The sequence below is a fragment of the Anopheles ziemanni genome, chromosome X (assembly GCF_943734765.1).
Source record: "Anopheles ziemanni chromosome X, idAnoZiCoDA_A2_x.2, whole genome shotgun sequence".
NCBI lineage: Eukaryota > Metazoa > Arthropoda > Insecta > Diptera > Culicidae > Anopheles > Anopheles ziemanni.
The window spans coordinates 4418-76288 of NC_080707.1; the positions used below are offsets into that span (position 1 = coordinate 4418).

The window sequence follows — 71871 nt, forward strand, 5'->3', positions numbered from 1 at the left end:
CAACTCGAATCCTGTTTTATTACCATCACTCGATGGATAATCTATGGATAAAACCTATAACGAGATAAAGTTGTAGTGTATTTAATAAAGTCAATGATTAAAATAATGCTAACTTAAAACTATTAAATAAAAACCTACCAGCACGTCAACAGATAGTCCAACTCGAATCCTGTTTTATTACCATCACCCGATGGACAATCTATGGATAAAACCTATAACGAGATAAAGTTGTAGTAGTATTTAATAAAGTCAATGATTAAAATAATGCTAACTTAAAACTATTAAATAAAAACCTACCAGCACGTCAACAGATAGTCCATCTCGAATCCTGTTTTATTACCATCACTCGATGGACAATGTATGGATAAAACCTATAACGAGATAAAGTTGAAGTAGTATTTAATAAAGTCAATGATTAAAATAATGCTAACTTAAAACTATTAAATAAAAACCTACCAGCACGTCAACAGATAGTCCAACTCGAATCCTGTTTTATTACCATCACCCGATGGATAATCTATGGATAAAACCTAAAACGAGATACTAAATAAAACTATTAAATAAAAAAAACCTACCAGCACGACAACAGATAGTCCAACTCGAATCCTGTTTTATCACCATAACCCGATGGACAATGTATGGATAAAACCTGTAACAAGATAAAGTTAATCATTAAAATATTGCTTACTTAAAAATATTAAATAAAAACCTACCAGCACGTCAACAGATAGTCCAACTCGAATCCTGTTTTATTACCATCACCCGATGGACAATCTATGGATAAAACCTATAACGAGATAAAGTTGTAGTGTATTTAATAAAGTCAATGATTAAAATAATGCTAACTTAAAACTATTAAATAAAAACCTACCAGCACGTCAACAGATAGTCCATCTCGAATCCTGTTTTATTACCATCACTCGATGGACAATGTATGTATAAAACCTATAACGAGATAAAGTTGTAGTAGTATTTAATAAAGTCAATGATTAAAATAATGCTAACTTAAAACTATTAAATAAAAACCTACCAGCACGTCAACAGATAGTCCAACTCGAATCCTGTTTTATTACCATCACCCGATGGATAATCTATGGATAAAACCTAAAACGAGATACTAAATAAAACTATTAAATAAAAAAACCTACCAGCACGACAACAGATAGTCCAACTCGAATCCTGTTTTATCACCATAACCCGATGGACAATGTATGGATAAAACCTGTAACAAGATAAAGTTAATCATTAAAATATTGCTTACTTAAAAATATTAAATAAAAACCTACCAGCACGTCAACAACGCCACGGCGTTCCACTTCTTAACCTCTTAAGCTAGCCACAGCAACACACAGCCTACGCACTACGCACTACGCACTACGCACTACGCACTGCACCCGATGCATACTGCATTCACTCACGCACACGCATTATGCACTTTTGTGCTCCACTTTTTGCCACTGCGTTCCACTTTTGAACCACTTCACTATGCGAGCGCTTCACTATGCGTATGCACATGTTTTCACTTGACACACTTCACAGATGACAGATGACAGATGACAATCTGTCAGCCATGCGGTTATTAACAAGGTTTGTATAACGTATGATAACCGGTTCGGATCGACATCCGGTCAATATAAAATAGTAACAATACAATAAATACTGATAGAAAAAAGAACTACACTAACGTTATAAATAAATCCTTATTAATGAGAGAGGAAAAATATAAATTGCCAGCTCAATATGTTGTAGGTTGTCTGACATGTATCATGACGGTGGCAGCAAGCACCAACTGCACCGGCAAGCACCAACTGCACCGAGCAAGCACCAACTGCACCGAAGGCAGCACCAACTATCATAAAGGTGGCTGCGTACACCACTGCCAAAACGAACTATTAATTGGATGGAATGGATGGAAGGCAGATTTATTCAAATTAAAATATATAGAAGCAACTTAATTTCTATTCTCTTTCTTTTCTTTCGTCACATTTTACCTTATTTATTTTACCTCATTTATTTTACCACATTTTACCCCTATATTTATTATACCTTATATTCTCTTTCTTTTCTTTCGTCAGATTTAACAATATATTACCCCTATATTTATTATACCTTATATTCATTTATTTTATTTCTCAAATCACACTACATCACATCACTGTTTATTACCACTGTTTTATTACCATCACTCGATAAAACCTATACCGAGATACTAAATAAAACTATTAAATAAAAACCTACCAGCACGACAACAGATAGTCCAACTCGAATCCTGTTTTATCACCATCACCCGATGGACAATCTATGGATAAAACCTATAACGAGATAAAGTTGTAGTAGTATTTAATAAAGTCAATGATTAAAATAATGCTAACTTAAAACTATTAAATAAAAACCTACCAGTACGTCAACAGATAGTCCAACTCGAATCCTGTTTTATTACCATCACCCGATGGACAATCCATGGATAAAACCTATAACGAGATAAAGTTGTAGTGTATTTAATAAAGTCAATGATTAAAATAATGCTAACTTAAAACTATTAAATAAAAACCTACCAGCACGTCAACAGATAGTCCAACTCGAATCCTGTTTTATTACCATCACCCGATGGACAATCTATGGATAAAACCTATAACGAGATAAAGTTGTAGTAGTATTTAATAAAGTCAATGATTAAAATAATGCTAACTTAAAACTATTAAATAAAAACCTACCAGCACGTCAACAGATAGTCCAACTCGAATCCTGTTTTATTACCATCACTCGATGGATAATCTATGGATAAAACCTATAACGAGATAAAGTTGTAGTGTATTTAATAAAGTCAATGATTAAAATAATGCTAACTTAAAACTATTAAATAAAAACCTACCAGCACGTCAACAGATAGTCCAACTCGAATCCTGTTTTATTACCATCACCCGATGGACAATCTATGGATAAAACCTATAACGAGATAAAGTTGTAGTAGTATTTAATAAAGTCAATGATTAAAATAATGCTAACTTAAAACTATTAAATAAAAACCTACCAGCACGTCAACAGATAGTCCATCTCGAATCCTGTTTTATTACCATCACTCGATGGACAATGTATGGATAAAACCTATAACGAGATAAAGTTGAAGTAGTATTTAATAAAGTCAATGATTAAAATAATGCTAACTTAAAACTATTAAATAAAAACCTACCAGCACGTCAACAGATAGTCCAACTCGAATCCTGTTTTATTACCATCACCCGATGGATAATCTATGGATAAAACCTAAAACGAGATACTAAATAAAACTATTAAATAAAAAAAACCTACCAGCACGACAACAGATAGTCCAACTCGAATCCTGTTTTATCACCATAACCCGATGGACAATGTATGGATAAAACCTGTAACAAGATAAAGTTAATCATTAAAATATTGCTTACTTAAAAATATTAAATAAAAACCTACCAGCACGTCAACAGATAGTCCAACTCGAATCCTGTTTTATTACCATCACCCGATGGACAATCTATGGATAAAACCTATAACGAGATAAAGTTGTAGTGTATTTAATAAAGTCAATGATTAAAATAATGCTAACTTAAAACTATTAAATAAAAACCTACCAGCACGTCAACAGATAGTCCATCTCGAATCCTGTTTTATTACCATCACTCGATGGACAATGTATGTATAAAACCTATAACGAGATAAAGTTGTAGTAGTATTTAATAAAGTCAATGATTAAAATAATGCTAACTTAAAACTATTAAATAAAAACCTACCAGCACGTCAACAGATAGTCCAACTCGAATCCTGTTTTATTACCATCACCCGATGGATAATCTATGGATAAAACCTAAAACGAGATACTAAATAAAACTATTAAATAAAAAAACCTACCAGCACGACAACAGATAGTCCAACTCGAATCCTGTTTTATCACCATAACCCGATGGACAATGTATGGATAAAACCTGTAACAAGATAAAGTTAATCATTAAAATATTGCTTACTTAAAAATATTAAATAAAAACCTACCAGCACGTCAACAACGCCACGGCGTTCCACTTCTTAACCTCTTAAGCTAGCCACAGCAACACACAGCCTACGCACTACGCACTACGCACTACGCACTACGCACTGCACCCGATGCATACTGCATTCACTCACGCACACGCATTATGCACTTTTGTGCTCCACTTTTTGCCACTGCGTTCCACTTTTGAACCACTTCACTATGCGAGCGCTTCACTATGCGTATGCACATGTTTTCACTTGACACACTTCACAGATGACAGATGACAGATGACAATCTGTCAGCCATGCGGTTATTAACAAGGTTTGTATAACGTATGATAACCGGTTCGGATCGACATCCGGTCAATATAAAATAGTAACAATACAATAAATACTGATAGAAAAAAGAACTACACTAACGTTATAAATAAATCCTTATTAATGAGAGAGGAAAAATATAAATTGCCAGCTCAATATGTTGTAGGTTGTCTGACATGTATCATGACGGTGGCAGCAAGCACCAACTGCACCGGCAAGCACCAACTGCACCGAGCAAGCACCAACTGCACCGAAGGCAGCACCAACTATCATAAAGGTGGCTGCGTACACCACTGCCAAAACGAACTATTAATTGGATGGAATGGATGGAAGGCAGATTTATTCAAATTAAAATATATAGAAGCAACTTAATTTCTATTCTCTTTCTTTTCTTTCGTCACATTTTACCTTATTTATTTTACCTCATTTATTTTACCACATTTTACCCCTATATTTATTATACCTTATATTCTCTTTCTTTTCTTTCGTCAGATTTAACAATATATTACCCCTATATTTATTATACCTTATATTCATTTATTTTATTTCTCAAATCACACTACATCACATCACTGTTTATTACCACTGTTTTATTACCATCACTCGATAAAACCTATACCGAGATACTAAATAAAACTATTAAATAAAAACCTACCAGCACGACAACAGATAGTCCAACTCGAATCCTGTTTTATCACCATCACCCGATGGACAATCTATGGATAAAACCTATAACGAGATAAAGTTGTAGTAGTATTTAATAAAGTCAATGATTAAAATAATGCTAACTTAAAACTATTAAATAAAAACCTACCAGTACGTCAACAGATAGTCCAACTCGAATCCTGTTTTATTACCATCACCCGATGGACAATCCATGGATAAAACCTATAACGAGATAAAGTTGTAGTGTATTTAATAAAGTCAATGATTAAAATAATGCTAACTTAAAACTATTAAATAAAAACCTACCAGCACGTCAACAGATAGTCCAACTCGAATCCTGTTTTATTACCATCACCCGATGGACAATCTATGGATAAAACCTATAACGAGATAAAGTTGTAGTAGTATTTAATAAAGTCAATGATTAAAATAATGCTAACTTAAAACTATTAAATAAAAACCTACCAGCACGTCAACAGATAGTCCAACTCGAATCCTGTTTTATTACCATCACTCGATGGATAATCTATGGATAAAACCTATAACGAGATAAAGTTGTAGTGTATTTAATAAAGTCAATGATTAAAATAATGCTAACTTAAAACTATTAAATAAAAACCTACCAGCACGTCAACAGATAGTCCAACTCGAATCCTGTTTTATTACCATCACCCGATGGACAATCTATGGATAAAACCTATAACGAGATAAAGTTGTAGTAGTATTTAATAAAGTCAATGATTAAAATAATGCTAACTTAAAACTATTAAATAAAAACCTACCAGCACGTCAACAGATAGTCCATCTCGAATCCTGTTTTATTACCATCACTCGATGGACAATGTATGGATAAAACCTATAACGAGATAAAGTTGAAGTAGTATTTAATAAAGTCAATGATTAAAATAATGCTAACTTAAAACTATTAAATAAAAACCTACCAGCACGTCAACAGATAGTCCAACTCGAATCCTGTTTTATTACCATCACCCGATGGATAATCTATGGATAAAACCTAAAACGAGATACTAAATAAAACTATTAAATAAAAAAAACCTACCAGCACGACAACAGATAGTCCAACTCGAATCCTGTTTTATCACCATAACCCGATGGACAATGTATGGATAAAACCTGTAACAAGATAAAGTTAATCATTAAAATATTGCTTACTTAAAAATATTAAATAAAAACCTACCAGCACGTCAACAGATAGTCCAACTCGAATCCTGTTTTATTACCATCACCCGATGGACAATCTATGGATAAAACCTATAACGAGATAAAGTTGTAGTGTATTTAATAAAGTCAATGATTAAAATAATGCTAACTTAAAACTATTAAATAAAAACCTACCAGCACGTCAACAGATAGTCCATCTCGAATCCTGTTTTATTACCATCACTCGATGGACAATGTATGTATAAAACCTATAACGAGATAAAGTTGTAGTAGTATTTAATAAAGTCAATGATTAAAATAATGCTAACTTAAAACTATTAAATAAAAACCTACCAGCACGTCAACAGATAGTCCAACTCGAATCCTGTTTTATTACCATCACCCGATGGATAATCTATGGATAAAACCTAAAACGAGATACTAAATAAAACTATTAAATAAAAAAACCTACCAGCACGACAACAGATAGTCCAACTCGAATCCTGTTTTATCACCATAACCCGATGGACAATGTATGGATAAAACCTGTAACAAGATAAAGTTAATCATTAAAATATTGCTTACTTAAAAATATTAAATAAAAACCTACCAGCACGTCAACAACGCCACGGCGTTCCACTTCTTAACCTCTTAAGCTAGCCACAGCAACACACAGCCTACGCACTACGCACTACGCACTACGCACTACGCACTGCACCCGATGCATACTGCATTCACTCACGCACACGCATTATGCACTTTTGTGCTCCACTTTTTGCCACTGCGTTCCACTTTTGAACCACTTCACTATGCGAGCGCTTCACTATGCGTATGCACATGTTTTCACTTGACACACTTCACAGATGACAGATGACAGATGACAATCTGTCAGCCATGCGGTTATTAACAAGGTTTGTATAACGTATGATAACCGGTTCGGATCGACATCCGGTCAATATAAAATAGTAACAATACAATAAATACTGATAGAAAAAAGAACTACACTAACGTTATAAATAAATCCTTATTAATGAGAGAGGAAAAATATAAATTGCCAGCTCAATATGTTGTAGGTTGTCTGACATGTATCATGACGGTGGCAGCAAGCACCAACTGCACCGGCAAGCACCAACTGCACCGAGCAAGCACCAACTGCACCGAAGGCAGCACCAACTATCATAAAGGTGGCTGCGTACACCACTGCCAAAACGAACTATTAATTGGATGGAATGGATGGAAGGCAGATTTATTCAAATTAAAATATATAGAAGCAACTTAATTTCTATTCTCTTTCTTTTCTTTCGTCACATTTTACCTTATTTATTTTACCTCATTTATTTTACCACATTTTACCCCTATATTTATTATACCTTATATTCTCTTTCTTTTCTTTCGTCAGATTTAACAATATATTACCCCTATATTTATTATACCTTATATTCATTTATTTTATTTCTCAAATCACACTACATCACATCACTGTTTATTACCACTGTTTTATTACCATCACTCGATAAAACCTATACCGAGATACTAAATAAAACTATTAAATAAAAACCTACCAGCACGACAACAGATAGTCCAACTCGAATCCTGTTTTATCACCATCACCCGATGGACAATCTATGGATAAAACCTATAACGAGATAAAGTTGTAGTAGTATTTAATAAAGTCAATGATTAAAATAATGCTAACTTAAAACTATTAAATAAAAACCTACCAGTACGTCAACAGATAGTCCAACTCGAATCCTGTTTTATTACCATCACCCGATGGACAATCCATGGATAAAACCTATAACGAGATAAAGTTGTAGTGTATTTAATAAAGTCAATGATTAAAATAATGCTAACTTAAAACTATTAAATAAAAACCTACCAGCACGTCAACAGATAGTCCAACTCGAATCCTGTTTTATTACCATCACCCGATGGACAATCTATGGATAAAACCTATAACGAGATAAAGTTGTAGTAGTATTTAATAAAGTCAATGATTAAAATAATGCTAACTTAAAACTATTAAATAAAAACCTACCAGCACGTCAACAGATAGTCCAACTCGAATCCTGTTTTATTACCATCACTCGATGGATAATCTATGGATAAAACCTATAACGAGATAAAGTTGTAGTGTATTTAATAAAGTCAATGATTAAAATAATGCTAACTTAAAACTATTAAATAAAAACCTACCAGCACGTCAACAGATAGTCCAACTCGAATCCTGTTTTATTACCATCACCCGATGGACAATCTATGGATAAAACCTATAACGAGATAAAGTTGTAGTAGTATTTAATAAAGTCAATGATTAAAATAATGCTAACTTAAAACTATTAAATAAAAACCTACCAGCACGTCAACAGATAGTCCATCTCGAATCCTGTTTTATTACCATCACTCGATGGACAATGTATGGATAAAACCTATAACGAGATAAAGTTGAAGTAGTATTTAATAAAGTCAATGATTAAAATAATGCTAACTTAAAACTATTAAATAAAAACCTACCAGCACGTCAACAGATAGTCCAACTCGAATCCTGTTTTATTACCATCACCCGATGGATAATCTATGGATAAAACCTAAAACGAGATACTAAATAAAACTATTAAATAAAAAAAACCTACCAGCACGACAACAGATAGTCCAACTCGAATCCTGTTTTATCACCATAACCCGATGGACAATGTATGGATAAAACCTGTAACAAGATAAAGTTAATCATTAAAATATTGCTTACTTAAAAATATTAAATAAAAACCTACCAGCACGTCAACAGATAGTCCAACTCGAATCCTGTTTTATTACCATCACCCGATGGACAATCTATGGATAAAACCTATAACGAGATAAAGTTGTAGTGTATTTAATAAAGTCAATGATTAAAATAATGCTAACTTAAAACTATTAAATAAAAACCTACCAGCACGTCAACAGATAGTCCATCTCGAATCCTGTTTTATTACCATCACTCGATGGACAATGTATGTATAAAACCTATAACGAGATAAAGTTGTAGTAGTATTTAATAAAGTCAATGATTAAAATAATGCTAACTTAAAACTATTAAATAAAAACCTACCAGCACGTCAACAGATAGTCCAACTCGAATCCTGTTTTATTACCATCACCCGATGGATAATCTATGGATAAAACCTAAAACGAGATACTAAATAAAACTATTAAATAAAAAAACCTACCAGCACGACAACAGATAGTCCAACTCGAATCCTGTTTTATCACCATAACCCGATGGACAATGTATGGATAAAACCTGTAACAAGATAAAGTTAATCATTAAAATATTGCTTACTTAAAAATATTAAATAAAAACCTACCAGCACGTCAACAACGCCACGGCGTTCCACTTCTTAACCTCTTAAGCTAGCCACAGCAACACACAGCCTACGCACTACGCACTACGCACTACGCACTACGCACTGCACCCGATGCATACTGCATTCACTCACGCACACGCATTATGCACTTTTGTGCTCCACTTTTTGCCACTGCGTTCCACTTTTGAACCACTTCACTATGCGAGCGCTTCACTATGCGTATGCACATGTTTTCACTTGACACACTTCACAGATGACAGATGACAGATGACAATCTGTCAGCCATGCGGTTATTAACAAGGTTTGTATAACGTATGATAACCGGTTCGGATCGACATCCGGTCAATATAAAATAGTAACAATACAATAAATACTGATAGAAAAAAGAACTACACTAACGTTATAAATAAATCCTTATTAATGAGAGAGGAAAAATATAAATTGCCAGCTCAATATGTTGTAGGTTGTCTGACATGTATCATGACGGTGGCAGCAAGCACCAACTGCACCGGCAAGCACCAACTGCACCGAGCAAGCACCAACTGCACCGAAGGCAGCACCAACTATCATAAAGGTGGCTGCGTACACCACTGCCAAAACGAACTATTAATTGGATGGAATGGATGGAAGGCAGATTTATTCAAATTAAAATATATAGAAGCAACTTAATTTCTATTCTCTTTCTTTTCTTTCGTCACATTTTACCTTATTTATTTTACCTCATTTATTTTACCACATTTTACCCCTATATTTATTATACCTTATATTCTCTTTCTTTTCTTTCGTCAGATTTAACAATATATTACCCCTATATTTATTATACCTTATATTCATTTATTTTATTTCTCAAATCACACTACATCACATCACTGTTTATTACCACTGTTTTATTACCATCACTCGATAAAACCTATACCGAGATACTAAATAAAACTATTAAATAAAAACCTACCAGCACGACAACAGATAGTCCAACTCGAATCCTGTTTTATCACCATCACCCGATGGACAATCTATGGATAAAACCTATAACGAGATAAAGTTGTAGTAGTATTTAATAAAGTCAATGATTAAAATAATGCTAACTTAAAACTATTAAATAAAAACCTACCAGTACGTCAACAGATAGTCCAACTCGAATCCTGTTTTATTACCATCACCCGATGGACAATCCATGGATAAAACCTATAACGAGATAAAGTTGTAGTGTATTTAATAAAGTCAATGATTAAAATAATGCTAACTTAAAACTATTAAATAAAAACCTACCAGCACGTCAACAGATAGTCCAACTCGAATCCTGTTTTATTACCATCACCCGATGGACAATCTATGGATAAAACCTATAACGAGATAAAGTTGTAGTAGTATTTAATAAAGTCAATGATTAAAATAATGCTAACTTAAAACTATTAAATAAAAACCTACCAGCACGTCAACAGATAGTCCAACTCGAATCCTGTTTTATTACCATCACTCGATGGATAATCTATGGATAAAACCTATAACGAGATAAAGTTGTAGTGTATTTAATAAAGTCAATGATTAAAATAATGCTAACTTAAAACTATTAAATAAAAACCTACCAGCACGTCAACAGATAGTCCAACTCGAATCCTGTTTTATTACCATCACCCGATGGACAATCTATGGATAAAACCTATAACGAGATAAAGTTGTAGTAGTATTTAATAAAGTCAATGATTAAAATAATGCTAACTTAAAACTATTAAATAAAAACCTACCAGCACGTCAACAGATAGTCCATCTCGAATCCTGTTTTATTACCATCACTCGATGGACAATGTATGGATAAAACCTATAACGAGATAAAGTTGAAGTAGTATTTAATAAAGTCAATGATTAAAATAATGCTAACTTAAAACTATTAAATAAAAACCTACCAGCACGTCAACAGATAGTCCAACTCGAATCCTGTTTTATTACCATCACCCGATGGATAATCTATGGATAAAACCTAAAACGAGATACTAAATAAAACTATTAAATAAAAAAAACCTACCAGCACGACAACAGATAGTCCAACTCGAATCCTGTTTTATCACCATAACCCGATGGACAATGTATGGATAAAACCTGTAACAAGATAAAGTTAATCATTAAAATATTGCTTACTTAAAAATATTAAATAAAAACCTACCAGCACGTCAACAGATAGTCCAACTCGAATCCTGTTTTATTACCATCACCCGATGGACAATCTATGGATAAAACCTATAACGAGATAAAGTTGTAGTGTATTTAATAAAGTCAATGATTAAAATAATGCTAACTTAAAACTATTAAATAAAAACCTACCAGCACGTCAACAGATAGTCCATCTCGAATCCTGTTTTATTACCATCACTCGATGGACAATGTATGGATAAAACCTATAACGAGATAAAGTTAATGATTAAAATAATTCTTATTATTTAATTCTCTAATTTATTTTTATTTACAAGATGAAACAAACATTCTCTTCGTTTTTCACACTTGGCTTATTTTCTTTCATGTTTTGATGCGCAATGCACAATAATTGGCGAGCTAATACGAGCCGAATATCAAAAAGAAGCCACCATCGCGGCAGCAGATTTAGGCAAAAGCTACCGCCATCTTTACGCCATCTTTACGCCATGACACTGTTTTCGTCACGCCTACTAATTAGTAGTTAAAAACATGATCATACACACCTTGGTATTTGAGGTATATACACCTTGGTATTTGTTGTATACACCTTGGTATTTTACCTCCGCCTGGTAGTTTACCCAGACTGGTACCCGACACTTGTACATTTTTCTACCGCTCCGACTTGTACCAGGAGCACAGGCGCACCAGGAGGTACCCTCAACACTTTAACTACCTCGGTCGATCTTCCCTCTCTCTCTCACAATTTATGTACCTCTAGCTATGCATACCTTGTTACCAATTTATTGCCTCATCTCCTCCCACTTCCTGACCAAGCAATTGCTGATATAGCCAATCAGCAGGCCTTCTAAGGCTTGGTTCATTTAGAAATGGGGCACTTTGTATTGCGTGTATTTTTTATACCAGCAATCCAATTGATTAACTTTGTTCGAATGAATAATAGGTTTTGATATAATATATTTAAAAGAAATATTACAAAAATTATACTTCGATTTTACCAAGAAATTCTCGCACTTTTCTGTTCATACCGCCCATCAAATGGCGCACAGCAGCTTAAGTTACTGTTCTGGTCAGTAAATTAAACCAATTCTTTATTTGTATTATGTCCTTCGTTACTGCGCCCTTCTTCTTTAATTTGTGTTTCATTATTGCCCAATATCGTTCTATTGAGTGGATCTGGGGGCAGTTCGGTGGATTCCGCGATTTTTATATGAATTTCACAAAATTATCGTTGTACCATTGTAGCACATCCTTGTTAATATGGCAGCTTGTTAGATGAGGCCAAAACATAACTGGACCATCATGAGTCCTAACAAATGGCAACATTTGTTTCTTAATTCACTCCTTCTTATACAAGTCCGAATTCATGTTCTTATTCGTCACAAACACGGTGGTCTTTTTGCCACATGTGCAGAATCCTTGCCAAATCATATTTTTTTAGCGAATTTATCGGCGAAAACAAGTTTGAACCTCTTGGGGACGTTGCCACGAGCATAAGCTTTATACAATTTAATGCTCGAAATTTGTTTAAAATCGGCTTAAATGTAGCTTTCATGGTCCATCAAAATGCAACCATACGGTTTGGTCAGCACCTGATCGTACAACTTCCGAGCCCGGTTTTTGACCATTGTTTTTTGTTTTAAGTTTCAATTTGGATGTTTACTGACTCGAAAACACTTAAAGCCAGCTTGGAGTCAGATTCGCCGTTCAGAAGAGCGGTCGGCGTTAAGATTGTTGGCCAAATTATATTCCAAGATATTTGGGTTAGCTTTGATTTTCGGAATGACTCTAAATCGCAATTGACGATTCACGGTTCCACTCCATCGCTTAGTTTGCACCTTACGGGCACTCGTCTGTGTTGTACTTTTTAATCACTCACGTAACGGTAGATTTAGCAAATTTAACCGTTCTGCCAGCTCCCGAGATGACACTGATGGATTCTGCAGATAGTTGTGCACAATTAGTTTTCGCTTCTCCTCTTGCATGTCGAATATCTTGGAGCAGGAATAACGAAATGGCGTGAAAATTTGACCAAATAAAGTATATACTTTTCTCACCAAATGCTGTAAAAATTGTCCATTTTTTCCCACGGGGTGCTATCATTCAAACAAACTGCCCCATTTACCAGGTGCACACTTCTTACTCAAAGGTACCCGTATCCTTGATTCATTCAATTTACATTTTACATTTATCACCCCTTTCATTACGATCAACGAACATTCATCTTACCTAACATTGCATTATTCAATTCTATATATTCACTGAAACCGCAGGCATTACAGACACGGTTTTCCACCATTGTAGTTCTCCCTGAGGAAACAGCTTGGTTGTAACTAGGTCATCAGGCTAATCGACGGTTAAACATTTGGAGGCAAATCCAACCAATGACCAGATCTTCATTCAACGAAATATCCTCCTTAAGAGTCAAGAGAACCATATCACCGCGACTTACGATACCATAGATAGGAAAGAGCTATGCTAAATCGTATATTAGAGGCCACAATGGATGTGGTTTTGTACAACCTTTTTATCTTACCGGAATCTGAGATTAGTTTTAACATAATCTCCGAAATGCTTGGGATTGATCATCTACACACGATACCAGATCACTTACAAGGCCATAAGGTCATAATAAAGTCAATGATTTGAGAAATACAATAAATCAGATCAGACCAACCAGTTGGGGGACAGCCGAGCGGTAGCGAACCGCGGTAGCGGTGGTTAGAAAACTATCCACGTACACAAAGGGAATATGTCTAGTAGGCCCTTTAAGAACCGGCATGTGCATTACGAATCAGGCCGAAATAATGCACCAAAATACTATGACATACAAATCGTTGGGTTGACTTGTTAAAGCTAACTACAACAAATTTTATTTACATTTGCATCCCGAAAATTTCAAACACGAACAAAACATAAACTCGTGTAAAAAACATCCACCGACAAGATTAATATTTTAATTTGAGCTCTTCTACTGCAACAGACTCACAAAACGACCAGAGCACAATCCAGAACTTACCCCGTTGGACTCGTAAAAACAGAAGGATACATTTGGTAGATATTTTCGAAAAAATATTATTTCAAAGGTAACTAATATTGATTTGTAATCGATACCAATGGTTCGAAACATGATATTTTCTTCCCAACTGAACTTGGAAAAAAATGTTAAATGCGTTTTCTATAAGACAACAATTTAAATATTTTCTCCTAGATAGCTTTCACCTAAGAAAATAAATAGCGAAATCCGTGTAACCGGGCCAGTGATCAAAAAGACCGGTTAAAATAAAACACAAATTCGTGGTAACTATTAGTTTTAACTATTGTACATTTGATCCGACATATATCATAGCTGTCTTTTATAGAAAGTAGTTAATTTCACATTGTAGTCAACACTAATTTAAAAAAAAACTCTTTTTAATATATCAGTAAGAGTAAGAATCTTTATTTTTATAAATCTCAGTAGATTTTGAGAAAAAAATTATTTCGTACCATAAAAGATTTTCCCGTTCGGGATTCGAACACCGAACCTCTGATGCAAGGCTCGAGCACCACTACCAGTACACCAGTTGTACGAGTAGATCTCTAAGGGAAAATACAAGTATAAATAGCTATGTGAAAAAATTGAACTACCAAGCTTTTAATTTAATAATGGTTATGATAACTTGAAATCTATGTATCAAAATATGATAGGATTTGAAAAAGTATATTAAATATCTAAAAAAAATCATGAAAAAAAAATTTATAGCCGGCAACAAAAAAGTTTTTCCTAGCCTCGATTTGCACTCCGATCCTCCGGAACAACACCCATGCACTATTATCGGATTTGAAAAATTACATTAAATATCTAAAAAAAATCATGAAAAAATATTTTACAACCGTCAACAAAAAAGATTTTCTCAGCCTAGATTCGAACTCCGATCCTCCGGAACAACACCCATGCACTTAGCCCCCTAGACCAGGGATGTCAAACATGCGGCCCGCGGGCCACATGTGGCCCGCAAGAACATTGGGTGCGGCCCGCGACCCCTTTGAAACATTACATCGAAAGAAAGAAGATAACAAATGCGGAGCAATAAGTTAGCTATTGTAATTATATACCTTTACTTTTCTAAAATCTTTACCAAAATACACAATAGTGTTGAACTGCAACATATATTTCAATAAACTTGATTTGAATTCGTTAAAACGATTGAGCAACAAACCCTCTCTTTTACTCAAAATTGGTAAATTTTATAAGAAGTAATATAATATGAAAAAATGTGAAAATGTAAAACTGTTAAGATAAAACCACATTGATAAGAACATATTTTCATCATTCTAATCAATTATATGGTTTGGCCCGCGAGCCTATTTTGGGAGAAAATGCGGCCCGCGAACCTATTTTGGGAGGAAATGCGGCCCGCAAGGTGAAACGAGTTTGACATCACTGCCCTAGACTATTGATGAAAGAAAATTTCCATGTGATATCACAGCTACTAATATATATGTAGCCAAACTGAATGTAGCATAGAAAATGAACCAAGAATAAAAACTTCAGTCACATTTTTCCTCCCCGAGCTTCGCCAGGGCTTCGAGCTAGTCAATAATAAAACATAAGTTTGATGGTTTATTTGTTCACATTCCCAGCTCACTATCACACGTCTCATGGTAACTCTTTTAACTATGGCAATACAGAATCATGAATAGAAGTTTTATAGTTTATTTGTTCACATTCCCAGTTCACTATCACACGTCTCATGGTAACGATGGAAATTACTTTTCGCAATTGTAAACAAGCCAAATTACGTTGAGATAAACAGAATAAACGATTATGTATCCCTCCGTGAATACCTTGTAACAGAAAAGTTCTACCTAGGCTCCATGTTCTTCCAAAAATTTTTCCGTTATTATAAGGTTATGATATTACATCTTTTTTCATTATTGCATATCACATTCATGATATCACTGCAGTTTATATGCTTTTAATTGAGCAAACACCAACAAAGATAAAGTCTTGGGAAATTTGTTGTTTTTTATTTCTTTTAAAAACATATCAACATCATTTCTATACAAAAAATAAATAAAAAGAATAGTTGAAGAAACATTCTGTACCACACTTCTACCCTTGCTGAAGATGGTTTTAAGGAGGCTGAATACTTAAGCGTTATACCTTAAAATATATGGAAGCAAATTCATACACAATTGATTTCGTCTTTCGTCCTAACATTTTATATATTTTCATGAAATGCGTAACACTTATGCAATTATGTAATGAAAATACAATTTGCAATTTTTTAGGTACATAAAAATTACGTAATTCAACTAAAAACATACCAGCATATTTTACCTCGTGCCTCCTATATGATTCGATGTGCACAAAATAGAACACCAGCAAAGATAATATTATTTTAACTGAATAACAATCATTTCTAATCTTTACCAACTATCTAACATTGTGTAGCACTGCTGCTAGTTGAAAGTTTAATTTAGTTTTATCTTATTACTCCTAACCCCCTAACGGAAGAATTTGAAATTTGTATATTTTTGTCCAAATTGCTTTGTATGGATAAAATTGATGTGTGCATTTTTGCTAGATCATCAAAATTAAATTTGTTAAATAGCTACAAGCGAACAAGATTTGTTACGGTGTGGGTGTGGTTTCATGAACCAGCTCCATATATTATCATGCATGCAGTCCCTCAGCAGTTTTTCTGGAATAGTTTCTTCTGGTGTTTCAAAAACCGTCTACTTGCAATTCGTAGTCATGAAAAGAAAAAGACGAAAAGATAAAAACAGAAATGTAAAAATACACAAAAAATAAATTGTTTACATTTACCTTACTTGCGAACAGGATAATCTTCCCCGACGAACTTGAACGCAAGTAGGACATTTCAGTCCAGTCATTGCTGATGCTCTGCAGGAATACTATGACAGTGCAGCGAGATCACTCCGTCGAGTAGCTTCATCGAACACTTTTTCAAGTCATCCTCGTTCGGAACCATTCTTCACTAGATCGTACGCCAGGGGGAGCAAATGGACTGCGTTCTATTGGTGTCGCAGGACAAGTAAGATCCATCAGTGCAGCCTGAATATCCATCTAAAGAATGCGCATACTACGATCCGAGCAGCTCAGCATGGTCAAGCTATTGCAGTCTGGCCTGGCCACTGCCTGCTCGATAGAAGGCACATTACATTCTCTTCGTCATTTTCCTCAGCGTACTTCACACCCGACGACTCGGCACTGTTTCTAGCGCTGCTCTCCAACTTTTTACTACGCTTTGTGAAAGCCACATCGTTCATCACCGACCTACTCAATTATTCCGAGGAAACATTCTCCTCGCTGCTGCTGCTGCTGCTGAGCGATGAGTTTTTCTTAAGACCGGCCGCATTCTCGAAACTGTGCGTCAGCGAACCAATCGCGTCCTGTATATCCGACGTCTTCTGCCGTATCACCGAGTAGACGGACGTGATCGACGAGGTGATATTCTCCACCATCGCTTCTTGCACCGTATCCGCAAGCTCCTTGATCTCATGCTCAATCGCCGTTGCCACCTCGGCCATGAACGACTTCGGTCCTTGTTTACGTCCACCGTCCTGTACGTGCAGCTCCTAAGTTTCCTCGTCAAACACGATCAGATCGTCACCAGCTCCTCCACCAGCGCCATCGACCGCCGACGATTCACTTTCACGTTTGACCACCTGATCCATGTGATAAACCAAACAGAGCACCCCGGCGTATCCCATCTCGGTGTCGGACCCAAGGTTGAAATTGAGCAGCCCAAAATAACGTGCGACTCCAGCTCGAACGGTTGCGTGAAGGAAAACAGCCCCGGTTAAAGGCTGTGGCACTCGAGTGGCGGATCATAGAGTCGCAGGACGATATTGCTTTGCTCGATGTTCGCTTGGTTTAGCATACTGGTAATGGACTTGATCAGCTTCCTCGGCACCAAAGTGTCCTCATAGGGATCATAGAGTCGCTAGACGGCATTGTTTTGATCGATGCTCGCTTCGTGTAGCATACCGGTAATGGACTTGATCAGCTTCCTTGGCACCAAAGTGTCCTCAACAGTAGCCTCGTGCTTCGTTGTGGTGGTAAGTGAGCCCGTATAAAATCCAAGACGAGAAAAACAGATAATAATTAAGAAAGATTCGAAGTAAGCTTGAATATCCCCTGAAAGTTACGAACCTTTTTAATGTTAAGCTCCTTTTCTATGTAACACTTCACGTTTCTCAACAGGGCTTCAAGTACCATTTTGACATCCTGCGGCGGAAGTATCGAATCGATTCAATCAGCAATTGGGCAGCTATCAGCACCGTCGAACATCCGCTGATTGCACTATTGCGGGAGCGGGCTGACAATGACGATCCCATTGTTCTTCAGAACATTCTCCTTGTTTGTTACGATTTTGTTAACAGTTTCCGAAGCTACAAGGTCCGTTGTGCGAAGTTCTACTTCTGAAAAAAACCCTATGCCGTATGTCAAGTTCAAGAAGAAAGAACATTTCTCACGAAACTTTCTTCGACGGTTGTGATTTATTTACTCTCGCCGTGTTAATAAGTTCTGATACAAACCTTCCGTTTGTTGATTATTTTTCACTGAACACCTACACTTGATGATGCTAAAATCTTTCCGTAAAAAGGCTTTATCTTACCGCTGCACTATTATACTGGGTAGGTATTTCTGATAAATAAATATTATTCCTAGGTCATTCGATAGTTTTTTTTTGTTTATGTGAATTGATTGTGAATTGAATTGATTGAGTTAGAAAAATAGTTTCAAGAAAAGTGTCTAACTAAAACTCCATCCTCCTAGATCATTTACTTTTCAATGTATTAATCGAAGCATTCATGTTTTTTTCACAAATTTCAACTTGTTTTAAAGTAAAAGTGCTTATACATTTTAGTAACTCTGAGATGCCAAGGTATACTAAAATTACGAAACTAGCTCAGTTGAAAAAGTTCTAGTATATATATATACTACAACACGGAGTTATCAAAATGTGCGCCAACATGACTGGAGTTTTATTGAAGCCACTTCGTTACCAAAAAAAAAAGATAACTGATTTAAACGAAACGCCCGTCCAATTACCTTGATGAGTAAAAAACCAGTGGTCTGAATCTGAGTTGACTGGAAAATTATAACTAAACGCAACGCTTATTATTATTTGCAAAGTTAATTTAGGTGTGAAATTTATACAACTATCGACGAGTAACCGTACGCTATCTACCGATGGTAAGTTTTTGTCGCGCCAAAAGCTTCTTCTAACGATGAATAAATTGAACAAATATAACGCGAAGCGAACTTGAATGAATGTGAACCGTAAAGCATTTGAACGAATTTAAACTCTAATGAAAAATTGAATAAATCGCTCGTACAATTATGGTACGTACCAGGGGACATCACTTATCTAGAGACAGATATGCTTGCATATTCAGCATACGCTCATATTCAGTTGAATCAGTGAAAAATCAAACTTTTAAAAATCATACAGTAAGCAAAATTTGAATGATCTTCTCTCTGCTGCCATCTGCTTAAAACTTCACTCTTTATTTACACCCTACAGCTAAAAACTTGAAGGAATTACATATGGAAATGAAGGAACCTCTACTACCAGTCTTGCTTTCCTTAATTGTGATGTGAAGAAAAGATGACAGTTTTTGAACGCTGATTAATAAGGGCTCAGTCTTGGGACTTACTATTTCGCTTCTAATCGGTTTACATTGTTCGGCCTGTGGAAGGCCGATACAAACCAGGTATGTGAAACATTTTGTATGACAAATCATAAAATTTGAGTTTAAATCCCTGTATGGGAGCATTACAATTTCTCCTTGACTATACCAGAAAAACAACTTCTCAAATTATAGATTTTAAAACATAAAAATCCATGATACCCGTACGAAATGAATGACATACCTGGGCATACTAGCCGTATACATCCGTATGTATTTCTGATCATATACTTCAGGCTCAAAGCTTTATTTTATTCTAGCAACGCAAATGATGGGAATAACCTACAGCTGACTATACTCAACTATCCATACTAAATTGTAGCCTTCCGGTAAAAGATGTCGCTTAAAGCTGTCTTAAAGTAACGAATTAAAACCCCCAGGTGTTTTAAAAGTTGCAGTTCATACACATACATAAATAAGACATATTTTCCCTGATACATGGAAAGGGGTGAGTCAACGAGGTAATACAGTGTTAAAATCAGATGAACAAAAGTTATAATTAATATTTCCACAACCAACGATTCTTCGAATAGCGCACACTTTGTTAACTTTAGAATTTAGATGTTTTGAGTTAAGAATTACTACCCTTCGCACGCAGATCTGATGCGATGTTTTCGAAGCGTGCAATGTAGTCTACGCTGTTTTCACTCATAGTGGTTATATCCAGCTGTTTGGAGATCAAATCAAAAGCGATACAATAGCGTTAAAACACATTTAATTCACATGAGTGAGGGGCACCTACGTCAAAGTTATTGCAAGGCTGTGCCGGTTCGGCTGCGTTCTGGTACACGGCGTCAAGCTGTCCGAAGAAGCTGGTCAAGGAAATATCATTAAGTTCGTTTTCCAATATCTTGGTGTCGACCGGAGAATTCGGCATCAGCGTGGAACAGACGTCCGTTTCCGCTGCGGTGCCTGAGAATATGTTTGCCATCAGCGAGGAAGACGTCGAAGGAAGCGAGAGATCGAACAAGCTAAGGCAACTGTCATCGTTCTGCGGCAGCGGCGGTGCTGCAGTGATCGTAGTGCTGGACGCTTCGGACTCCGCGAAGGCCGCTATCGTCTCAGTATACGCATTCTCACCCGATGGTTGCCGAGCGTCACCACCCGAAAGCGCATTGCAAGACGTTGGATTCATTTGGTTGGCCTGATCGACGCCACCTTCGCTGATCGGTGTAAATTTCGTCTGGCCAGCGACAATATCGTTTGCATTTTCCTCATCGTACGGCATCTGTATCGTTCGGTTAGCACCGGGGTGCTCCGGGTCACCTTCATCCGACAAGGTGTTGATTGGTAACGAGAAGCTGCTACCGTTGCGCTTTCCGAACTTACCCGGACCGGTGCTTGAGTGCGGGAATGGAACACGAGAAGCGCCTTCACGACCATGCATGCTGTTTACATCGAGCGCCCCGACCGAAAATATATCTGCCGATGGATGGGGTGTGCGCGGAACCGGAAGTGGCGAAAACAGCCCTTGATGCCGGTTAATTCGCGTACGTAACCAGCGTGACTGTTTGTATCGTGCTTGTGGAGGCATGTGCTAAGAAAAAAAAGCAAAAAAAAAATCGGTTAAAATGGTACCAAGTGGTCAGCTACCAGACCCACCATCGGCTCCGGTGTCAGATAATTGACACCATTAAGTGCAGGAAGCATTGGTTGCTTGAAAAGTAGATTATCGTCCTGGCACGTCGACAAGGTATTATCGCAATCCGCACGATGCTGTGAATTTTAAATGAAACAAAACCAAGATTAGCATCTGAAGAAATCAATTTTAAAAGATGAAACCTAACGGAGCTGATTTCACTGAGACATAAAATTAAAAAAAATCATCTTCATTTGCACATTTCGTATATTGCATAATGCACCTGTAATCAAAACATTCTTGTACTCGAATGGTGTCAGGAAGCTGTTTTCTGTGTCTGATACAGTATTGTACTAGTGAGCGAATAATGGGTATTAACCGAAAAATGCCAATGAAAATTATTTAAATTCTTTTTAAAACTGTTTTTCTTCGGCAAAACGATGGCAAATTAGTTTTTCTGTGCATTTTAAAATGCATTTTTTTCATGCCTATACGACAACCCAATCAAAAGTTATTTGGGGGTAGGCGGTTGACCGGGAGACGCTACAAACATGTACGAAAACCTGTGTAAAATGGGTCAAACTACCACATTGTTGTGAATCGTTGTTGGGTTGTAGTAAGTATAAACGTAAGGACATGTTCCTTGTCAAATTGAACGTGCGTATTACCTTTATTTTGCGTTCGGTAGCATTTCCACAAATGCACCGTTTCTTTCCATTCTTGGCGCCCATGTTCATCAGCATGACTAGCTGCTTGAGGCGCTTGCTGATCACGTTCGATCCATCCTTATTGTTACTCATCCCTATTGGTTCCTCTTTCACCGCAGAGCAGCCGATAGACCCAATTACATCGTCCGCAGTCGAGGTAGCGTTGTTGGTGTAATTGTTGTTATTAATGTTGTTGTCGTTGTTGTTGTTAATGTTGTTGCTGTTATTGTTATTGTTATTGGAGGAGGTGGAAGAAGAATCGATTGAGTTTGTTGAGTTTGTTGATTGTTGCGCCTCATCTTTCGCGACCGCTGCAACCCCCATCGCGTTTGATTGTTCGTCGCTAGTCGCTTTCACGTCTACCGGTGGAACGATTCGAGGCAGGGGCGCTTCCTCCCACACCCAATCGTACTCAAGGTGCAACTTCATGTCTTCGCCAAACATTATGTACAGGTCCCCGATAGTGAGATCGTTCGCATTGTATAAGGTCCAGCCTTCCCGGATCCTCTGCATTTCCTGCTCCGATACGAGTGGCCGAATGTGGTTGAAAACGCCGGTCGGTGGTGGCTTCGCTGCGTCGGAACCCTTTCGCCGGGGGCACTTTTTCCGCACCGCGGATGTGCTTGATGTAGAGATTACAGTTGTAACACAAGTCGTAACGGTGCTGCTAGAGACGGTCAGCACGTGGTCCTCTTTGCAGGGCTCCTCGTCACCGACGATCGTGTGCTCCGCCTGCATTTCTATGTCGTACTTCAATGTGTCGCTCTCGGCTAGCACAAACTCGTCGTTGGAATTGTCACTCATCCTGGCAGCAGCAGGATCGGATCCGCATGCCCCCGATAGGGCCGGCATATTTGTGGCATACGCAAAGTTTGTTGCTGGCGGCCCATCGCAATCGTCCGTGCTTCTAGCACTATGCCCATTTAATAGTTCTATTTCGAAGAGTTCCATCTCCTTTAGTTCAATCGATTCGTTCGACGCGTTTGGCGACTTCAGCAGGTCGTTCATGATAAGCTTCGACAGCTGCTCGCTCCCAGTATGTTTTTCGTCCTTCGTCGAATCGTGCCCGCTATCCAAGCATAGCTTCGGTTTCTTGCATGCGGCACCCACGACTTTTTCTGACGGGACGAGTGTTTCTCCACGCACCTTCACTCCGATCCGCTGCTCGTACGAGTTGAGACATATACTCGTGTTGCTCTGAAACTCCGCCAAACTAATCATCGGTCTGTGGATGACGGCTGAGTGGGAGGGCACAAAGTGGAGCTGCAGGTTTAGTACTGGCCCCCTTGGCTCGGTACAGCTGACTGATGGCGGTGATGAAGTCGCCGATGGCAGCAGCTGCGAACACAATTGAATCTCGTTCTGCATACGGTGGCGCATCAGCTTGGAAGTTACCGTTGAGGACACTATTTTCATTTTCTCGACACGCTCGACCAGCCGTAGCTCCTGCGGCCGCCACTTCTGCTGAAACAGCTGCAGCAGCGCCGATACACGCTTTTGGATGGTGACTGTAATCCGTACGCGCGGATTCTGGGCCAACGACTGCACCCGCCCCCAGGCCTCCATGTTTGCCGGCTGCAGAAGCACGTCTACGCGCGGTGGCAACTTGATCTCCTCCTGCCATTCTTCTAGCTGGTTGAGCTTACGCAGCGCCCGACAAGAGGGCGTTTTGATGCGAATTGTTTTACCCTTCTCGCGTACCATGGTGAAGCCCTTATAAACGAGATCTTTTAGCTTCTGGAAATACTTCTTGTTCTGAAACGGCACCTTTTTCCGCATCTCGCCATAGTTTATGAGTGCATATAGCTCTTGCGCCTCCTTTTTCACTTCGTCGGAAAAGTGCAGGTACTTGGAGATTTTCTGATTGAACTGATAGTATAGGTTGCGCACATCCTTCGTCTTGAAGACCTGCTGCTCGCAGGCGTTGTCTTTGCGGCGCTTCTTGGTGTTCAGGTAGTTTAATATGGACTCGAAATCTTTCCCGTACTCGTTAAGCGCCTCGAAGAACAAGTTCTTGTCATGGTTGCTCCACACGGCGCGCATCTGCTTCTGGGGTGTGATAGTTTTCGGCAGTACTCCACCGCTTGCCTTGGGCTGTTCCTTGCGCTCCGTTGGTAGCGGATTGTTGTGGATCGTTTCCATGCGCATTTTGTGTTTCACCCGAGCACTGGTTCGCAGCGTGTGCCCGTTGTCCGGGTGCCCGGCAGGGTAGAACGTTGTCACCGAGCCAAGCACTTCCTCGCCCGGCGACACAGGTCCTCCAGAAAGGCCTGCACCTAAGCCGCATTCCTTTTTTTGCTTCACTACATTCGATGGTTTCGTGCTGTTCGAGACGGATGATTCCTCCAACAACTCGGAAGAGGCTGTCACTAGCATGGAGGTGACTTTGCTTTCATGTGGCTGCAAGAATGTGCCGGATGTCTGGGTGTGTTCTTTGGAGAGGCCACCAAAAGCCGCTAGAACACATTGCTTTTTCCTAGCTGGTTCGTCGTCGACCGGCGATGTGTACTTTAGCTCACTGAAGGAGCCAAATTCTGTAAGAAAGTTACCGCTTCCCGATGCGTACATCTTTCTAGACTCTTTTCAAAGTGTATTTGAATAAATGCCATACAGGCACCGTTCCCTAAACACATCGGACCAGAAATGAAACCTTTCCTTGCATGACATGACATGCATTGCAACAAATTGACTACAGCTTGAGTTGGTAAACAAATAGGGAAGCAGCGTCATAGCAAACTCGTGTACATTTTTTCAATTTACTGAAGTATTGTTGCTAGTTCGTAGTTTACGACCCTGTAATTTACGCGCAGTTATCCTTCCTTATTGATGGTAAAAACAACTATAAACGTTTTATTACCCTCTTTCATAAAAATGGCGGATAATTCACATATCTAACAAATTGTTTATGTCAGTCAAGCTTGTTTATGCACAGATCGAAAACAAAGAGCACTCCAATTATAAATAAATATTACTTAACAGTACACAATGTTGATTGTCGTTAAATAAAATCCACGGTAATGGAACAAACATAGTTTACACTGAAACTTGAAGATGTACGAGTTATTTTCTTCGTATTATCTGTTATTTATCCCGTGGATTCACTGCATATCGTTCTGCCGCCCGTTGGGCTGCACGGACAGGTTGTACAAGATCTGCTCGAACTGAGCATTGTAGCCAGAGCGAAAAATCGAGCTGTTTGTACATATTCGAGGTGATTGAATGTATTTGTAAAAGCCACATTTTTAATATAATTAAAATAAAATAATTATAAATAATTAAATAATAGATAAATTATAAATAATTTAAATAATAAAATCTTAGTTTTAGGTTGTAATGAAAACTGGATACCTATTCCCAAGCTCAATAGTTTATACTGGTTAGCTATCAAGGTGTATAAATTAGATTTTACATATTCATCACCTTGGTTAGCTAAATCTTTTTGACAAACACTAATTTAATAACAAAATACTTAATACTTATAATACTTTATTAATCAGCTGTATTTAGCTTGGTGCTATGTTTTTTGTCATGGCCAAGGCAATATTTTTTCCAATCATTTTTTAATGAACGGCGAACTTTCAGATCTAAAATACAAGCGCGAGAAAGTACTCGATTTTCTTCGTTGGGATGTTTTACATTGTATATGAGATACGAGAAGTTTATGCTTTGTTTGAAAATGCCTTTGATAAAAATTTAATATTCTGCATATGCAAGACAAAACCATGGGAAACAAAAAATGTGTTGTAAAGTGTTATAATTTGTTAAACTTCTACTTCAAGCGTGCTAAACTCAACTAGAAACGTGAAGTTTTGATTGCAATGGCATTCGAGACCTTCAGATCCACTACCTTGTTCTGCTATATATGTTCGATTATTTTAATAAGATTGTAATTCATCTATTGCAAAATATGTATTTTATATTTCCCCGTTCTTGTGATTACCGAAATACAAGCGAAATACATGTTGCTATAAATCAGCTGAGAATCGAACTATACCGTTTATAAACGTTGATGGCAGCATAATTTGTGAGCAGTGACAGAACTAGTTGATTTGGTGTGCGCTTCGATTGCTGCAAATGTGAAATTAACTTCCATCTTTAAAGCGTCGAAAATCTGTGGTTTGATGTCACGTAGAAAATCTAAGCAGCAAATCGAACGAGAATACAAAAGAAGATTTGTTCCAGCAGGAGGCAACATGCAGCAAGAACAACAGGTATCAAATCGTCAAAAATACAAATTTCTTCTGGAAAAAGGAAAAACTTCTCCGGCATTCGGAACACCATTTCACTGCAATAGCAGAAGTGGGCCCATTGCAATAGCTGTTTTTAGTTTTCCAATTTACAAATCCTTTTGTATTATTTTTATATCCTTAAATATCAAACTTTTAAAATGTGTATCTTTTCATAGATTATTCCTATTTTCTTCCCAAATGATGGATGCAGTTAACGGTCAGGCCACTTGGAACGAATTGTATTTTTTTTGCTTCGATTAATAATCTTCACCGGTTAGATATTCTTTTTAATGGGCAGACCATAGTCCAAAGCAGATGCTGGAAATATATTATGTTCGAAAGCAGCCGCGAAGCCTAGCTAAAACATTATCCACTGACGAATTTATCGAAGTAAAGTTGGTAAATCTTTTTCAGGTAATTTCTTCAGTGGAGAATGCTTTGTTGTATAAAAGTAAACCGCTAAATCTGCATTTGGATAAGCCATGAAGCGCAAGTTTAAATACTCTAGAACATTCCAAGGTGATTAAGATGCAATTATTCCATTAATACGCTGGATAACATATGGGCTTGAAGCTAGGCTGGGCTAAACAAGGCTGTTTGAGTCGTTTTACATGCCGACCTTAATGTTAATAAGCGGGCAACTTTTAACAAATAAATTAGCAAATGTGACCGCAAATAGCAACTAATCAAATGCTCAGGGTAAAGCGATGATCCGCAGTGGATTTATAACCTGACCTCTCATAACTAGCAGCACTATTCCATCTCCAGACAGGCGACAAAGATCGTACATGAAGTGAAATACACTCAACTAACTGACCGGGCGATAGCTAATAATAGATATTCATTCTGTGCTCGATTTGGAACCAGAAATACCACTTCAGATGCGCTTCTTGGGGAGGTGAACGGTCGGAGCAGCGCTTCCAATCGCGGTACCCGTGGTCAATGGATCGGAGAGGCCAGGTAGAAAACGAGGACAGATCGACGAATCGAGCGCCCGAAAACCACACATATCCTCGCGAAAGGGCTAGGATACCCATGTCCTCGTCTCCGGTAGAGATACGCTGTAGAGCGCTGCGGCAAAAATGCGGGGCGAAAGTGGGGTGGAAAAGTATGTATCCGCTAGTAGAATTACGGATCTTCCACACTACAGCGTACCATCAAACGTACCTCGATTTCATTTAACTGTAAAAATGACCCTCTGCATGTATGAGCGGTTTTGGGCGGTTCACACTTGCAACGGTTCATTTTTACAGAAAATTCTGTTGAACTAGGATGTTTTCGGAACCTGGCACGCTAGTGGTACGGCGTGGTGCAGATGGTTCATTAAACGCCGAGTAACTTTCTTCTTCCCTCCACAAACCGAATGACGGTCAACGTGTGGGGTCGGTTGCGGGGTTTCGTTCTGGACGGTCATTGTCGGGGAAAAGCCACTGGTATATACATAGTCATATCTATATAGCGCCGGCTTGCCAGCGATAGCAACCACTTATTGGAGCGGTAACAAAGCCATTGGGACGGATACTTCCTGGGGACGGGCGGAACTCCTGGTGCAAACCAAGTACTAGTGGGGTTGGATAATCGGCAGGTTGCGGTGATGCCTGTTTTTGTTCCCTCGAAATAGCGCATTGCACCACCCTGTGGTCCGTTTTCCATTGCCGTGCTTTCGCGACCGTGTTTGTGCCAGCAGGTTTTGATTGTCCCCGGCCGTATCCAGCGCGTGCGCGTGCGCTGCCATAATTGGATGCGTGCAAATCCTTTACAACAGCACTCCAGAACAGGAACACAGATTCAACTGAGTAGAAACGTCATTTTAAAAAGCATTCTACCATAACGAGCCGCTAAGGAACAATTGGTGTATGTACTATACTATTAAATTGCTTGCCATATCGTTCGTCTCGTTAGCAATCGGGCTCGCCAAACAACCGCGAAAGGGAAGAGGAAAATGTCAGTGCCACTGTTGCAGCTGCAGCAACGTCGGCAGAGCCTCCGCAGCAGCAACCGGAACAAGTACAACAGATCGGCCTGACGAAGTTTAATATTCCTATAAAACAGGAAGATACCGATATGGCGAACGTGCCACAGGACATCACGAGCCACGAAGCTACATTTTCCAGCGAAATTTCCAAGTTTAGGAAGCACTTGTTGAAAAAGCCAGGCACGTCGGCGGAACGCAAAAAAAACGGTGAGTCACGGTAGCATTCCACATCAGGGAGCATTCCTGCAGCTATTTACAAAGAGGCCAATGGCCGATAAATATTGGATATGATTACAAACACTGCGCAAATATGAGAGCAAAGCAAAGCAAAGCTAAATATATAATAATATATAACATATCTCAAACAGTGATCAGAAAGTCTAACAATATGATCCGTATCGAAGACAACGATGTTACAGTAAACTTCATGTGTTAGTAGAACACAAAGCCGCACTTTAACTATTCCCTTACTTAGGATGAGCAAGATTTTTTATAAATCATTTTAAAGAGCTTTACAGTACCAGCCTTAAATGCATCAAAACAAGTTAATTGTTATAGATACCCGGCCCTATTCCGGTGGACGGTCGTTTCCATCGAAGGATCGTTCCCGTCGTTTGTTTATGTTTAACTGTCAATTTTTTTTCAAAATATTCGTTTTCTGTTCTACGCCAGTGTTAAACTGTTATACGCGGGAACGGTCGTTACCGCATTGTACCGGGGAAAATTTTTGCTGCTCTTTGAGCATCCGTTCAATCGCCTACCCGGGTAGTTTTTGCAGTTTTATTTTCTAGTAACTGTTGATTGGATTGTAGTATCGGCATGAAACTTTCAGAATGACAAGAAATACTAATTTCCTATCGTTTTGCTGAAGAAAGATTGTCTTAAAAGAAATTTAAAAAAAATTATTTGCATTTTTCGGTTGATACCCCTTTGCTCGTTCAACGGTCTACCCGGGTTGCTCATACATTTTGTATATGAGTCATAATTTTAAAAATTAATAATAATTAAGAATATTTTTTCGGGGATCCAAAAAATTTCACCCTTCACATTTGAAACCACCTACCAGTTTTGACGATAGATTATAAATGGAGGTTTGGTTTTAATGCAGTTTATTTAATTTATTTTCGGTCATAAATACAGAATTATAGGAAACCGAAGTACAGGAAACCGGAATCTCCGGGAAGACCGGTTGAACGTTTACGTAGGTGACTATGGCATAACAGGTGAAGGTTAACCGAAGCTTTCGGCGGTCCAGAATTAATTTTCTGATGTTTTCAGCATCATTTATGATAGGAAAATGAATGAAATTCATGTTTTCCGCAATTGTAAACTCACGAAACATTATTCAAAAGTAAACACACAACACGATTGATGGTTCAGCATTAATTGATACACGCATAACGTCTACTGGCATACTGTTAAAATCGTCGGGAACAATCCATACGAGAAAGAACACTGTCGGCCCCACGGAACCGACGTAGCGTTTAACGTGTTAATTGTTATAGACTTACTAATGGAGGTTTGATCTTCCGCTAATACGTGCAATTTACTGTATTTCGCACTCTGTACCTATTTAGTTTAAATTATTTTGATTTCGATATTGCTCAATCTATTTAACTTTTCCATGCAGAAAAGGAGCGCAAGGCGCGCCAAATGCGCCGTCTGCGCAAATGGCTTATCCCTAAGAACGCAATTGTCGCTCTGCATGAGCTGCAGGGTCCAGGTATGACGGAGTTCGTGATCAACACTGTCGGTCACCTAACGAAGGCGGAAATAGTCATAAACAATGTAAAGTACGAGGCGATGGGATCCAGCAAGAATCAAGCGAAGGCAAAAGCATGCGAGAAGGCTCTGCGCGATCTGGCGATATCGCAGATGAACCGCGTGAAGCAGCAGCAGGAGGCGAAGGCGGCCAGCAAAACAGTGCCGCCCACTCCCCCACCTGCTCCAACGATGAGTGAAACCGAACCTGACGGCGAATCGAGCTTGCATGACTCGGAAATGGACGTCGACGAAAGTGGCGAAACGGACGACTTACCCATGGAGCATTTGGCTGCGTTCGCGCTGCACAAATTGTTCTCCGAATGGGAAAACGAAGGGTTCGAGGTGCCGACACTAAAGCCACAGAAACCCAAACTGGTGGCGCCACCGGTTGAGACAGGCATAGTTGGCCAACCGTCAATGCCGAAGGTTACAAAAACGATAGCTGATTTACCGGCTGATGCCTCCACCCGCCATCCAACGGTACTGTTTGCATATGTACGTATGTTTTTAAGCATCCCTGCACTGGCATGCTTAAGGCCGCTACCCACAAATATCAGATTTTGTTTACATTGGCATAATTTCTTCTCTACAGATGCGCCCGCAGGTCGCATACCAGGATCTCGGATCGAACGACGATCCACTGAACCGAGAGTTTACCGCTGGCATTTCTGTCGACGGGAAGGAGTTCATCGGTCGGGGTCGCTCAAAAAAGCTTGCCCGAAAAGCAGCCGCTATCGATGCCTGCAAAACACTGTTTGGTGTTGAGTTCGATAGTAGTGTTCTACAAGCGTAAGCATCGATTATCGCTAATTCGATAGACGATCGTTAAATTTTGGAATGAGTGTAAAAGTTCTTTAGTTAATTTAATTTAATTAATTATCAATTTCAACATACTAAGCAAAAAGTAAAATTAAGCTACTTGTCATAATCTTTCATTGAATTCGACCAAAGCGGAGGAATATAGTAATGTCGTTAACTACTTACTTTCGTAAAATAAGGCATGGGTTTTCTTTTTATTGACAATATACTTTTGTTTGGGGGTCAGTGGCAATGGTTATGCCGGTGTGGGTTTGAATTACAACCGGGACCGTAGCATATCCTATAAATAGGACTGACTATCACCGTACGCAACGGTGACAAGCCTAGTAAGATCTTAAACAGGCATGGCCGAAGATGGTCGCTACATTAATAAAGAAGATTCTTTTGTTTGATCTTTAAAATCTTTTGATGTTTGCAGAGGTTCATCCAAATTCTAAAATCCGTTATATTTTTAAATACACGAAACGCAATAGAACCACGAAACGCAATAGAGAATTATTTGCAGATTGGCTAATGTAAAATATTTATTCAGATATTATTTCTTTGTGAATCGGTAACTACACGTAAGAAGAGAACCCTTTTGGCTTTAAATTAAAAGCAACAAAGATCGATTGCCATTAACCTTTAACTATTTCCAGATACTTAAATACATATAATTCAATGCGTTAAAACTACATTTGTAAAAAGGTCAAAGCTTGCAGAATTTACCATGACAAAGTTCTAGAAAAAACGAAAGACAGCGAATGCTAATCGAAATTCGTGAGTAATCCGAAGTTTTAGACACTTTTATCAGTGTGCGACTTGCAATTTAAATTTTAGCGTTGGGGAAGCGATGATCAAAGATGAATTTCAATAAATATTATATGTAATAAAATGCTAGCTCTCTTTAGTTTTCGTCACGATTCATTGAAACTGTTTAATTTGTTTGTTTTCTAAAGAAGTTTTATGTTTTCCATAGTGTAGTTTAGAATCGAGACAAATTCGTTTTCCAAATAACGATGCAAGTGGCGTACAATCACAATCGATACAAGTGTCTTGGGAGCATCCGGTCCTGTGCGATTCTTATCTTAGTATTATTCCATGGCGCAACGAATTGTCTGATAAGGATTACACTATAGAATAGGTAATATAAGATAATACAAAATAGAGTCACAGTTATCAAACATTACGTAAAGCTAAAAATCAAAACAGTTGCACTGATTATTTCATCCCTTAGACTGCAATGAACCGTCGTGGTTCAAGGGATGGCCCAGTTTCGAAGGGATACAGTACCGAATCATCATTCGGTTCACACCTGACTACATAGTGAAAAGACTTGTTTCTTCTCTTAGACATAGGATAAGAAAAAAATGATAGCTCTTTGCTTGTTGATGGCTGTTGATATTCCTACGCCAATGATTGATCCATGCCTTTCGTAAAATGACAGGTATACAGGGCAATAAGTAATTCTCATGTCGCTTTGTTCCGAGCGCGTTTTTATTGAGTAACGTTAATGATACGCAGTTCACACACCGATTCTGGAATGTAGTTCCTTTATGACCAGTGAGTCTTGAGATATGGGTTTTGTTTGGTTATTGTTGCTTACACTCCAATTTACTTTCTACTTCGTAACGGGCCAACGACTGGTAGAGATGTGACGTACGCCCGTCGGTGGTTGATACATCGTGGTAGGTCGGCACTCTCGGGCGAGATAAAATGGGGTTGGCTCGCATTACCCCATTGATAAGACTCAATTAATGGCCTCAAGTATCGATAGGTGGAAATGTTATCTTCGATAACTGAGCGCGGGTGCATTGGCGAACGACAGTCGGCCTCCTGGGGTCGCCAATGTTGACACAAAGCTGGACCGGGTGGATCGTGAGAGGCCAGTCCATGCCATGGACAGAAAGATAGAGAGAGGCGGAGTGTGAAAAAGAACGATAGAGAGCTCTCTAAAGAGAAGAGGGTGGAGGGGTTGAGTTGGTGTCCAGTACGCTTTATGCTGTTGATAATCTTAACCTGTGACTGCGGGACGAACATAGTAAAACGGACGCGTCCCTACTGGCATGCCTTCAGTGCCACTTTGGAAGTCACCTCCATCAACCGATTGGCGTTTTTGGCACGTGTGTTGTGTATGTAACGGCGTTGTGCTTCCGGTTCTGATTACTCAGCTTCAATTCCTCCAGCAGTCCCAGGAACGGTCAAGTTCAACTATAAAAAATCGCTGAAGAAAAGGTAATTATTTCCGATTCGTCAGGGTTCCAAGATATATTATGGTCTAGAAGAGATACTCTTGTTAGGAACTGTTGTTTAGCTTTGCATAGTATCTTGAACCAAAGCTTCTAGGATTCCGAGGTATTTCTACTGATTCTGTTACGGGTTTCTCTAAGCGAAAGTTGTTAAGCACTTGGTCCAATAGTAGGCTATTCAACACTTGCTACAGATAGCACGTGGTTACCCGACGTTGGTATTGAGTGACAGTGTGTCGTTCGGTAATGGAGGTAGATGCTATTATTACATTTTGGTTGGAAAATTACTGCAATTATTTTTTTCCGTTTTGGTTTCATCTTCCCTTAAGTAGCACCAGGTCCATCAAGTGTCGAAGTGAATTTCAGTGCGAAGAATCTTGCAGGGCCAGAAAGTAGCATCTGAAAATATTGTTTGACGTTTGCATTTAAAATTACGCCCATTTTTGCACCGGCACGACTGGGAGTGAATGCGATGGAAGCAGCCAGATCACCGGCCCGAACCGGTTGTGTGGTGTGTTGGAAAATGTATTCAAATTAGCTCCCAATCGATGGTGCCAAAATGGATGTGGTGCGAAGGGTGGTGTGAAGTTATTTTTGTTGTTCAAGGCCAACGCATGTTTCTTCCTTCCTTCCGCGTTGCATCTCAGATGTTCAGTAGCAAATGTTGTTGATCTGGCATCGGCTTTAATGGGCAACTGACCAATCGGAAGAACCATCCAACGTGGTGCCAGTTGAGATTGGCAGTTGGGACGAGCCTCCGCATGCACTTTTATTTGTCCTTGGCAGGATGGGGCGACTCTGGAAGCCTACTCGTACGTATTGGATAGTGGGCTTTAATAGCAACAACGATGGGGATCCACCGGAAAAGGTGGTGCGAAGAGTAGGCAATTACCGATCGTATGATCGGAGTGCCCTTAACCAGCATCAATGTCATTGAACCTTTCTGCAGCTTCTTGGTCCTTTTAGAAAGTGCGCTTTGGTATACATCGAACTGGGAACTGCAGTGGAACCAAGAGATTTAATTCTAGCTTTGCGGCCTCGCCTCATACCACTTTATATACTTACAAATGTTCGCGAATTTACGATTCGTAGTCGTTCGTACAAAATCGAGGTTGCTTTGGAACATGAGCGTTTCATATCCAGATTTGACAGTAATTTAATATAAGGAAACACTGCATTGATTCAACACTATCTGAAAAACACTACGCAGTTGTTTTTAATTATCTCTCTTCATGCCCTCCGTTTTGCGGCTCTTTTCTTCGGGAAATCCCATCCAGATATGGACACAACACGATTGTGTTATTACATGCTGCAGCGGTTGTATGTTGACCGTTTGCGCGCGAAACCGAAAATCACCGCTTGCAAGTTTTACGACTTTAAACTGCGCTGCGAAGCCGAGAAGAAAATAAATGGGGAAACCACAAGATTAAAAATGCGCACGAAAATCACCAGCCTTTCAAAATTACACCTGCCGTGACATGGCGCTGGCTAGATCGCGTAACGCGATTTGGGAAACCCTCCAACATGTGAGCTCCATGTGAGGTTTAAATTTGCGGGGATTTAATATTTTTCAATGAAATCACATTCTTGACCATGGCTACGCCGTTATGGCGACGATGTAGGTGAAATAAATGCAATGTTGTGTCTAAATTGTAAATGTATTTACTTGCGTCGAACGTGGTATGCACCGGAACGGCACGTCGGCTGCTTGTATGGTAGGTACTGCTTGTTACATAACCCCGGTGCAGGAGTCTTAACAAAAGAAAAGTAATGAAACGGCACCAGTATAGACGAAGAAGATGCAATTTCGATCCCATTTATCACTGCATTAGCGCACAGCGTTATCATCGTGTCCGAGTTCCAGTGACCATCATCGTCGCTCCATCAATGTCATTCAAAGTGCAAACGTGTATTACCATTTAGCTCCCCCAACCCCTTCGTTCCGTTTCATATCCACCTGGAGAATTTCTTCTGGCGTCTGGTAGTAGTAGAGAAAGCTTCTTGTGCAACCTAGCAGATACACGACGTTTTTTTTGCCACGGCGGAATCCAGAACCCATAAGGTCCTAACCAAATTGCTTCGCATAATTTCTCTCCGCCAGTAACTTGAAACCGCATTTTAATGGCCGATTGTCAAGCAAGGTTCGGTGGGCCAATCAGTCCAGCTAATTGGAGGGCCGTTTTGGCTTGGTCCGTCCCGGCGAAAATGTCACCTTCATTACATCAGTATCCTCACGGCGCAGTACTGCAGATAACCGTTATGGTTCCATGAGAAATCATGACGCCAAAAACAATAGACCCTTGTCGGTGTCGATATTTACGATCTTATTTGGTTTCGATAATCAAGCACATTGTTTGCGCCAAGCCGGAGATGGACTGTCCCTTTCTTCCCACCCTGTACCATGCACGGTTTTGATACCACACTCCCTCATTCGGGCTGTGTTCGAACCGGAATCCAACGTTATCGTTGCTCTCGAGAACAAAATCGAAACCCCCTTGGGAAAGGGCACCGTGTTTTATCAGGTGAAATTTAAACCTACGAAAGCAATATTACCAACACCAACACTATGCTTAACGGCGCATTGTACAATCAAATCGTATCGTTTTACAACGACGTTATAAAAAGCCATCGCCTCTTATCACCAGTGCGCCCACTCACCTGCGCTCACGCTATTCGATTGCTTGCACCGGTGTGTAAAACATTTGTTTAATATTCTTTTTCACCCTCGCCAACCTCGCCTTTTCGTCCTTTTACTCCCAACATGATCTTGTACTTCTCCACGCAAACCCCAACTGACCCAAGGGTTTTAACCCTACTTACTTTATTATATCATTATGCATTGGGTTTGTCCTGATAGCAACACAATGGGAGACGAAAATAGTCCCACCTCTCGGTGTGTTTTTGCAAATGGAATGCAATTACAATTATAATTATATTATAATGCAACTAATTTTTTTACTTTGATGGTATTACATCCTCTGGCTTTCGGTGTACCCTAAATAACATCAATATCTTGCTATTCATGTGATGCGTTTACTTGATGCAATGCAATTCCAATGCAATTATAATGCAACTAGAGCAGGGATGTCAAACTCGTTTCACCTTGCGGGCCGCATTTCCTCCCAAAATTGGTTCGCGGGCCGCATTTTCTCCCAAAATAGGCTCGCGGGCCAAACCATATAATTGATTGGAGTGATGAAAATATGTTCTTATCAATGTGGTTTTATCTTAACAGTCAATCATGTTTTACATTTTCACATTTTTTCATATTATATTACTTCTTATAAAATTTACAAATTTGAGTAAAAGAGAGGGTTTGTTCCTCAATCGTTTTCCAAATTTTAACGAATTCAAATCAAGTTTATTGAAATATATGTTGCAGTACAACACTATTGTGTATTTTATTAATGATTTTAGAAAAGTAAAGGTATATAATTACAATAGCTAACTTATTGCTCCGCATTTGTTATTTTGTTTGGAATGGTCTTGTAGTTCATCACGTTTGTTTTCTATAAACACTATTTATCCACTTGTCTAGAAAAATCTGTGTAAAACCTTTGCTGCAAAGTTGCATATCACTTTCTTATTGAAATTGTTTAAATTGACAATCGTTCAGTTCTCTTGCAATTCGCAGTTCGTGAAAAAATTTACATTAAATATTTTGGTTTTTGCTATAAGCCAATACTCAAGGATCCAAACTTTCGATGTAATGTTTCAAAGGCGTCGCGGGCCGCACCCAATGTTCTTGCGGGCCGCATGTGGCCCGCGGGCCGCATGTTTGACATCCCTGAACTAGAGGTTTTACTTTGCCCATGAGCGCCGGGGCTCACCACCTCGACGGCGTGGGTTCGAATCCCAACCGAGACCTGACCCTCCCCTGTACGAAAGGACTGACTATCCACGTACAACAGGGAAACAAGTCTCGTAAGCCCTTAACGGGGCAGGCATGACCAAGGCATACATATTCCATTGCAATTAAACAGTACATTAAAACAGTATAAAATAATAATAATAATAATTTGATACGTATAGACAAGCCTAGAGAATACAGCGTTGGCGATAATGATCTGCACTTGATGCACTTTTTTATGTCCTCTGCGACTTTGGCATTTCGTGCCACTTATCATGATAGAATGCAGTCTGTGTCGTAACCTTTTTCGAAGCTACTGCACATTTTCCATTGCTTCATATAATTGAAAATTCTTTTTTGGAATCCTTTTGCTATGGCTGCAGAATTATGTTGCTGCGCTTGCATTGGATGAGTCGAGTAACAGAACGTGTCCCAATTGATTTTAGAGCTTAATGCTAACGCATTAAGAATTACCTTCTACGTTCTCTTCTTCTTCTTCTTCTTCAATGGCCCGCTCACAGTTGAGCACGTCGTGCTGACATGGCCTGGTCACCAATTGTTCATACCTTCTACGTCAGAGCGAGTAATTGACCTGTTAAAGACTTTCCAGCTAAATCCACTTGAAGCGGTCATCGAAGAGGCTGCCTTTGATAACGACATGCCACGTTCTTTCCTTTTCCTGACCTTTTACCAATCTCTGGAGAATGTGTACCGGATGTGCGTCTCGGAGCAAGTGTATTATTACGGAGGGACTAATTCTAGTTCACTAAAGAGAGCAGGGTCATCAGCGAGGAGAATAAGAAAGGCGCTGGTGTCAGTTGGCACACGGCAGAAAGATTAGTCAACTTTGAGAGATAGTCCTCACCTACTAAAGCAAGCGCAATGTCTACATCGCCACAAAAGTGTGTTTTTCCAGCGACCGGCGAGGCGGCGGAGAGATTACACTGCAATGTGACACATCATGTTTAATGGATTGCACCGCCGATGAAATGGTGTGAAATAGCGCGGCGGTTAAACCATTTCAAACTAACGCCCTCGTTGGAGCGGTGCCATAAACAATTCATTGTGTGCATCAATCGTTCGCGTCAAGGGCGCTCAATCGGTATACCTGCACACGGGCACCATTTTGCACACTGTGGTGGGGTTATGGCTCCTCGCACGGCTGGGCCACCAAACTCTTCCGGAACGCGGGTAATAACTGCCATATGGCAGGTATAATAATGTATATTACGCGGTGCAGCATATTTGACCTCTTATGAATTTACTTCCCGCTTTAGTTGATTGAATTTTTATACTTTTTATGTTTTGCTGTCCTTGTTGCAGTTTCACGCTGTTTTAGAAATTAACAGCGCTGGCCTCAAATATCTAAAGATGTTAGCACGATTTGTCACACATAGCGTGCAGTGGTTTTAGAACCGTTGATGTCACGCGGTATCGTTAAAGCCTTCGATGTGGCAGGGTAATTTGGCATATCCAACCTAGGACTTCTGCTTGGGAATGACATAACAAATTCTTTTCTCGATCGAAAATTAATCCACAGTTTGTGCGTGCATATACTTGTTACATGGAAATTTATATTTAAATATAAATAATTGTAGTTAAAAACTAAACGCCAATAGCTATAAACCAATGAAATCGTTATACGGGCCTAATCCCCCGGAACAAGAAGTTGTTTGCCGCTTGTGCGACAAATAGCATACAAAGTTGTACTTCCACTTCCGCGTTTCCGCAAAAACAATCCAAGCCCATGCGAACGTCGGTAGCCCTCACCTCGGATTTACCCGTTGGTAGGATTGGAGCAGCAACATTATTTCATTGCACATCCATCGGCCAGCCAGACGTTGGAATGCGCTGGGCGTACGCACCGGCATTCGCTTTATTAGAGATAAAGTGTAACGGCGAACGACCACCGCGACGCAGCTGAAAAACACGTGGAAAGCTGCACGTCCATCTGTGCATCGGTACCAACTTGAACTTCGTCATCAATCGCTCCAACGGAGTGACCTTGGCATTGACCGATGCGCCTGGGTGATTGGTGGTGGTGGATCTTGCGAGCCGAAAAGTAAACCGTGGAGAAGCAGAAGAAAGATCACGAACACGAATGGAATAAAACGCGTACATTACCCTCATACTGGAGGGCTAGACCACTACTCCTTTCCCTTTTCGAACCGAAAACACTTACTGCATTGCGTCCGTGCGTACTCCGCAAACGAACACGTTCAATCGAATGGATATCTGTTTCCGGTCACTGCCATTTTCAAATCGCCAGCCGAAATCGAGGACATAACAATCATTGATCGACGGAGAGGGGGATACGGTGGGGGAGGAGTGGAGTAATTGTTGGGACAAAGGATCCAGTTTTTCCGGCGGCCAACTAAGATTATGTACAAACAGTCAGTGGGGTTGAAAATACCGTGTTAAAAAATATAAATTCGTTTTGCACAGTGGCGAAAAGCGTGTTGTGCTGGTGACAAACAAAAGTCGACGTTTCCATTATGTTGCTTTTTTCTTTTTCCGGTACAGAACACGGAATGAAGCAAACACGCAACGCACTAGTGAATTTAGCTCTATAGAAGCACATGTACCCAAATGGCGCCTCGTAAAAGGAGCGATAGTAGTTTGTTTGATTTATCGTCTTTTTTGTTTGCCATGCCTGGTAAGGATGTAAAATGTTATAAACAGCCTAGTTTAATGTGTTTTTTTGTTTATTTGTTATTTTTTCAGCAGAGGTATCAATTCATAAAATTACCACTGCGAAATAATGAGCTTAATCGGTTGCCCAACAATAACATCAACTAGAGGTGTAAGTTAAAACAACCCTCACGTGGCTTGTGTTTACGTTGCCAATTTGGGTAATCGAACGCTAAAAAAACTGTATGGTCGGCTGTTAAATTGAGTATGTGCTGCGAGTGTTGTATTCTGGAGTGAAACATCGTAAACGAATATGTCGGGATGATGGCGCCCCTCCCCAATGTACGTGCATATCAATGGAAGGTAGACAGGTAGAATAAGGGTAAGGGGGGGGGGGGGGGGGGAGTGGTGGGTTGGTAACAGGGGTATACCGACAGACGGGCAGTCCGATAGACGGGCCGGTTTTCTCGGGGTTTCCCTCGCGATCGCGAGAAACGCCTGCTACGTTCGGCTACCAGTCTGCGATCGATACCAACCGCCGTTCAGTCCCTCGCCGGAAGCCCACTGTGCTAGACCTGTGCGTGGAAAAAATTGCAATATCAGTGGCCTCGTATTCTTGCGTGCTATGATTGTTTTCCCTAACTGCTGCTGCTTCTACAACCAATTCGAACTCGAGCTTTGCATTGGCATTACTCAATCAACCGGAAAAGGAAGCCATTAGCCGCCCACGGAAATGGTGCAGCAGGTCCTGAAGCGGGTAAGTAGATCCGAGCCGGGGGAATCAACTTTTGCGCATCTTAGCGAGTTGATACGAAAAAGTTACATTGGAAACTACACCTGGTGTTGGAGATTGGCGGCAATGGGGTGCCGTTTGAATACTTTCACGTGCTAGTTGATAAACAGTAAAGTAACCGGAATGTACCACCCTAACAGCTCTCTTAGTCGGGTTATTTGTGCGCGTGCCGAAAGCGTCATATTGTTCTCGCGTTGGGTGGTGGATATCGTTCCAGTGTATCCAGTGGGCATTTTACTACCATTGTTCGATGGGAATCGGTCGATCTCTCGTGCTCTTGATATGAATTGGTCCGGGTGGAACTATGCTGCCCATGGCATATGCTCCAAGTAATCGGGAGTGCATTGAATGAGCGAAAGATGCAGTTTGCGTGTGGTTTTAAAATGGCACAGCGTGCTCCACAAAAAAGCCTTTTCGAACACTTGTTTGTTTTTCTGAAAACAACATATCTTGTGGCACGGCTCAGTAAAGGCAAGGAATGCAGCGTCAAGGTTTGTTAATTTCCCTCCAAACTGGAACGATGCTTGTTACACATTATTTACTGCAACTGTGCAATACGTTGTGCACTGTCTATAACACGATAACATGGAGTTTGGCTTCAAAAATACACTTTTCAACCATGGCTATTGGCTATTGGCTAAATAAGCTAGAAAACTGAAAATTTAAATACAAATCGATTAACTATCCCACCAGTCACGGTACTAAGTAACGCACAAAACAAATCAGTTCCACTTTCAACTAACTAACACAAAATTTAAAAACGAAGGTTGTATAGTTTTAACAACATTTGCTTTGTTTTTGTGAGTAAAATTATTACAACGTGCTTTTACAGACACAATTTAGTGTTATAGATAAAAACATCATTCCTGATCCGATTCTTTCATGCCAAAATCCTGAGATAACTGATAAGCTATAGCTACGTATACGTATAAAATGTCAGAAACAAACTAAAATAATGATTAAGTTTGCTTGCTTCGGATGTCTGAAGTTCATTATATGAACTATTTAAAACTACTTTGTTAACATTTTAACACGTTGACTGCTATCATTTTTAATTTTTGGCTATCATTAGTTCTAAAAAGTTTTTGTAAGTTTTGCCCTATAAATAAATGAAAATGTAACTTGAAAACAATTGTAATATTTAATATCAATTCTTTGGAAAGCTATGTTTTTGTTGAGCCTTCAAAAACCATCGGTTTAGTGAATGTTACTAACAAATATTATTTAAAACGATTGTATTTAAAAAGTGTGCTAAAAACGCTTGGCAGTCAACGTGTTAAATTGGCACCCACAAATTGGATAACAGGAATATTCAGGTTGGGCCTCGACATTAATATAGTACTGAACTATAGTAAAGACAAAGTATAGTAATTACTGATATGTGAAAACGTTGTTTTAAAATTTTGTTGTACTAAAATTCAATCTTCGTTCAAGGTGACTAAAAGTGATACCGATAATATAATAACCTTGATTCAAAGTGACATTTCGTTTCAAGAAAACAAAGTAAAAAATTATGAATACTGTTGTTGAAAACATAAAACTCTACTAAAAGCGCGTATTGTTATAATAGCCAAAGATGACCGATAGTAGTCAAATGGTTCAAGTGGAATAGTTCTAGTCACATTCAGATGGAAACACTCCTAGTTGGGTACAACTGACAAGTTTGCGTTCGACAAAATGATGGAAAATGAAGAAAGAACTCCATTGATTACGCCTGCTGTCGTGCCAAATCAGTCTTATTATGGCGGAATCGAAGATGTAATACTTATATTATGCTCGTATAATCTAGCATAACATGACAATTAATGCATTCATTGTCTTATTTCTTCCGTTTTATAGGCGCGCGACGCAATGTCTAAGTTTGTGGTCAACAATGTGGCGGGAGAGTCGGGTCGCAAGCTGCCGCAGTATATAGCGGGTCTGGCTGCCTCTGGAGGTGCTCTTGCGGCCGGAACATTTCTCGGCTGGACGGCACCAACCGACAAGCCGCTCACGGAGCAGATGGAATATGGGTTCCCCGTATCGGCTGAAGCTTTCTCCTGGATTGGTTCAATCTCCAATCTCGGTGCCGCGGTGATGTGTTTCCCTATCGGCTACATGATGAAGCTGATCGGTCGCAAATGGTCTATGCTGGCAATGGTGCTGCCCCTGATTCTTGGCTGGTTGCTGATCATATTTGCCGAAAACGTGGCAATGATGATGGTGGGCCGCTTTTTTCTTGGAGTGGGCGGTGGTGCGTTTTGTGTTGCAGCTCCAACTTACACGGCAGAAATCGCTCAACCTTCAATCCGTGGCACGCTCGGTACCTTTTTCCAGCTCATGGTGACAGTGGGCATCCTGTTTGTATACGCAGTAGGAGCTGGCGTCGACGTGCAGCTACTCAGCATCATTTGTGGTATTATTCCACTTGTGTTCGGAGCTATCTTTTTCTTTATGCCTGAAAGCCCATACTACTTCGTAAGTGACTGAACAAAACAACATCGTCCAAAGTGATCCAATAGAAGCTGACAGCTTCCATACCTTTCTCGCTTTTTTTATTTAGGTGGAAAAAGGTCGCTATAGTGAGGCGTCGAGCTCGTTGAAAAAACTTCGCGGTGCGCAGTACGATGAAGCTGCCGAGATTGAAGATTTGAAGCAGGAAGACGCGAAAATGAAAGCGGAATCCATCACGATACTGGAAGCGTTCCGTCAGAAAGCTACAATTCGCGCACTCTACATTTCACTGGGCCTGATGTTTTTCCAACAACTATCCGGCATCAACGCGGTCATTTTCTACAACTCCGACATCTTTGCTAGTGCCAACGGAGGCGAGGAGATGAGCTCGGCGTCTATCATCGTTGGTGGTATACAGGTTGCCGCTACGCTGGTGGCCTCTGTCGTGGTCGATAAGGTTGGGCGAAGAATTCTCCTACTGGTGTCGGACTTCATGATGGCCGTCTCGACCATCCTGTTGGCTGTCTACTTCCAATTGAAGCAAGACGATCCCTCAAAGGTAGCCGACCTTAGCTGGCTGGCAGTACTTTCAGTCTGCCTGTTCATCGCAATGTTTTCCATCGGATACGGTCCCGTTCCATGGCTGATGGTCGGTGAACTGTTCGCCAACAATGTCAAAGCGTTCGCCAGTCCGGTTGCTGGCGTATTTAATTGGTTGCTTGCGTTCCTGGTGACAAAGGTGTTCGTCAACCTGAAGGACGCCATGGGCGAAGCGGGCGTATTCTGGCTCTTTTCCGGCATTTCCTTGGTGGGCACAGTGTTTGTGTTCTTTGTGGTGCCGGAAACAAAAGGAAAATCGTTGAACGACATTCAACGACTTTTGGCAGGCGAGAAGGTGAACAATTCCGATCAAATCAGTTTCGAAGCTAAGAGTGATGATACTGTGCAGCAGGTTGCCTAATTTAATTGTAGTGTTGCGTATAAAAATCGCATGTAGAAAAAATAAGAAAAAACTGTTCAGTAGGTATTCGTTACACTTATTTTAGGATGAGTTGTTCGCCATCTGTTTGTATCGCATGTGTAATATTCTTATCGACCTATAAGACTGTGACACAGTACATTTGGCAACACTCACAGTACAACACAACACTTAAATGCTTTGCGTTTTTGCAATTGACTGAAAAGTTTTGCTCTACAATTTGGAACTATTGTATCTTGTAAGTTGCGAGGGAAGACAAATGCCGTCTTAATTACTAATTCGATCAGTATAAAGTCAGTATAAAGTATAAAAATTGAGGTAAGTATGCAATATTAGTCTTGCAGAAAGTAAAACAGAAATCTTATTAAGGGAATAAAAGTTCATTTTATTTTTTTAATTTTTCAAATATAAACTTACGTGTTTATTTGACTCACTATAGTGTTAAACAAATGAACAGTATCATCATGTTTATAGGTGCACACATATAATCTGCCAGATCTTGGAATTAGAGATACAAGAGCTGTAGTAAGAGCACTACCGTGCAACTTATAAGATACCCGCAGTGTCTTGGCAGCTGTCATTGGTGCCAGTTGTGTGAGTTTTCGAGGTTTCGTAGAATGCGCTTCTACTTTGTATTTTGTCTTCTGTTATCGGCCTTCATGGTCAATTCAGCACAGGTTTCTAATTTAGCTCGATATGACCACTTTCGGCTTTATCGTTTGTTTATTGAAACCGAATTGCAAGTGAAAATATTGCAGCAACTGGAAGATAGAAGCGATAGCTATTCCTTCATGGGCCATGCAAGGCAAGTCAATCAAAATCTGACGATTATGGTCGCACCGCATAAGATCGCGGAAATAACCGAATTGTTGGAAAGGTTCGAACTCCAGGGAACGGTTCTGGTAAAATGCATAAATTCTCCTGAGCCCGTCACAGAAATAACTATGTATAACTTCTTTATTAACAGCTGTACAACATGCAAGAGTTGATTGATAGGGAGCAACTTACAATCAAACCAAAAACTACTCCACCGGCAGAGTTTAACTGGCAGTACTACCATCATTTGACTACGATCAACCAGTGGCTGCAGCTCCAAGTAAATACGTATGGATACCTGGAGCTGATTCCGCTGGACGAAAGCTACGAACATCAGCAGCTGGTGGGTGTTAAGCTAGCCAAAAATCCAGAAAACACCGCAATCTTTCTCGAATGCGGGATTCACGCACGCGAGTGGATATCCCCTGCGAGTTGTACATTTGTGCTAAATGAACTGTTAACTTCGACACGGCCGGATGTACGGAATTTAGCTGACAATTTCAACTGGTTTATTTTTCCCGTTGTCAATCCGGACGGGTATCGGTATACGTTCGAACGGGACCGTCTTTGGCGCAAGAATACCAGACCATACGGTCTCTGTCTGGGAGTGGATTTAAATAGAAACTTTGCAAGCGACTGGAATGGTCCAGGGGCTAGCTCTGACCCGTGCCGGTACGATTTTGCTGGCGGCAGCGAAGTGAGTGAACCGGAAACTCAGGCATTGACAAAATTTCTACGCGCGAATGTGGCTGAGCAGCGCATCCGAACGTACTTCTCGATTCACTCCTTCTCTCAGTTAATCATGTTTCCGTACGGCTACACTACCGAAAGGGCGCATAACTACAATGATTTGGTAGCGATAGGCAAAAAGGGAAGCAAAGCAATAGAAGATACGCATAGTAAGAAATATCGTTCAGGCGCTATGATAGAAACGATTTATCCATCATCCGGGGATAGTGTTGATTGGGTTTACAGCGCGCTCGACATACCGATTGCCTACACTTTCGAGCTCCGCGGGGCTCCTGATAGTACCAATATGTTCGTGCTTCCCGCCGATGAAATAATTCCCACAGCCGAGGAACTGCTGGCTGCACTAGTTGCAATGCTGGAAGAAGCGACACGCTTAGGATATTATTCAACTGGAGGAAATAAAATGGAACTATAGATAACATACATATAAGTTTTTCTTATAGAAGCATCACTGCTGTGCAAATAACTTATGTGAACAATGACACGAAACAATCCCATTTTGTGATAAACGAATAATTTATTATTTTTCCGTTCTCAATTTAGTCAGATTTGTTTGTTTTGTATCGGGCTGTTTGAAAACACAACTCAGCTGTGTTTAGTACAGCTGTGACTGACGCTGACGTCTCGTCAGCAGCATGACTCGATGTTTCTGTCCAATTGCCATAAATCCCCTTGTTGCATTGTTTGTACGGAGTCGCCAGCCCGATCCGTTGCCGGAGATAATTATCTTACCATTGTCGTAACAAACTAATCCCTCCACGTCGTTCTTTCTGCACGTTGAGGTAAGAGATTTATCTGGCAATTGTGTACATGATAACCGTGTGTGGTAGTACGAAGTGTAAAGAAACGAAATAAATAAACAATTGATAATAGAACGAGAAATATTGATTAGCTAGCACCGTTAGTTAGCCGGTGTTCGTCGTTGGAATCGTTGCAGCAGTTTCTGGCAAGATGTTTGGTAAAGTGGGTTGTTGTGTTTGCATGCTCATAGCGCTAACTTTTTCTTCAACCGTTGAAGGTCATGCAGGAAGTCAACAAGTGGCCCGATACGACAACTATCGATTGTATCGCGTTCTGCTGGCCAATGTGCTCCACGTAGAAGTGTTCCAACAGCTGGAAGCAAAGAGTGATAGCTTTACTTTCTACGGCCATGCCCGCCAGCCGGGACAACAGCTTACTATCATGGTCGCGGCTAACAAGGTAGCTGATTTCGATGATCTCCTCACCCGGTATTCAGTCGAGGGACTGGTGCTGGAACATAATGTACAGGGACAGATTGATCGAGAAGCTACCACAGTGAAGACGATCGATGCGAAACCTAGCGAAATGGATTGGGACCACTATTTCCACCTTGAGACCATTTACGCATGGATGGATTCGCTCGCTGAACAGCACCCATTTGTGAGCGTACTAAGCATTGGCCAAAGCTACGAAGGCCAGTCCATTAAAGGGATTAAACTTTCACGACAGGCTGGGAATAAGGCGATCTTTGTCGAGGGTGGCATACATGCTCGCGAATGGATTTCTCCCGCCACCGCAACATACGTTCTGAACCAGTTGATCTTTTCGACAGATCCGGCTATCGTCGAGTTGTCGACGGCCTACGATTGGTTCTTCTTTCCCATCGTCAATCCAGATGGCTACAAGTACAGCTTTGTGGGGGATCGACTTTGGCGCAAAAATCGAAAACCGTACGGGCTCTGCAGGGGCGTGGATCTAAACCGAAATTTCGACAGCAATTGGGGCGGTATCGGTTCTAGCGACGATCCGTGCAGCTATGACTTTTCCGGTAATACCGCGTTCTCTGAGCTGGAGGCGAGCGCACTGGCGGACTTCCTGCATAGGAGCGTAAAAACCGAACGCATCCGCACGTACATTGCGCTACACTCATACTCCCAGCTGCTCATGTTTCCCTACGGCCACACGGCGGACCAGGTGCCCAACTACGACGATCTAAAGCAGATCACCGAGCAGGCGATCGAAGCAATGACGGCGGTGAACGGAACGGAATTCAAGGGCGGCAGTAAGTACGAAACCATCTATCCTTCGAGCGGCGGCTCGATAGATTGGGCGTATCACACCGGTGGCATCCCGGTGTCACTCACGTTCGAGCTACGAGGACCGGCCAACTCGACCGACATGTTCATCCTACCTGCGGAGCAAATTGTCCCGGTGGGCAGGGAGACGCTTGCGGCTTTCGAGGCAATCGTGCGTGAATCGGCACGACTCGGCTATTACGATTAACTCTTCGGAGCGAATAAAAATACCGATCGATGTTTTAAAATGGAATCGCAACCGTGCTCTTTCACATGTATAGTAATTGCTAATTTTATACTCCACTCGATTTGATTGGGCTTGATGGGTAGCAAACGTGGCAGATTGATTGTAACGTTGCATTAGTTGCACGGCGACATCGTCGTTGCTATTAAGGAAATATGGAAAAGAAACTAAACTACACGGTAAGTTGCTCTTTTTGCTTCTCTAGCATTTTTGGCATTACTAATTTTAAAATGCGTACTATAGTATATATATATATATATATTCGACAGTTGAAACATATGCAATAGAACATGTTTTAGGAAACACTTCCGAGATTGGTAACACGTCAAAAAACCCTACTTTTACCTATTGATTGAATCTAACCCTTAAGCATACCACCAAACAAGGTGGATATATATATATATATATATATATATCATGGTAGGATATACTGGTTGTATGGATATGTAGAGTTGTTTGGTGGTATGCTTAAGGGTTAGATTCAATCAATAGGTAAAAGTAGGGTTTTTTTGGCGTGTTACCAATCTCGGAAGTGTTTCCTAAAACATGTTCTATTACAGCAAGTTTGCATATATTGTTGATAATTTAAATCATGAGGGCATCTTGACATAGATAGATATGTTTCAACTGTCGAATCATAAACGAAGCGGTATCAGTTACTTTGTACCACATATTGAGGCGAATAGAAGTTTAATACTAGCATGATCTACTCACGAAAGAATGACCTCTTCCTCCTCCGACCTGCCAAGGCCTTGCAAGGGTAGACGTTATCGCAACTGGACCATTGCTTGGCGCTCAACTGCACGTGTCAAAAATAGCGCGTGAAAGTAGAGCGCGATGCCGTTAGAACCAAACGTGTCCAGTTTTTTGTCTGGTGCTGCGCATACCATGCAATGCTGTGAATAATGTTCAGTATTTTAACATGAACTACACCCTTATCTTCCCTACACCCTCTGCTTAATTTCTACACTCTTCTCCCCCCGTATTCCCCTGATCTCGCTCTGTGCTACAAGCCCTTATTCTGGCACTACACTCCCCCCCCTCCCGCCCACTCTTTGGAAGGATGTCAAAAATGCGTAAACCCAAATGCCACCTACCCGGGAAACCCCGGTTTGGTGGGGGCGACTCTTTTGCAACAGTTTGATTCGCTTCCTGTCCTCCTCGGCCTGCTCACGAGGTATATTTATATACCGGTGCACTGTAGCTGAATTTTGAAATTGTATCGGACGTCTCGCTATTAGCCACCCCCTAAACGGATGGTTCCGTGGAAGGCGCCGGCGCGTTTTTAATGCGTAATGGTGTGCCCCGGCCCTCTAACAATGTGCCGAAACCCCGTGAGGGCTAGCCGATGTGTTTCCTACCGTTGTAACTTGAGAAGCAGCATATCAAGTATCATGTGGTGAACTGTCAAAAGCAACGACCGAATCATTTAATGAAAATGGGCTTTAAGCTCCGCGAGAATATCAAAATTGAGCTTCTATAATGAGCTGTAGACTGGAGCTCGTTCTAAATGTAACACAAAACATCAAAACGCTAGGCTGAGGTAGTTAGTATTGTGCTATACAAATTCAGAATATTTTTTTTCTTACAAGAACTGCGACAGCATTTAGCTCTGGCGAATACTACTGATTGCGATACCTTTCCTCGCGCACCATGAGAACCGTAACCGAGCACTATATTTGCGCATTATAGCTGGCCAAACTTATGCCAACAGCTTGAACGCACCGATCATATCCGGTGGGGTCGCACAATCAGCTCGATCAATCGCTCAATCCGTGTTGAACCTGATGACATTGCTCTGCAGCATCTGCCGTGCTCCTGCTGCGCAACGTTGTTCCGGCTGCCAGCAGGTTGGATACTGCGGCCGGGACCACCAGCGCCAGGATTGGAAGGCACAGCATCGCCACCAGTGCCGTCGGTTTAAAGTGAGTGCTTTTTTCGGTTGGTCCAAGAGGAAGACAACAAAAATACGTGTTGGTGATCTGGAGGGGTCTGTTCTTTTGCAAAACCTCCCATTACAATGTCTTCAGGCGGATAGTTGAAGGATCTGTTTTCGGAAGCTGGCTGATATAATTCTCTTGAGGCGAGAAGTGTTCTGTGACAATCGATCAATTTCCTCGGGAGTATTCAAGTAATGGCTCAGTTTCTTACTTCTCTAAGTAGGTGCGTGTAAGTTTTGCTTTGAGAATTTGCCGCCGCGTTTCGCATGGGCAGCGTGCCGTTATCACCTGAATTGTGATGATTATATCCGATATACTACTGAATTGTGACGATCATGCTGTACCTGATCAGTAGTGCACTTGTTATCATAAGAGCACTCAGCATGGTAATCGAAAAGCGAAACTATCCGAAATTCTCGAAAAGCGAAATCCTTCCCCCATTCCTCGAGCAACCGTTACCAATCAAGTTTATATTTTTTCTTTCCCAAAATCCTAACTCAATTCGTGTATTCTCGGCAGCGTCACTGAGAGGGGTTTCCTGTCCATTGTGAACAATTTTCACAAGCTCGCAAACACACGTGCTTGAGTTATGGGTGTTTTAATATCTCGCACAAAACGGGTCAGCAAGTGGTATTTCGGTGATCGGCACGCTCGAGTTCAATCCCTTTAAAATATTAACACTTATCAGGTTGAAGTTTTGGTTAGGATTGGTTGAGAGAATTCTATCAATTAACTCAAGCTTACCAACCTTAAAAATCCTCAATGCGGGGTTGGGTAGGGAAAGGAGTGCTCATTGCAAAACATGATCGAAATAATGCCCCAAACCGTAAACAGTATTAGAAGGGTAGAAGCAAGGCAGCTTGAATCTTAACTTTCATTTGCCTGTTGCTACCTATTAAAACCGTTTAGGTGCCTCATTGCAATCGAGCGTACGTGGGGTAGGAAAAGTTAATGAATGCGCATTGTCTTTGTTGTTTCATTTTCATGTATATCGAAAGCGAAGATTTTTGAAAATAAATAAAAATAAATAAATGGAGACGCCTAAGAGGGTGGTTCTGTTTTCACGGGTTTTCGCGTGAGGAACAGAGGCAACGGGAGGAGGAAGTTAGAGAAATGACGCGAACAATGCGGTTATTTCAAGCTCGCCCGCTACTAATGTTTTTTCGAAGAAGTATTGACCGATGCAAAGATCTAGATTTGAGTTGAAAACAAAAACTAGACACCGAGCGAGACCCATTAACACGTGTAGCGCTATGCCCAAATTGCACTGCTTTCCGTTCTGCCAGCGATTCGTAGAATCGCCGGCCTACCCAACGGGCTCTGTCGGTCCGAGCAGACCGACGCCGGCTTACGGGGAAGAACACTGTCGGCCCCACGGGGCCGACGTAGCGCTTAACGTGTTAAGAGCAATCTATGTTGCAAAATGGCCCGAAATGGCGCTCGATGATTTCGGTGCAATCCAGTCAGGTGTAGAAGCCACGAAATGGTGACATCGATAATCCTCGGTAATTCCTGTACGGAGTCGCTGGCAATGGCTGATGTGTTCTGTCGTTGCCGTTCGCTCTAACTCACTAACTTTCCCCAGGTTGTTCGTAGCGAGCGGCTCGGGCGTCATCTGGTGGCTACCAGAAGCATCCGGCAGGGCGAGATTATCTACCGTGACACGCCGTACGCCGTTGGGCCAAAAATAGCGAACGTGCCGGTATGTCTGGGTTGCAACCGGAACCTGGTGCCGCTGTTGACCAACACGGTTCAGCGGTTCTACGAGTGTACACAATGCGGTTGGCCGCTGTGTGGCAATGGGTGCGAGGGGGCGGACCAGCACAGAGTGGAATGCGGAGTGCTAAGTGGTAGCGGCTACCGGCCCAACATTCGCCCCCATCCGGCCGATCCGGAACGGCGCGAGTCGGCCTACTGCGTGATCGTGCCCCTGCGGGTGCTGCTGCTTGAGCGTACGGCGCCCGAAAAGTATGCAGAGATCGAGCGCTTCGAGTCGCACCTGGAGCAGCGTCTGGCGAGTCCGCTCTACGGCGTGCTGCGTTCGAATCTCGTACCGTTCGTACGATCGGTGCTGGGTCTGCGTCAGTACAGCGAAGATATGATCCTGAAGGTGAGCGCCATCCTCGACACGAACTGCTACGAGATCCGGCAGCCGCTCGTGAAGGTTCGTGCTCTCTACCCGCTCGGTGCGATGCTCTCACACGACTGTGTACCTAACACTAAGCACTACTTCGATGACCGGCTTGGCATGGTGCTGGTAGCGACGATCGATATCCCGGAGGGTGCCGTCATCAATGTGTCCTACACCCAGCCGCTGCTCGGGACGCTCCAACGGCGGCTGGCGCTCCGGCAGGCCAAGTGTTTTGACTGCAGCTGCGACCGGTGCACCGATCCGACCGAGTTCGGTACGCACGTTGGTGGTTTCCGGTGCCCAAGCTGCCAGCAGCGCATTAAGGTACCGAAGGCTACCGGCTGTGACTGGGTCATCCCAAGTGATCCCGCCAGCTATCGCACCGACTGGCGTTGCCAGAACCGGAAGTGCACCTACCAGGAACCCGCGCAAGAGTACGCGAGACGCTGCGAAAAGCTGCAGGCAGAGCTGCTTGCGCTCGACCGAACCGAACCGGACGACTACGAGGCGTTCCTGGTGCGTCACGAACCAATTCTGCACGGCTGGAACGCCTACGTGCTGCAGGCCAAATACGCTCTGACGCAACTCCTCGCCGGCCGGCGTGAACAGGCCCCGAATGATGGTAAGCGCGACGTGACACGGGTTTTTAATTACCTGCTTCAGTACTTCAACTCTCTCCTATTCTGCTCTTACCGCACAGCTCCAGCGCGCCGGTTGGTCGATCTTTGCCGTGATTTGCTAGGAGTAGCTCAAAAGCTCGAACCCGGCTACGGTTACTTCCGGACGAAATTGCTTCTCGAGCTGGCTAACTCGCTCGATGGACTGCGGACACGAGGTGTTATCTTGTCGGTAAGCACGCGTCAGGCCCGACCTGACCTAGTAAACTCGCCCTCCCCTAAGACACCATTGGGATTCAATTTCACTTTATCATCATCCTACGAAGGCGAATGTGTGTGTAACCTCAGGGGGCTGTTCCAATTCGCTTATGACCGGTCCAATAATGAAACATATTATTTTGGGCTTACTTTCTTCCATGTAATTCTTCAACCTCCCCTTCCCCTCCCCCCACCCTTTCTATACATCTCTATCCACCCTTTAGGAGCAGGAGCAACAAGAGTACCGTTCGGCGCGTGAGGAACTGGAGCGTATAGCTAAAACAGACCCAACAGTGAAGGTCAACCCGATTCCCAGTCCCGATTATAATCCGAGCGTCGTAAACCAACCTTAAGAATTTGACTGTTCATAGCGGTCATCCAGGGGTCGTCAACCCCTTGGTAGGCATCGAGAGCAACATGGCGGAAGAAATGATTCAATCAAATGTTCCAATTCGATGGATTCATTTGGTAACACCAACATATATCAAACCATAGCCCGAATTGTAAACCTCTAATATTCGGCAGCGTTTACTTTACTTTCAACATAAATGCATAGAATAGATTAGGTGTAGAATGAATATGTAAGGAAATTTACTTCGCTATATCTGTATCAACAAAACAAGTTCCTAAAGTCTGTAGAAAAGGTGGATATGAAATCGCTTAAAAAACTTGGTTGCATCTACCCACAAAAGACTGTCAACATATACACTATCAAGGTAACTATCAAACAATGAAGTCAAACCATGCAGAAGTTTCATATACAGTTTTGTAAATTAGTTATAAGCTCTAGAAAAATCTAAATCCAAAGTATTTCCAAGTTTTTGTTTGAGTTTAATGCTTTGGTTTCATTAATAACATTTTTTTGATCGGTAAACATTGGATTTTAGTTTAAAGGGTGTCCCCGAAAGTATAAGCACGATTTCTAAATTACGTTTCTGGAAAACGGATGACGCCAAACAGTTGATTCTTCGGGTGTTTGATTGTTTACATTCAAAACTACTAGATAGTGCATCGAAACTATTTTTTTCAACCGTTTCTGTTAAAATGCGAGGCATTTCCGTCAAAAAGCGCAAAAGCGTTCTGCACAAATGGTGTTCGACTCCTAACATTTTGCTAAGGAAATTGGCGAAATCGGTAGGTGTGGATACGCTCAAAAGTGGTCGAAAACCTTTTTCATTTCATTTCGTTTATTAATTTATCTGGCCTTATGGCCTACATAAATCTTATGACTAAACTTAACAATTAAACGCGAACATAGCTTAAATGATGTTTGACCGAATCCGCAGACATATTAAAGTCGAAAGTCGAAAAGTCGAGTTGAACCGGGAAAGAGCAAAAGCATTCAAGCAAAAATAGGAATGTTCCATTCGCGATGTGGCTCAACAAATGGGTACCTCAAAAAGTAACGTCAAATGAGACAAGGCAAGATTGAATTTAAAATCATACAAAATCCAAAATAAATCGAATCGGAGTGCAAATTAGGCTGCATGCGTTAAATATCGGGCCCGGAAGCTGTACGACAAGCTGCTGTGCGGCCAATCCTCATTCATCAGCTCGACGATGAGTCGGCCAAGACCAGACCAATGGAGATATTTTGTGCTGCTAACGAAGGCACACTTGAGAAAACATGTTAAAGCTACGGAAAACATCAACAGTTTTCAAAAAAACTGTAAAACCGTTTAAAAGTGTCGAAAACCGTTCACGACACAGACTCAGCACAGACTGAGCCATATCAGAGGCGACAGATCAAAAGTGCGGTCATTAGCATACGATTAAATTTTTAACATTTTTGTTTTTCACAAATAGTCCAGAACAGAACCCAAACACAGTTTATGAAACAAAACTTCAGTTTCTGGCACAGGTTTTTTTTACCTAAATATCGTTTTTAAATCGTGCTTATACTTTCGGGGACACCCTTTATACTGATTTAAATAAAGGTATGTATTTTTGAAGATGTAGTATGATTTTGTTATTAAAACCTAGCGACCGAATGAAAATTCAAGGTTTTAAGAGTTGAAATCCTCTGATTACTTCTGAATGAGGACTTTGTTGCAGGAGCCGAAGGAGGTAGAGCGGAGCAGGAGTCGAAGAGGACGTTTATCTCTTGCGAGATAAAAAAAAGCTAGCGACCGAATGAAAATTCAAGGTTCCAAGTTGAAATCCTCCGATTACTTTTGAATGAGGTAGTTCAATGGTTGAGATGGTACAAAAGTTCAAATGCTTGAAGCACTTGCGCCACGCGGTCGTCATATACGTTTACGGTGAGGTTCAGGCGGCTTGGTTTATGCAGTAGGAGGAAAGAAAAGATGACAAACTAGCAGCCTGTAATCTTACCGATTCGATTCCAGCTTTTGTGCCGCCACAAAAGACTGATTTGGGAGAACCGAGGTAGTACGGCTACACTCGTTGGCAGCCTGTGGCGGTTGAGCCTGGGAGGGCACAATAGAATTGGGCACGTGACACGTGTCAATGCTACGCGCTGGTCCGGCACCCGAGGTCTACGAGCTGCTAGATATCGCGAGGGTTACGGTGTGCGTCACGGAGCGTGAAATAAAACTAAGAAACGACCTCCGCGAAGGTCGGCCCATATTGGACGGTTTGAAAAGAGATACATTCTAGCTCCCGACAAAACGAATCCGGCTAGGGAGCCGTTTGTTTTGTTTGAGAACTCTATAATTCATGACAGCTTGAGGAGCAACTTTTCCATTGATTGATTCCTGAGTAGCAACTTTTCCACTCAATCAGGACTAATTCAACAATATACAGAATTGTTTTTTGCACTTAACTGTTCATCTCCACATAGGAAACTCTGCTAGGAGACTGGTGAAACTCCTGTAAAAGTTGTATGGAGTTTCGAGTTCCTTGAGTGCGCTAGGTCGACACGCATTTGTTTCAGTTTTCTTCGCTTCTTCTTAACCCGTCAGTTATTAAACATCAAAACGAGGGGCTTTGCTAGAGCTGTCAAGAGTTTCCTACCAGTTTCCTACGAGTTTCCCGTTTGCTGCGGAAACCGAGTTTACCAGTTTGTCAGGGGAGAGTGCGCTATGTGGAGATGAACAGTAAGGCATAGTTTTTCTACGATTTTTTCTAAACTTTGCATTTAAAGCTAAAGACGATGCTAGTAGACGTATGTAACTGCTAGTGGTTTTTGTATATTCGCTGTAGCTAAGAAGTTAACAGTAAATTTGTTCAAAATTGTTTTTTTTTTTCATGAAGGCTACTACAATTCATTCAAGGGTAGTATGTTCTAAATCATTAAACAGAATTTGAAAAACTACAACTCCAAGTAAGCTCAAGTTAAATTTCTAACACTTGGCACATGTGTATGAGCATTTGTAAGCATCAAAATAGTACCATCTATGATTAAGAGTCTATTAATGTTATTATTTGAGTTTCGACAACCCAAAAAGTACCAAGCATTTCTATAGTGCATAGGAGATCAAATATTAAGAAATCACTCAACTTTTCAAACAAAATAAAACATAATCATGTTAACTGTAGGGGTTACAGTAGTATCTTTCGCACTACTTCATTACGAAAATTGCGTAGGCAAAAGGAAAAAACCGTCACAAACACAAATGGTTATAAACATATTTCCTGTGGTTATCCCGCCCAATGGTAAGTGGTTTCTTTGTACTGCAATAACCATACGAAAGAAAACAAAATTGTACGTGTATAATAACAGCTGTAGATATTACGTGTGCGACATAAACACTGTGAAATGGTAAACGTCGGCGAAAGTTGGAAAGTATCTTATAATGACAATTATAATAACAATGGCAATATAAAATAACCCCGACGGGACGCTCCAAACCCGTGCCAAAGCCGGCATACCTTCTAAGAAGGCTTGTGGTGCAGCAGTCAAGATAAGACATATACCAAGCAGGAACACATACACACAGGCACACACAAACACACACGAAACACATGCAAGGCCATTGACTGCTCCCAAAAACAAAACGCGCGGTATCTAATAAATAAAAAGAAAAACATCGCGTGCTGTAGAGTGCAAAGCTTGGGTCGGGAAGAGGAATAGCGACAGAGGCTAGAACGACGCTCGCAAGATCTCGAATTGGATCTGGGCGGACCGCCCTGCTTTACCGTTTTTCCTTTTTTATGTTTTTTACGATTATTGTGTATAAATAGAACATAATTTCGCACGTTTCATCACGCGAGCGGTAGGTCTTCGTTCCGTGCGATATCCACCCCTTGCGCCATTCATTCACTACCCCACCACATAATGTTACTCCGGGAGTGGAAAAATGCCATTCTAGACTAGCGTGTTTACTAACTACTGATGTGCGGCTTGGACTGGGAGACAGCGTGGGAAAACCGAATCACACACCAAACGGACCGAAAGGTGGAAACCATGAAGAATCATAGAACGAGGAAAGCAGGAAAGGACATTGTGCAAGCTGCTGCTGATGTGGATGATGATGAACCCACCCGGCTGAGACAGAAAAAGAGCCGCTGACAATAAGCCGGTGACAATAACTGGCAGCAGGGGCGGCTCGTAGGGTAAGCAAACTACGCAGCCGCTTGAGACCTCGAGCTGTTGAGGGCCCCGTACATAGGGCCATTCGTTTTTCAAATTTTCATGTTTTAATTATTTTGCCAAAACGTAGCACATCTTATCAAATACGTGACGAATTTGCGGATTTACTTCCAAACGAAAGTAAATAAATAAAATGAAAATCTGAGAATGATGAAACTGAAACTTTCGCTAACGTATATTATAATTTAAAGATTGTAGTAAAGACGAGAAACATTATCATAATAGTATGGGGATAATGCTAATTGATGTATAATTGGCACAAGTAGTGTCATGCACATTTCAAGATATAGAAATAATGCTTACAATTAGCTGTTTCGATTACAAACATTTTATAATAAACGATGTTTTCAGTTTTAAAACGGCTGAAAAGTTATGTATGTTATTCTTCATAGAAAATTATGTTATATATTCTCTATCATATTATGTATTCGCATGAAATATACCAAATAAAAAACATTGGAGTTAAATAACATTGAGGAAAACTGTAGCTAAATTTTAGTTTGATTGCTTTTTATGGTTTAACGTTAATTTTTATAAATATTGAAATTTTAGAGTTTTATAAATATTGAAATTAAAAAATGTATGGTGAATGTAGTTTATGCTTATAGTATCTCCAACAATTAGCTCCTTAGTTCCTCTAGGACACTTAATCCGCCTCTGACTGACAGGCACTCAGGCGCGCTAATGAAAAAAGTGGAAAAGATTCTTTAATACCGCGGTAAAATCATTGTTTTGCGACGCTGGTTTTTTCGACCGTTTGTCTCCCTTTCTCCTTCTTTCTTTCTATCACGCTAGAATTTCCTTCAAAATTAGTCAATCGGGAGGCACGTCAGGGTCGCTTAAGTGTATAAGCTTCATCTAGGGAGCGCTGCTTGTTAATAAACGACCTTCGACCCGCTGTGTGCGAGGTCTTCTTTCTTTCGCACACTTTGGCCAGACTACTGCTCCATTTATTATTTGCTATTAGCTGTTTCCCCCCAAGAACGAACCAAAACAACATTATGCAAAACGTTCTACTTCATGCATCTTATTCGAGCAGAGCGCCAATGCCGAGTTTATCTTCTTTGCGTTGCTACTTTGGGAGGGTAAGGGTTGGGATCAGGGACTGTGTGAAAGGGCAACATTTGCACAATAATCATAGCAAATCTTTTCACCACTGCTGAAGAAGATTGATTTTCCATTGCTTATTGGTTCAACGTGCTGAACAAACGATGGTCGTTACTCAAAAATATACTGAAGAAATATTGAATGGCAACAACGTTCACCAAGAAAAAATTAAATACACACAACAGTGTCTCACAGTGCGAGTTGACAAATGTTTTAGAATTAGCAATTTATGAAGCAACGGTGAGTAAAAGGGAATAGAATCAGATTATAAAAAAGACAATGATAGTTGTACCAAGAAGAGAAGAAAAAATAAGCAAAAAGAAACATTACAATTAGGGCAAACTACGACTGATTATCGTTGGTTTTCCCTTTGGCTGCTGCTTCATGCCCTTGACATCCCTTGTCACTACTTCCTTCCCTTCACTAGCCGTGTGTCACACAACTGCACTGAATTTCCTGTAAAACGATGGAGGCAAACCAATATTGTTACGGTACGAGCTGCAGGTATTATTATACCGTTTCTATAAACATGAGACAGGTTTTTTCGGCTTTCGGTTTTGCCGGTGTTTTGTAAGGTAAATCGGAATCTGCGCGATTACGAAGTACGCGATTTTTGTGACGCCTAGATTCAACTTAAATGAGGAAAACGGAATTAAAGTCTTGTTTTTTTGTAATACGTTCTCTTTTTCTCTCCGCAATTCCAAAAAATCTTTAGAGGAGGTTAAGATTTTTTTATTCAGTAAGCTAATAAAATAAAGACGAAACATTTGATTATATCATGAGAAAAATGTACTTATTAGTATATGCGTACCGACATCGGAGGAGGCTCCTGGTGGCATTTGTTAGGTAGGAAACAATAATGGAGGCGCCTGGTGGCGCAAGTGGTGGATTTATATTTTATTCTTTTTCAAAAGAACACTCGAGCCAAAGCGTGCATAATGTGTTGGACGTCACTATACAGTGCTAGAAAAGAAATGGAATGTTTATCTTTAACAAGACTCGGAGATACGACTTGTTGTGCATTGAATAAATAATAAAATATTATGAGCAAATATTTTTATCATAAAACAGAAACAGTATAGCTCCCTCTCGGACGGCGCAAATGTATGAGAATAATCCCCGAAACGGTCTGAAGATGACGTCCAGTGTGTGCTCTGGAAAAGGTATACCGTCATCACCGCATAAATCTGACAGTAACGCGAATCACTGTAGAAAAAGAAACAACAACCGAGTGCAACCGTGGACATTGTTTACACAAAAAGTCAAACCCTGCCCTTCGTGTTTCCCCTGGTTTTCCTTTGCATTTTGGTTGTTCTTTTCAAAAATACCTTCGCCGACCTTCTTCGACAACAAGCCCGTGCCTGGCTGCATTGGCATTCGGCCTGAAACTCGACTGCTGACGAACGGGCCAGATTTAATGTTGGAATAAATCGACACCCTGAACTCCTTCCCCCGAGACCTTCTACCCACCCGCGATCATCAGCAACAGAGCGTGTGGGCAGCGGTTTTCGTTTTGCGCGCCCCATGAGTGAGTTCATGCCGTTAAAAATAACTACGATTAAACGCAGTTACGATCGCTGTAGGAATGACCAACTCGACGAACCCGGTCTAACACTTTTCGACCCATCGTACGATCGTGTTTTTCCCACTGGACGACGCGAACGATCGTCGTTTACGTTGCTCTTGATTTTTACTATCTTCTTACTTATTCTTCTACGACGCCATTTTCCCCACCACCGCGGCACAACTGTCAAAGTAAATAAAGGGCCCCGCGTGTAGCGTGTAGCTAGCGAACATGGTTCGTATATGCCGCGGGTTTATCTAACCAGCCCGATTTTCCAATCTGCGAGCCGTGCTATCCTGGCTGGATGGAATAAATGAACTTGTGTAGTACAATGTGCGTCAATTGGTTTTCTTCGGGGAGAGTTTTGGTTTTGCTTGGTAAGAGTCGTTTATGTCCGAACATTTTCGAGTCACTATTCGCCAGTGGCAAGTGGCATTTCATTCATCGTTATTTAGAGAACAAACTTATTCTAAACTTAAACAAACTCTTCTAAATGATGGGAAGAAAAAGTATAATTGATTATAAGTACTATTTTTATCAACTCCCAACGCAAGTTGCAATTTGTTCTCGTACCAGTCTAAACCTCTATGTAGTTTCAGTGAACATAGGTAGTTGGATATAATTTTGTATGGACAACATAAAATATTTCCAAGTGAATATATAAAAAATGTTTTGTTGAGTTTACCTTTCGAGCAAACTGCGCTGATCGTATCGTTTCAATAGCTTATTGGCAATTATATTTAATCATCTTGTGCAAATCAAAGCAAATTTCATAGAATTTCCCACTGAGACATCCCAGGGTGGAAAACATCTGTTATGCTCACCTCAGTTGCTCCGGGAACCCGCCCATCACTGCTTGCTAGTTGACCTTGTGTCGGAACGGAGCGTCTTTATAATCGTTCCAAGGAAACCCGTACCGCGATCTTGACGCCGCGGTCTCCCAACATTTGCGGAACGATCCCTGTCCTGTTGACATGTTCCTTTCGCTTTCCATGGCTAGTGCGATGTTCTTCATTTTATTTTTGGAAGCTTACGTGGCGACGATGAACTACGTGTGCGTGTTTGTGGTTATGCTGAAGTAACGGAATGGTACCTAGGGTTTTCTGGGAGCGATTTCGATCCAGCGATAAACCTTGAACCGTAAAATAAAGGTGAACACAATTAGCAGCATTATTTATGGAGGTAATTTCCTTCGTCCCGAGTTGAGACAGTTTTTGCTGTGTGTTGTTTTTGATAGTGTGATTTGTGGGATTGTTTGTGCGTTGTGATTAAAGCTCAAAATATTCTATAGAATACATCAACATTCCTTAATGATTGACAGGTTGGAATGGGGTTAATCTTACAGTAAAGCGTAATTTTAATGTATCTTATAGAAATTAATTAAACCATAACAAAATTGGGTAATGATATTCCGGTATAAAATCAAAGTTGAAGAACGAAAAAACTATTCCATCTAGCTGCTTAGGAGTAATGCGTTTTTCACATGTCCTGTTAGATATTTCCATACGCTTGAATACATGCAAAAACGCACCATACAATTCACAATGAAAATCATTCTTCGTTCTTAAACGAGACACGTATTTAGGAGTACTTGAAGCAGTTTAAAAAAGGGACGTATATTAAATATTTTTTAAAAATTATATTAATTGAATAAGAATTGTTTAACAACTTTAATTAAATCAACCACTGTGAAGTCAACAGAAAACTTATTGTTTGTAGGGAAAAAGTAGTAGGTAACAATAAATTTGTTGAAAAGTATTTAAAATAAACAAAAAATCGTCATATTTTACGGTATAGCATAACATAGCTTAGGAGCTCCCGGTCATTTCACCGCCTAGGGCCTCCATAAGTGTAAACCCGCCACTGGTTGTAATTCACCGTTTACTTTCCGTTTCTCCGATTTTTATTGACATACCTTGTGCGGGGAGCAAAATTCAAATAAAAAACACTTCAAGTAAAAAAGGAACGCCTTCTGTCGCACTAGGAAACAATCAACAATGTTTCGTGGTAAAAAAACGCTTTGATTGCCCGCGGAGAAAAATGCCTCCCCTCTATCCCCCTATTCCATCGTACCGACTACTGCCGAGTCTGAAGGGTTTTGGTCGTTTGATCATCACGTGTGCGCTACGTAGGCAATGCAGTTGCTTGCCATTTGTGGAAGGGCGGCCCAACTTGATTTAAAACCGTCAAATCAATAGGGAAACGCACTGTAACACTGGGCAGCAGTTTGATTTTGTATTGTTGTTCTTGCTCCCGTTTTCAAAGTTTCGCGGTCCCTCTCTAAGAAACATCTTACAAAACTTAACCACATTACATGTACAACTGTCGCTGACTTACGAAGCAATGATTCCTTCATCTTTCACGAGAAAAAAATAAAATTTAAAATTTTGACCGCGAGTTGCAAATATTTACGCGTCCCTTTTGTTACCGAAGCTACCCTCAGCTACAGCCCAGGTTGCAGTACATTCGACTTGTTTTTTTTTTCAATATACAGTGTGTTTTACTCACCTGAAGCATACTGATCGGAATAACTCGGACGAGGGAGTTATTTTCGTCGGACGACAAACTTTACCTCCTACGTAGACGTGTTTTACGATGCAACCATGGTGATCTCACTCCTTCATCGCGAAATCAAAGTAATGAATAGTTCTTCACTTCAATGTGTTCCAATGATGGAACGGACGTGTTGTTGTCCGTTTGTTTTCTTCCAGATGACGCCGTGAGCTCGAGCGACGCCAAGAGGCAACCAAATTTGGCCCTGACCCATCCAAATCTCGGCCCGTCGCACGCTTTCCCCCCGCGCTTCTCGCGCCATCGTCAATCCTGCCCAAAAATGCGAGAAAGGGGATGCTATTTTTGGAATGCTCGTGTGCGCCAACATCGGACCGAGAACCCGTTACTTAAAAAGAAATTAAAATCAAAATGGTGCGCTGCATCGAGATTTGAGAACAATTATTTTATTTTCCAAAAGAAACGTCCCACTCAGAGAAGCTATTAGTTCGAGGTGATAGATGCTTTGATACTGGTTTTGCACATACGACTTTTCGTTAAATATTGAGTCTCATTTTAAACGCGATTTACTTTTGCTAAGTTACACCGCAACATTTGGATACTTCTACGGCGTAAATAAAGCAAAAAGCGATTGGTTTGTTTTTCTACCCTATATTTGCACACCAAACGCCGTAGTTTGAAAATGCTTCTGAAACACTCGCACACCCAAATGGTACCTTTCTACATTGTGTCAAAGACACACATTTTTAACACAAAGAATCCTTGTCCCTCTCTAAGCAACAAGTAAAACAATTGGAACATAGTTTTATTTATATAGGTTTTGATTCAAAAAAGGCTTTATAAGAAAAAAAGAAATAATTCAGCCAAAAAAGGTAGTATTGTTAAAAAGTATTATTGTTATTGTTACATGGCCCTGACTTGTACAATTTTCTTACTTATTAATGCATGGACGGACAGCATACCGTGCTCAATACGAACCCTCTGATGCTTTCGTTCATTTTGGTTTTCTTATTTGTCCAAGCCAGATGCAATCAACAAATCGCCGGCTTATTAATGGATGATAGCGATACTTGCGTTCCGCGACAGCCGAGCGGTAGCGCCGGTTAGAAAATCGGCCCATGAGCGCCGGGGCTCACCACCTCTCGACAGCGTGGGTTCGAATCCCAACCGAGACCGGACTCTCCCCTGTACGAGAGGACTGACTATCCACGTACAACAGAGAAACAAGTCTCGTAAGCCCTTAACGGGCAGGCATGACCAAGAAAGAGGTCTTTACGTCAAGAAGAAGAAGAAGAAGTGATACTTTCGTGTGGAAGTGGAGTTTTTGCGCGATTCGAATTTAAACGTTCAAACCAGCAGCCGTGATTTGGGTGTAATACTTATCGACCGCTTGTTTGTGCTGGGAAATTTTTTAAATGATTCACTTACGCAAAACTGGGATTGGAATTATCGCCAGTTTTAATAACAAAAAAACACCAAGCAACAAAACCTGTCAATTGTTGTTGATTTCCATTAGAGCAATTTTCTGCCCCTTTCCATCATTCGCTTTCAGGTAGAGAAATTGCACATTGAGTAGTCCTCCTTCCTACAGACTCTTCGTCCTAACATTCGTTAAGAAATTCAATCACATTAGTTTTTGTAAGTAAACCTTCGTGTACCAACCCTCGTGTACCTCTGTTGCTGGGTTGAAGCACCGGGCGTCTCCATGTTCTTTGCTTTTCGACCTAGTTGTGAGAAACCGAAGCAGGTGGTACCGCTTGCTGGATTGTGACTTGAAATGGAAAGATTACAGGTATCTGTAGCAAATAAAATGTTACACGGTTATAAATTAGGGGCCGACAAAGTCCGGCCCGCGGGCCAAATCCGGACCGCCAACTGATTTTGTTCGGCCCGCAATAAAATTGCAGGTTTGTTTTCTTTCCAAAAATGAAGATTCAAATTGTTGAAAAAGGCGTTCCTGTTGTATGTTGAAAAGAAAAATCAAAATTAAACGAAAAAAAGTTTGTTTAAAAAAAATTAAACAATAAAATTTAACATATTTTATCTTTTACCACTTTTTATGTAATTTTAGTACTTAGAAAGGTAATACTCCGGCCCGCGCCTTCGGTTTCCTTTTAATCATCTGGCCCTTTTAAGGAAATGTATGCCGACCCCTGGTATAAATAATAACTGCCACCCTCGAACGCTACTTCGAAAGAGGTGCTTGTAGTGTTGGTTCGCAAGGGAAGAGAGGGGGTGGCGGGAGGGGGATGAGGGGTTTTCAAGCTCTCCTGAGATGTACCATTCCAACACCATTTTGGAATGTATTTTGCGTGGGGTCTTCTACGCGTTGAGACGGTGAACGCTGATGTTTGTACAATAGTTTTTCAATGATTAAGTACTCGTCGGTGCACTTATGAGATAGGCCGTTTTTGCGCATTTTTATGCAAGTTTTGCGAGGACCACACCCGAAGGGAAGTGAAGCTCCTGCTCTTTGAATTCGTCTTCCAGATTTCCGAGGGTAGGGATAATCATACTGAATTCTATTACGAGTTAACAACCGAAAATCAAATGCCACCGTTCGTCATTATGCATCGTTAGCTTCAGGTCAGCTGTCGACAACGTGCATAATCGCGGGGTCATCTTTAACTATGGCATCATCATCTCTGATACCACATTGTCCAACTATCACTGTTAATTGTAATCGACTTTTGAAAAACTAAGTGCTAGGTACAATTTTTAAACAACATGTTTCCTTGTTCAATTAGAGAAAGTGATTTTCGTCAACTCAAAAACTATGATTACTTGTAGTAGTCCTACCGCGTGATTTAAATACAACACAAATCCCTTCTAACTATTAAAGCTCATAAATATAAGAATAACCCATCAATCGCCTCCTACGCTCTTCACTTGTAGAAGTATAACAACCGTTGCACAATAGCGTTTAGCTCTCTCGCCTTCATATACGCACAAACACACATACAACATTTGGCAAATGCTTCGTGACCAACCGTCAAATGCGCACGTGTTACGCCTCGCATACTCCTTGCCCACCAGGCCCTGTTAATATATCATCCCGTAGGTATCCTAGAACATTCCCACATAGCACACATAGCACACATATATATACTCCCGAACGTAGGCGCATTTTTCCTTCGACATTGAATGAAAGAAAGAGAGAAAGTGTACGATTAAAAGATCGAAAGAAGCTGCTTGGTTTAAGCGGGAGTGCAATAAACTAGGGATCGGAGAGTGGTGAGGGGAGAGTGTCCATAATGCGAACCATCTAGAGCACGCGAGACATTCGGTGAGGTTGATCATCGCTTCCCTTCCTCTTTCTTTCCTTATACTTTTCTTCCCTTCAGCTGGTGAGTTCTACATTTACTTCGTGGCGTCGTTCGTCGATTTCGATCAGTATTACGATAGAATCGTTCCAACCAGGGTGTCCGACCACCTGATAAGTGCGCATTATTGCCATATTGACAGTGAGTTTTCCAACCGTTCGCTCGCTTACCACCAAACGCCGTACCTCTTCCCCTACCACGCGATACTTTCTTCCAGAGGTGCGAATCATTCGTGAAATTCAGAATATCTTAGCGGTACTTAAGAAAGGGCTACCCGATTTCTTGGTATGAAACATTGTGTTCTTGGTTGGTAGTAATTGAAGTGATAGTTTTGTTGAAGTAGGCATATCTTTCCTCAGGTGGTATCGGAATCTGTAGAGGTTGTTTAGAAACCATTTTTAATTATCATTCGCTTTTCCGTGTTACTTGAAGATCTTTTCTTTACGTAATTTTTGTTTCTTTAGGGATGCCTGGTGAGACAATTGTACTGGATACTAACACTGCTGCAACTTTTGTGTAGTTATGTCCGTGTGTGTATGTGTGTTTGACCGTGAGTCATTGTGGGAGTGAATATTAATGTGTTGCAGTTAGAACTCCATCTACTAGCGTTGGAGTGTCTTGCAATGTCCTTGAAGTATTGGCTCCCGGAAGTTTTTCTTTCTTATGCTGACCAGAAACCATTACAACATCTTTTGCGCAACCGGTAATCCATCACCCCTATCAACCCGTTTTCATTGACCAGCTGGAGTGCTCTGATGCCCCTAATCTCTTGGATCTGAATGGTTTACTTCAGTCTCTGGGACACTATCTATTGCCCTTCCGCCGTTAAGCTCTCTGGAGTGTTCAAGAAATCCATCCAACCATCAACATCTATCCTGGCCGACGTCTGATGTGTGCATAGTTATCTCAACATCGACCGTGTTGGACCTGGATAAACCCGATCCAAAAATAGCTGCCACCGACCGCCTGGTTGTTATTTCGATCGGGCTGCCACAGCAAGGGGGACATGCGCGTGGCTAAAGCCGTCGTTTGACGAAAAGGGGACGACCAACATCACACGCCATAGTTCAGGGTCGGATTTGCAAATATCCGGGGCAAATCAAGGAACTAGCGTATATGTTTCGAAATTTGCCCCCATAATACAATTAACCTTAGAGCAGAATCCTATCTTAGAACAAGGGGTTAAATTCATGGTGTCTAGAAATCTCTGAAACGTTTGGATTTTGTTCCAGATTCTGCTATTACCACGTACCTTCGACACAACGCTAATTCGGGAAAAATAAATCAATTCAACCAGTACATAGTTATCTGATCGTCCTCCGATACTCCATATCCTGCCTAGACGTACCTCGAACGTTAGTATGTGTCAAAAAATGACCTAGAATTCCACAGAATTTGGTGGAACTGTATTCCCCGAGCTTGCCTAGTGAGTTGAAATTAAATGAATGACTGCCACGAGGTAGTAGTATTGCGCTTGGCGTGAATCAGTTGCATTAGACCGGGCATTCTCTTGTACGGTAATACACTACTTCGGCGAGCTATAGAACACCCCCGGTGGTCAAATCTGGCCACCAGGTAGTTTCAGCAGCTCAGGCAGAAAATGTTGAACAGGGGGAAAACCAGGATCTGGGTAGTGGTGGAGGTTGAGGTGAATGAGATCAACATTTACCGCCACCCGTAACCTACCGAGGGAGGCAGCTTGTGAAAGCAAAATGATTGGGGAGTGGCGCAGCAGGAAAATTGTGGTATTTTAGTATGGTAAGACTTCTCTCCCCTTCGACCGAATGTGATGTCATCAGTTGCTCACACATACTCCCAAACACACCCAACCAACGTCCAGAGGAATGTGACCACCCGTTCGTGGAGTATATCGCGTGGCCACGTGCGAAGGTAGGACTAGCACTGCACCATCTAGAAGATGATTATGGTGATGCTGATGCTATAAATACATCTTTCCACGGCCATGCCATTTTCACGATGAGGAAAACATACTGCGATTCCAACGCACGTCTGCACACACATTCATATACACAAATGACTGGCGGGTGGATAATATGGAAATGATTTTTCCCTGCTCGCACCACCCTCTTACTAAGACCGCAAGCCCAATTCCAATGCAAAATTTAGACTGGTCAGAGGGTAGCCTTGGGCCGGCTTTTCTCCCACTTCTGCTTGTGTGTGTAGCGGGATAGAGTGGATGTAGGTGGCATCGTATTAGATGCCCGGTAGGCCAGCCAGTACCAGTCTGGTCCTACCTGATCACAGTTAGCAGAGAACGCCCCGGCGACAACGATCGTATTCCTCGACATTACTTTACCTAAGCTGAAGTAGGTGTTCGCTTTTCGAAGGCGACATTGCGAGCAACCGAACCATACACACAGGTACGAACAACTATCAAACACCAACTTTTCTGGAGACTGGCGGCAGTGTGCAGTGCGTTTGTCTGCGGTTATCCCCTTTCAGAATCAAGTGCATTTGTATCTTGAGTTCTAGAGTTGAGCTTTTCCTATCTTTCTGCGGTTTCTTCAGTGCTTATTCGGTGTTTGTACATTCAAGTGAAGTTTTGCGATTTCAAGACAAGTTCGTTTTATTATGCGGGAACGCCGTCCCAATTTTGGTGTACTCATACACTCATGTTACTAGTTTCTTGTGTAAGTGGAACTTTTGCTGTAAAGCTTGGGAATCCTTTTTTACAATGACTTCCAGCGCAGACATCTGCGAATCGTCTTCTCCTCGCATCGGCACTCGACTCGAAACGCGCGATCGGCGCATGAACCTCCGGATACGTTTAATTTCATCTATTTTTAGCAATATTTTCGAACCCCAAGATTCGCAGCTAACTTGCGGATGGTGATACTGACCAGGGTTGGTTTCTGGCACAGAAATCTTGAGTGTGTTTCTTGCAGGAGCTACGCCAACCTCTTGAATACTAGGCCGGCTGGGATAAAACATAATATATTTCAATTGTACATCCTTTGGGTTTTTCTTGGCGAAAAAGATGGGATTTGTTGAAATGACTGAAGGTCAAAGAGTTCGCGCGTAATTATTTTGTAAACTTACTGCCCCTATGCGGTCATAAGACATGCTCTGTTCCATCGTGTATCAAGGCGTTCTAGTTCTTATGTGTGTGTATTGTGCGTGCATATGGCATGGCTGTGAACAAAAGCGTACCGTAAAACAATGAACCAGGAATGCATATCGTTGTGGAGAACGGACGAGAAAAAAATGGTCAAGCAAATTATAATGTTTAGATGTTGCAATCGACAGCACAATTTTTCTCCCGCTAGTCGCAAGTCATTTTATAGGCCATAGGCTGCTTGTAGTTTCGACGATTTCAAACTGTCTTTACTGAGCAGCTACCTAAATAAGAAAAACAATTCAATGATGAATAATCTCATCTCATTTCATGTCACAAACGACTGGCACCAACATTAATTTCAAACGTAGCAGAGGATTTAATTTCGTGAAAAAAAGTTAATTTGTTATTGCCGAAATTTGTGTTGTCGTTGGCACACTCTCTGCCTGCAATGCCTGCTACTCTGCTTTTTAATGTATCTTTTTTAAATCTCACGTTGTAGCGTTGGAAACAATAAGCTACATGCATTTCATTCGAATTGATCCACTACGCAGCTCAAATAACCACCAAGGAAAACGGGTTCAAATTGTTTGAATGGTATCCAGTTCAGCTCAACAAAGTTGCGGTTGAAACTGAAAACATCATGCATATGATAAGAGACCCGATCCGATGCCGTTGCTTAATAGAACGTGCTGGGTGGAGTATGGAAGGACTATATTTAATTTAATTGCTGATCAAAGCATGGTAGATCATTAAAGCACATTTCGAAAGACCGGTTCATCGTAGAATTGCCGTGTGATGAGTTTCGCTTCCTTGCTACAGTTTACATCTCTTTTCGATCCCCTGTAGCAAACGAATCAATATCGACTAGAACACACATTCAAAATGTTCAAGAACCACCTTGCTATGATTGGCATGAACGAGACGCCAAACAAAAAGGCCAAGTTTTGGCAGTCATACATCAGATCCTTGAAGGGTAAGTGTTGTAAGTTATGTGTATTTTCTTATATCGCACGAAAACATATTTGAGCGGATTTTCGGTATCGGTATAAATATAAATGTACGTTCCGATTTGTGGTTTTTGCTTTACCTTGGATGCCGCAGGATCTGATGATATTCGTGCACACGACACGCCGTCCTACCGGCGACCAATCCTGCTGTTCGACGAGCCCGACACCGCGTCCGGCCGCATCAACTCGCCCGGCTACCACTACTTGCCGGTCCACCGGGAAACCTACGGCTACTCGCCCCGACCGATCTACGACCATCATTACACGCGTTCGCAGAGAGCACGTACGTACCGGATCACGTGGGGAGCGAAGTGCAATGACTTAATTATGTTGCATTCTGCATTCTGCATTTCAACTTAATTATTTTGCATTCTGTTTCCCAATGAAACAGCTTTTACTACGTTTATTTCTGTATCGAATTTTAATGGATAAAAGGTTAATCATATTGCGATAAATTTGAATGCTCCCGCAATGCGGCTCGATTATTGAAGTGATCTAAAAATCTGTTTGTGGTGTTTCCTTTTCTTCTATTTCTCTCTTTCGCTCTGCAGCAAGCGTAAACAGACTGGCTGATGCCGAGAAGGCCTGGGCTGATCATCTGGAGCGAATGCGAGATATCGACCGCAGGTAATGATTGGAAACCTCTGAGAACACCGAGCAAAAACGGGATGCGTAGTTTAATCGCCTTTTTATAAGCAAATGTTATCTGCTGCGTGGGGTTGGGTGCGAGCTTTTTGTCATGCCGTCCCGTAGCCGAAAAGTTATCGAAATGGTATTCTTGGCTTCTGCCATACTGGCTACCCCGAGAAACGGAACCATACTCTTTCGGTTTGCACCAAAGGCGGAAATGAAACAATTTCATGTGTGCATGTCCCGCACGAGATCGGATACGATTGACGAACTTCATTCAATCTGTCCATTACCGTCTAGACTCCAATGGGCCTTAAGACCTACCTTCTAGAGTCCGGAGATTTAATTTTTTAATTTAATTTAACTTCAGCCATCGCCGGCGATGTTGATAGTATGTAGGTAGGGAGGAACAGTAAATGCATAACGATAGTTGGGAGGAAGCGCGACGGAATTTCCACAAAAGCGAGAGTACGTAGGCCGCATCCGAGTCGGAAATCATCCGATTGTCATCCTGCTGATTTCGACCATACGCACATGCACACGCGTGAGAAGGCTCCAAAATATGCACATTTAATCGGTATTTAGGGATAGTTTGCGCTCGCTTTCACGAGCATGTCAAAAGCAGGCTACGCCGGTGTAGAAATCCTCGATCGCAAAAGGCAATCCTAAAGTTCCGATATTGGTGTGAAAATCTCTGATATCATTTCGCAAGCTTTCTCTACCTTCAACTTGACCGACGCCGCACGTTCATCCGCAACGGTGAGAACGCTACATGGAGGGAATGAAAATATTCCTCATTGGATAAGACAATTCTCATGCCGTTCGCTTCACGGGACTGAATTTGTGCCAGAGATTCAAAATTTAGGTGCTTATTCTTCACATATGTCTCCTGCTGTTTCTGTTTCCTCCTTTTGTAGATTGCAATTTCCAATGTTTCGGAGAAGTTCCTCGTTCGACATATTTTCCGACTT

The 71871-nt window shown here is 41.0% G+C and overlaps 7 protein-coding genes across 7 annotated transcripts in view; 6 read left to right on the forward strand and 1 right to left on the reverse strand.

Annotated features, from left to right (window-relative positions):
• Positions 1-20916: 20916 nt before the first annotated feature.
• LOC131290393 (protein cramped-like) lies at positions 20917-25093 on the reverse strand. The gene is made up of 5 exons (XM_058319548.1): positions 22853-25093; positions 22593-22738; positions 21948-22061; positions 21088-21882; positions 20917-21012 (listed from the first exon to the last, which is right to left on the reverse strand). The coding sequence occupies exons 1-5, from the start codon at positions 25005-25007 to the stop codon at positions 20917-20919; spliced, it is 3306 nt and encodes a 1101-aa protein (XP_058175531.1). The 5' UTR covers positions 25008-25093.
• A 1590-nt stretch (positions 25094-26683) lies between these two features.
• On the forward strand, positions 26684-31632 carry LOC131291464 (double-stranded RNA-specific editase B2-like). The gene is made up of 4 exons (XM_058320679.1): positions 26684-26842; positions 28763-29042; positions 30466-31094; positions 31192-31632. Exons 1-4 carry the CDS (start codon positions 26753-26755, stop codon positions 31390-31392), a joined length of 1200 nt encoding a protein of 399 aa, XP_058176662.1. The 5' UTR covers positions 26684-26752; the 3' UTR covers positions 31393-31632.
• A 10946-nt stretch (positions 31633-42578) lies between these two features.
• Positions 42579-44480, forward strand: LOC131291247 (facilitated trehalose transporter Tret1-2 homolog). The gene is made up of 3 exons (XM_058320433.1): positions 42579-42678; positions 42760-43377; positions 43463-44480. Exons 1-3 carry the CDS (start codon positions 42598-42600, stop codon positions 44312-44314), a joined length of 1551 nt encoding a protein of 516 aa, XP_058176416.1. The 5' UTR covers positions 42579-42597; the 3' UTR covers positions 44315-44480.
• Positions 44481-44921: 441 nt separating this feature from the next.
• Positions 44922-46313, forward strand: LOC131290796 (zinc carboxypeptidase-like). Its single transcript, XM_058319972.1, has 2 exons — positions 44922-45234; positions 45300-46313. Exons 1-2 carry the CDS (start codon positions 44950-44952, stop codon positions 46311-46313), a joined length of 1299 nt encoding a protein of 432 aa, XP_058175955.1. The 5' UTR covers positions 44922-44949.
• Positions 46314-46752: 439 nt separating this feature from the next.
• Positions 46753-48142, forward strand: LOC131290886 (zinc carboxypeptidase-like). Its single transcript, XM_058320072.1, has one exon. It carries the CDS (start codon positions 46850-46852, stop codon positions 48140-48142), a length of 1293 nt encoding a protein of 430 aa, XP_058176055.1. The 5' UTR covers positions 46753-46849.
• A 1799-nt stretch (positions 48143-49941) lies between these two features.
• LOC131290394 (SET domain-containing protein SmydA-8-like) lies at positions 49942-53477 on the forward strand. The gene is made up of 4 exons (XM_058319549.1): positions 49942-50103; positions 51704-52871; positions 52950-53098; positions 53352-53477. Exons 1-4 carry the CDS (start codon positions 49966-49968, stop codon positions 53475-53477), a joined length of 1581 nt encoding a protein of 526 aa, XP_058175532.1. The 5' UTR covers positions 49942-49965.
• A 16636-nt stretch (positions 53478-70113) lies between these two features.
• The window catches only part of LOC131291474 (uncharacterized), a 2825-nt gene continuing 1067 nt past the window's right edge, over positions 70114-71871 (forward strand). Inside the window, exons 1-3 of the mRNA XM_058320695.1 lie at positions 70114-70236; positions 70365-70553; positions 70822-70897. Coding sequence (XP_058176678.1) covers positions 70146-70236; positions 70365-70553; positions 70822-70897 — 356 coding nt within the window. The 5' untranslated portion in view covers positions 70114-70145. The remainder of the gene's footprint in view (positions 70237-70364; positions 70554-70821; positions 70898-71871) is intronic.

Bases quoted from the DNA above. Each gene is read 5' to 3' on its own strand.
- LOC131291247 (XM_058320433.1), top strand. From the start codon at position 42,598: ATGATGGAAAATGAAGAAAGAACTCCATTGATTACGCCTGCTGTCGTG. The intron at 42,679-42,759 runs GTAATACTTATA...TCCGTTTTATAG, and splicing joins ATTATGGCGGAATCGAAGAT to GCGCGCGACGCAATGTCTAA. The intron at 43,378-43,462 runs GTAAGTGACTGA...TTTTTTATTTAG, and splicing joins CTGAAAGCCCATACTACTTC to GTGGAAAAAGGTCGCTATAG.
- LOC131291464 (XM_058320679.1), top strand. From the start codon at position 26,753: ATGTCACGTAGAAAATCTAAGCAGCAAATCGAACGAGAATACAAAAGA. The intron at 26,843-28,762 runs GTATCAAATCGT...TCGTCTCGTTAG, and splicing joins ACATGCAGCAAGAACAACAG to CAATCGGGCTCGCCAAACAA. The intron at 29,043-30,465 runs GTGAGTCACGGT...TTTTCCATGCAG, and splicing joins GGCGGAACGCAAAAAAAACG to AAAAGGAGCGCAAGGCGCGC.
- LOC131290394 (XM_058319549.1), top strand. From the start codon at position 49,966: ATGACATTGCTCTGCAGCATCTGCCGTGCTCCTGCTGCGCAACGTTGT. The intron at 52,872-52,949 runs GTAAGCGCGACG...CTTACCGCACAG, and splicing joins TGAACAGGCCCCGAATGATG to CTCCAGCGCGCCGGTTGGTC. The intron at 53,099-53,351 runs GTAAGCACGCGT...ACCCTTTAGGAG, and splicing joins CACGAGGTGTTATCTTGTCG to CAGGAGCAACAAGAGTACCG.
- LOC131290393 (XM_058319548.1), bottom strand. From the start codon at position 25,007: ATGCTAGTGACAGCCTCTTCCGAGTTGTTGGAGGAATCATCCGTCTCG. The intron at 22,739-22,852 runs GCAACAACATTA...CTGCGGTGAAAG, and splicing joins CAATAACAATAACAATAACA to AGGAACCAATAGGGATGAGT. The intron at 22,062-22,592 runs GTAATACGCACG...TAAAATTCACAG, and splicing joins CTACCGAACGCAAAATAAAG to CATCGTGCGGATTGCGATAA.
- LOC131290886 (XM_058320072.1), top strand. From the start codon at position 46,850: ATGTTTGGTAAAGTGGGTTGTTGTGTTTGCATGCTCATAGCGCTAACT.
- LOC131290796 (XM_058319972.1), top strand. From the start codon at position 44,950: ATGCGCTTCTACTTTGTATTTTGTCTTCTGTTATCGGCCTTCATGGTC. The intron at 45,235-45,299 runs GTAAAATGCATA...CTTTATTAACAG, and splicing joins AACTCCAGGGAACGGTTCTG to CTGTACAACATGCAAGAGTT.